Source organism: Paramormyrops kingsleyae, chromosome 1, assembly GCF_048594095.1.
Source record: "Paramormyrops kingsleyae isolate MSU_618 chromosome 1, PKINGS_0.4, whole genome shotgun sequence".
Classification (NCBI taxonomy): Eukaryota; Metazoa; Chordata; class Actinopteri; order Osteoglossiformes; family Mormyridae; genus Paramormyrops; species Paramormyrops kingsleyae.
This window is the reverse complement of record NC_132797.1, coordinates 31,225,609-31,292,862: the sequence shown is the minus strand read 5'-3', so window position 1 is coordinate 31,292,862 and position 67,254 is coordinate 31,225,609. Positions and strand designations below refer to the sequence as shown.

The 67,254-nt window shown below is 41.8% G+C and overlaps 5 long non-coding RNA genes and 1 other non-coding gene across 9 annotated transcripts; 2 read left to right on the top strand and 4 right to left on the bottom strand.

The window, feature by feature from the left end:
- Nucleotides 1-7,932: 7,932 nt before the first annotated feature.
- Nucleotides 7,933-22,838, bottom strand: LOC111837203 (uncharacterized). The gene is made up of 4 exons (XR_011992190.1): nt 21,517-22,838; nt 9,948-17,694; nt 8,363-8,430; nt 7,933-8,222 (listed from the first exon to the last, which is right to left on the bottom strand). It is a non-coding gene; the product is annotated as an uncharacterized protein (transcript).
- A 3,936-nt stretch (nt 22,839-26,774) lies between these two features.
- LOC140591880 (uncharacterized) lies at nt 26,775-38,785 on the top strand. Of its 2 annotated transcripts, XR_011992189.1 has the most exons (3): nt 27,943-30,426; nt 30,733-38,355; nt 38,496-38,785. It is a non-coding gene; the product is annotated as an uncharacterized lncRNA (long non-coding RNA). The 2 variants fall into 2 exon arrangements; XR_011992187.1 differs by having other exon boundaries at nt 26,775-38,355.
- Nucleotides 38,786-49,999: 11,214 nt separating this feature from the next.
- On the bottom strand, nt 50,000-52,436 carry LOC140578682 (uncharacterized). Its single transcript, XR_011982944.1, has 3 exons — nt 51,114-52,436; nt 50,540-50,640; nt 50,000-50,132 (listed from the first exon to the last, which is right to left on the bottom strand). It is a non-coding gene; the product is annotated as an uncharacterized lncRNA (long non-coding RNA).
- Nucleotides 52,437-53,112: 676 nt separating this feature from the next.
- Nucleotides 53,113-59,217, bottom strand: LOC140591878 (uncharacterized). Of its 2 annotated transcripts, XR_011992184.1 has the most exons (4): nt 58,943-59,217; nt 54,234-54,889; nt 53,660-53,760; nt 53,113-53,252 (listed from the first exon to the last, which is right to left on the bottom strand). It is a non-coding gene; the product is annotated as an uncharacterized lncRNA (long non-coding RNA). The 2 variants fall into 2 exon arrangements; XR_011992183.1 differs by lacking the exon at nt 58,943-59,217 and having other exon boundaries at nt 54,234-55,556.
- On the bottom strand, nt 56,175-58,007 carry LOC140591879 (uncharacterized). Its single transcript, XR_011992185.1, has 3 exons — nt 57,396-58,007; nt 56,822-56,922; nt 56,175-56,404 (listed from the first exon to the last, which is right to left on the bottom strand). It is a non-coding gene; the product is annotated as an uncharacterized lncRNA (long non-coding RNA).
- A 1,258-nt stretch (nt 59,218-60,475) lies between the features above and the next one.
- On the top strand, nt 60,476-63,545 carry LOC140591877 (uncharacterized). 2 transcript variants are annotated; one of them, XR_011992182.1, is made up of 4 exons: nt 60,476-60,758; nt 61,642-62,295; nt 62,767-62,867; nt 63,274-63,545. It is a non-coding gene; the product is annotated as an uncharacterized lncRNA (long non-coding RNA). The 2 variants fall into 2 exon arrangements; XR_011992181.1 differs by having other exon boundaries at nt 60,546-62,295.
- Nucleotides 63,546-67,254: the final 3,709 nt, after the last annotated feature.

Genomic DNA, 67,254 nt, shown 5'->3' with positions numbered 1-67,254 from the left:
TGTGCTAAGGGGATGGGGAGATAGAATGTACACATAACACAGTGACTAGAATAAATGTAATTTGCAGCGTATCTGACATTGACATCCGGAAGAATGGAAGGTTGATTTTAAAAAAAAAAAAAAAGTGTGTTCAGCAGGAGATCGCGTGTGGATGTGTGTGGTTATAAACTGGAACGATACCGCTTAATGCAAAGCAAAACATTACACATCCCAGCTCATCGCATGGTAAATAGTGAAAGTTAGTGGCGGAACCAAGCCGTTCCAGTTGTATTTTGCAGGCTGCGTTCCAGTTTCCGTGTTTTTTGTCACCGAAAAAAAGGTTTAACGATGATTGGACGCTTGAAACCCGCCCATACAGCTTGCGGAACGCCCATTACGTTCTCTGATTGGATGCTTGAAACCCGCCCATACTGCTTGGGGAACGCCCATTTTGTTCTGCAGAGACTAATAACTCGCTGCGAGACGAACTGCTAAACTTATACGATCAGCACACTTGACGTATTCGCTGAGCATTGGCCAATCAAAATCAAGTTCAAGTTTTTGAGCAGGTGCTGAGCAAGCAACTGCAGCGATTAGCCAAGTGAGCCGATGCCGTGTACTCTGTGTGCGACGATAGTGAACATGATAAAACACAAAATATCAAAACGTAAAGGAGGAGCCGAGAAGTTGAGAGAGAAAAAAAGACAAGCACTTGAGCTAGAGGCCGCCAAATGTGTTAAAATAAATCTGTTATTTGCTGGAAGGCCGGCAAAACACTTAGGTGAAGATGTCAGATGTCTGTTGATGGCAACAGAGAGGGACATCCTCTTCTCTCTGGACTCTGATGTGATCATTGACAAAGTTGCAGAGAAAAGTGAGCTGTTTACTAAGCTTCTTCTGTAGGCCCTTGTAGTGGTTGAAATATATTTGCCTCAAGCACCTCTTGAAATATATTTACAGCTGAAATTTTGTACCCTAAGCATCAATATGTTTCACTAGAATAACAACCATACATCAATTAAGACCTTTCATTATTTACAATAAAACAATTAGCATTTTCTTATTTATTTTTCAATTCATTTTAATAGTAAATAAATTGTATTTATATTCTAATCAGCCATTTTACATGTATATTGAGGATAATGGAAACTGAATTAATGCATATAGATACATACAGTGTGTGTGTGCGTGTGTGTGTGTGAACGTGGTGGGCCGGTGTGGATGATGTCCAGGGCTGTTTTTATGTCCCAGTCCAACCCTGCCCGGCAGCAGGACAACTTCACATGTTCAGCCAACCAACCCTGCTTCATCGTTGAACTACGCCCTGTATAGATACATACAGTGTGTGTGTGCACGTGTGTGTGTGAACGTGGTGGGCCGGTGTGGATGATGTCCAGGGCTGTTTTTATGTCCCAGTCCAACCCTGCCCGGCAGCAGGACAACTTCACATGTTCAGCCAACCAACCCTGCTTCATCGTTGAACTACCCCCTGTGAACAGGAGCGAGATGTACTTCTGCAGGGAGTGCTATAGGAGAAAGAAGATTCCCATCCTCGTGTCTACCGGAGTGCCCCTTCAAGTGGGTGTGGGGGTGTGACTTAACTCGATGGATGAATTGGACTGAATGTACTATGACTGGAGGTCGATGGATATGGGTTTTTCAATAGCCGATGCCGATATTTAGGAGTCAGGGTCAGGCGACGGCCGATATATGCTGCCGATTATTTTTGCCCGATAATTGGACGTTTTCCCCTCTATTTGCATGGTAAAATATCACACTAATAATGACAAAGGATACACAAAATTTCTCAACTTAGCATTTATTGAATACTGACTTGTGTAAATTTAAATATACACTTAAATAACAAAAACACAATACAACTTGTAAACAATAAAAGTTATAAACAATAAAAATAGCAGCATCAGAATCTCTTTTACTGCACAATATACCAGCAAACTCCACGTTTCTGAGGGAAGGAAAATTTGTAAACAATACAAAAAGGAAAGAGCATGTTATCTTCAGTTTTAATCCCAATTCCAGTCCCTGAGTCTTCCTCGCCCCACCCATCCCTCACAGCCATCAGACAGCAATTACTAAAACAGAAGAAAAAATGCAAGGTTAGCATTTTTATTATAGCGCCTTCATCTTCAATTCATTCTACAATTCCAGTATTCCATGCACATTAAAACAATGACACTAATACATTTTGAAAGAAAATAAAAAGACTAGTAACTAAGTGCATCATGGCATGATGAGTGTACAAGGCCGAAAACCTTTCACTAACACGTCTGGTGGTTGAGTCATGCCTACTGGACTTCTCTCTGAAAGGTAGAAACGTTTCACTGCTCATCCATGCCAATGATTTTTGAGTGAACCTAAGTGTGCCTGTTTGTTCTATATCCCCCTCACATCATCTTAAAACACACGTGGGTGTGAATAAATGTGTGTGTGTGTGAAATGAAGTGTGTGCAATTAAAAACTGTGGTGCATTAAAAGTGAGGGAGTGGTCAGGGCACGAGCTCCCCACTGCTGGCAGACGGCGGAATCCTGCGTGTCCCACCCTATTCCAAAGAAATATATATATATATATATGGTGTATCAGGACTAGATGGTCAGTATGGATACCGAAGGTACATTAAAATTGTGTGAGCAGGCAAGGCATGTCACCCCACCGCTGGCAGACGGTATGCTTTGGATGTATTTTTCATATTGGTGAATCATGGCCAAGAGACAGAATGTATTAAGACGAACTCACAGGTGGCCCCGCAACTGGCCACGTCGCCCATGTAGCATAGAATTAAAGAAATTTGTTGAATGTCCCCCTGTCACTGTGATGATTTGGGGGATAGTAATTGTCCGACTTCACTACTCACGATTTGGTGGAGTACCTCCAACTCCACCTAGCAGACATACATATGAGGTGATTTAGGTATGGATTGATTCTGATCGTGTGTCGAATAATCATCCTGAGATTCAGATACGTCGTCCATGATTCACCTATAATATTATTGTATTAAGGTTAAACTGCATAAGTATGTTTTTTTTTCCTTACTAATTACTTATATAACTTGTTTTTCAGAAATGACTTGTTTCTCATGAATGGAGTATCCTTATCTTGTTTGAAAGAATCCTTGTTCTGGGATGCTTACCCTGTTCAATGATGCTTACCATGTTCTTCTGGGTTTCTGACGGGCTTTCTGAGGACAAGGAAAGGTGTGGCTCAATATGTTTTGCACAGCACTGGTCGGTGTATGACACACCTGCCTCGTCTTCACAGAGAAGAGAAAGTATTGCTCAAGGATATTTGTCTCATTATCTTTGATTGAAACTGCATCAAGTGTTCAGTGTGTGTAGGACACTTACACCATCCTCAGGAGGAGGGGGGACGCATTGATTATGGGAACTTGTCATCATTTCAGATTGAAACTGCAAGCAGCATTACTCAGACAAAATTTCGAAATTTGAGAACACATTGCCTGAGTGAGCCTGGCCAGCTCGTCGCCTGCCCGCACGCAGCGCTAAAATTAGTATAAAGGAAGGGGGAGATCTGAGTACTGACCGGAGCTCAGACGTGGGATAGAGCACGCGTCGCCCAGCACTTTCTCGGGACTCACGTGCTGGTCTCCTGCCAGGACTGAAACGGGCTCCCCAGTCCGTGTGTGAAGGTGGGTGATGATGGCATGTCCGAGTGTGAATAGCTTTGCAGTGTCTGTGTATTGATTCAATTATTATTGGGATTTCTCATTGCATGTGAATAACAATAATAATAGTATCAATTTGCATTTTCTATGTTTGCATCTTTTACCGTCTTTTATATATATATATATATATCACTTGAATTTGCAGCAATATTCTTGTTTATGATATATGATATTATTTGATATCACTTGTGATACAAGATTATTTTGCATTGCCTTTGATCCAGTATCTTGGTATTGATTGTAATGCAAGCTTATTTTGTATTACTTGTAATAAAGTGTTTTTGAGTGAACCTAAGTGTGCCTGTTTGTTCCTTCGAGAGCCCTATATGCCCTTCACATCATTTTAAAACATTTTGCCGTCACGAACAGGACTTGAGGGGAAAAAGATATAGGACTAAGGAACAAACATGTTTAGGAGAAAGATAGCAGCACCCGAGCCTGAAGTGCTCCCTGAGTGGGATGAGATGCAGTTTGCTGCGTTAGCCCAGGAGATAAGGAAAGGTGGAGGGCCTGTTGATTTTTGGACTGTCGCGTTGAGAAAAGCCGAGCCTCAGCAGGTGTTGACATGCCTTAGAAAGGCTCTGGTGACTGCAAAGGATCCTGTGCTGCTCTACAGAATCGCTTATGGATCGTGTTGGCTGCGTACAGAATGCAGTATGAGCACACAGACCAAGCTGAGAGGGAGAAAGAAAGACAGACGAAAGAGTTGACTGAGACGTTCGGTCGGATGACCCTAGCACAGGGTCAGGTGGATATGTCGCATCAACATCTGCAACAGGTAATGGGGGTTGCAGAGCGGGCTGCGATGCATGTAGCAAAAGCTAATGCCTGGAAAAAGCAGATTCTGTGTCCAAGAAAAATAAGAGCGTTTGTAGCTACTGCAACTGCTGCTAATTGGGATCCCGAGCGGTGGGATGGAAATATCTGGGACACAGATCATAATGATGGTGATTACATCTGGGACTCAGGAGGGGGATGGACAATTTAAATTCAGAGGTACAGTGACAGTGTGACCGGTATTGGTGGGGAAGGTGAAATTGAAGAAATACCGAATGTGCAGATGGTAGCAGGAGATATCTGAAACAATAATATACTCCCTTTGAAAAACAACTTCTGGCATGTAATTGGGCATTATTAGAAATGGAACAGATGACAATAGGACACGATGTGCTACTCTGACCTAGGATTCCTATTATAATTGTTATTTGTATACTGATTCTTGGTCAGTAGCGAATGGTATGGCTGTTTGGATGCCTACGTGGAGAAATCAAAATTGGAAAATTAGGACCAAGGAAGTTTGGGGTAAAGAATTAAGGGAGCGAATCTGGAAACAAGTAAAGAGAATAAAAACACAGGTATGTGGGTTCAACAATAAGACGACCCACCTAAACCTGCAGAAGTTATAGCTATGGGACAAGATAACAGCGTGGATGTTATGGAGCCAGGCGCCAAAGTTGGCGACATATCCCAGTTAATAAATGTTAGTTATGAGAAAACTAATGTGCATGCGAGTTCTTCTTTATGTGTATAGGATGGTTCTGGTGGTGGGTGTGGCCGACGCTGCTGGCGATGTTCGGCTATGCTGCAGTCCCAGCGACCGAGTTGGAACACATTTCCACCTTCAAGCTTAGGTGGAAAAACTGCACCGAGACCCGGCAGCAGGGATGTACTGGCCATCGGGACTACCGGGAGATTCCCGGTGGGCCACGCAGTGTTGCCAACTATTTTCAATGGAAAGTAGCTAAAGTCTGCTCGAAAAGTCGCCAAATGTCGCTAGATGACGTCATGCGTACATTTACATATTAATTACGTAATTACGTCGTATTTGCATTCTGCGTGTTTTCCCTAATCCTTCCTCACGTGACCAATATAATTATCAATTACGTTACATATTTTCTGTCAGACAACATTTATATTATACGTATATATATTTTTTATGTGTATATGAGTTTAATAAGTTTAATGAAGTTTATCGTTGTGTATCAGTAAACGATCTCAGACGAGTTCAGAAACTGTAATGAACTTAAGCTCTGTAACAGTGAGTAATATAAGTGCATCAGAAGTAAAAATAAATAAATAAGAAAAAATAAGAAGAAACGGTAAAATTAAATAGTTTTATTTCAAGCAAAGGAGAAGCAGGTAAGTGATTGGTCCGTGGCAACACCGCTTGCACATGCACAGCTCATTCACATCTATGTCAGGTGCCGTGCGGTCACGGGAATATGCTGCTCCTTTCAGCCGGAGCTAGCGCTCACTGATCAGAGCAGACACAGGGAGATGAGTAGCTGTACCGGGAAAGCAAGACCTCGCGCTTACAGGACAGTACTGGCGACATTTGGAAAGTTGCTAAGGTTTGTCCAAAAGTCGCTAGATTTGTCGCTAGGCGCTTTTTTCAAGGGGGCCACGGGGGTCTGAAAAGTCGCTAAATCTAGCGACAAAGTCGCTAAGTTGGCAACACTGGGGCCACGGTCTTTGTGGGCCGGTGGGTTAGGTATTTAGTTTTTAAATGATTTATAATCGTAATTCTGTTTGGAAGTTTATTGTTGTATAGTTGAAATCCCATGTTTGTGTCTTTCTAATTGGCCGCATAAAGCTGATGCGAACTGCGAGACCGACTGCTAAACTTACGATCAGCACACGTGACGTATTCACTGAGCATTGGCCAATCAAAATCAAGTTCAAGTTTTTGAGCAGGTGCTGAGCAAGCAACTGCAGCGATTAGCCAAGCGAGCCGATGCCGTGTACTCTGTGTGCGACGATAGTGAACATGATAAAACACAAAATATCAAAACGTAAAGGAGGAGCCGAGAAGTTGAGAGAGAAAAAAAAGACAAGCACTTGAGCTAGAGGCCACCAAATGTGTTAAAATAAATCTGTTATTTGCTGGAAGGCTGGCAAAACACTTAGGTGAAGATGTCAGCAGGGCGGCCCAGACTGCTGAGGTGAGACGGACATTTAATAAACGTGGTGTTAATCAGAATCCACTCTCAAATGTTTTTGGCTATTAAGGGATTTGCATATTGGTATTGTGATATTGATTTAATACAGCAGTTTCACGAACAAGATGCTAATATTAAGTGACTGTAACTACAACACTATTGCCTGATTTTACTCTATTTCGTCAATTTCAAAGCTGAGCTCCTGCATCTCCACCCAAACCTGTATTTTGTTTATGAATGAACGTGAATTTATGAATGAATGTTATAGTAAGTCAATGATTCAGCTACCCATTCATAAAGGTTTAATCTGATGTCAAATGCCTACCACCTCCTAGGACTTGCATACAAGTTCCTGCTCACCCTGTTCATCACTCAAGTTGCCTGTGAACATACATTTTCTTTGCTGAAGTTCATTAAAACCAGACTTAGATCCAAGCTGTCACAGGAGCATTTGGAAGCCTTCATGTTGATGGCAACAGAGAGGGACATCCTCTTCTCTCTGGACTCTGATGTGATCATTGACAAAGTTGCAGAGAAAAGTGAGCTGTTTACTAAGCTTCTTCTGTAGGCCCTTGTAGTGGTTGAAATATATTTGCCTCAAGCACCTCTTGAAATATATTTACAGCTGAAATTTTGTACCCTAAGCATCAATATGTTTCACTAGAATAACAACCATACATCAATTAAGACCTTTCATTATTTACAATAAAACCTGATAAAACAATTAGCATTTTCTTATTTATTTTTCAATTCATTTTAATAGTAAATAAATTGTATTTATATTCTAATCAGCCATTTTACATGTATATTGAGGATAATGGAAACTGAATTAATACATATAGATACATACAGTGTGTGTGTGTGCATGTGTGTGTGAACGTGGTGGGCCAGTGTGGATGATGTCCAGGGCTGTTTTTATGTCCCAGTCCAACCCTGCCCGGCAGCAGGACAACTTCACATGTTCAGCCAACCAACCCTGCTTCATCGTTGAACTACCCCCTGTGAACAGGAGCGAGATGTACTTCTGCAGGAAGTGCTATAGGAGAAAGAAGATTCCCATCCTCGTGTCTACCGGAGTGCCCCTTCAAGTGGGTGTGGGGGTGTGACTTAACTCGATGGATGAATTGGACTGAATGTACTATGACTGGAGGTCGATGGATATGGGTTTTTCAATAGCCGATGCCGATATTTAGGAGTCAGGGTCAGGCGACGGCCGATATATGCTGCTGATTATTTTTGCCCGATAATTGGACGTTTTCCCCTCTATTTGCATGGTAAAATATCACACTAATAATGACAAAGGATACACAAAATTTCTCAACTTAGCATTTATTGAATACTGACTTGTGTAAATTTAAATATACACTTAAATAACAAAAACACAATACAACTTGTAAACAATAAAAGTTATAAACAATACAAATAGCAGCATCAGAATCTCTTTTACTGCACAATATACCAGCAAACTCCACATTTCTGAGGGAAGGAAAATTTGTAAACAATACAAAAAGGAAAGAGCATGTTATCTTCAGTTTTAATCCCAGTTCCAGTCCCTGAGTCTTCCTCGCCCCACCCATCCCTCACAGCCATCAGACAGCAATTACTAAAACAGAAGAAAAAATGCAAGGTTTGGACGTTTTGAAAAGAAGACCGATTACGGATTTAGCCAGCGTTTTTTTCATGATTCTACATTAAGATTTCAGCGAGATATAAATTGAAATAGACGCGAAAAGGCCGTCCCACCTGGGAGAGCTCCAGTCCTTCCGAAGGAGGACCTTGACGAGAACCCAATCTCCAGGTTTGAGGTTGTCCTGTAATACAGAAGCAGAATTTACTGGCAGACTACTGGGCCTTTGCAGTCTGCCAGCGTTGTTTCCCTGTGCGCCTTTGTTATATCACTCATTTCTGTAGCTAGGGGAAAAGGCCTACCATGCTCTATTTCAAACGTCATAAGACCTGTTGGGGTTGGCGTAATTCTCATCCACAGTTTTACCAGAGATAAGCATTCCAGCCATGGTCTCCCTGTCTCTTCCACTGTTTTTCTTAGCCTAGTTTTTATGGTACCGTTGGTTCTTTCCACTAGTCCTGCACTCTGAGGATTTAAGCGGAAGCTGCTTTGAAGTTCTAACACCGCTTCCCAAAATTCTCCTACACCTTCTTCTACAGGGGGTATCCCTTTTAAAGCAGCTGTCCTATCCTCTGCTGTCCAGGGTCTGTACACTAACATTGTTTCGGGACCTGTTCCGTCCTGCCCCCTATCAGGATTCGCAACTTCCACCATGGGGCATTGAAACTCTGGGGTTGATGCCCCGTCTTCACTACTGGGGTGAAATTTAGTTTTATATGACTCTAAGTCTTTCACTGGATACAGTGAAGAATCCTTGCTCCGGGTCACCATTGGATGGAAAGGAGATTCTGGTGCCAATGACGCTAATGGAGCAGAATGTGTTCAGTGTTTTAGGCGCTGCTATCTGCTTATCTTTTAGTGCTACTCCCGGTGTCTGCTGCGACAGCGGGGGAGCGGCAGATGTTTCTTGTCTATGTGGGGCCTTTGCTACACTTTCCTCATCAGGAGTAACTAGTACTGCGGCCGCAAGCTTTTCTTTCCTTTTACCTTTCTTTTCCTGTCTAGTTGCGTCTCTTAACCTACTTTGTTCCAATCATTTTTCTGACATTCTATACTCCTTCTTCCGTCTGTCCAACTTTCCGCTATTCTTAGTGCGCAACATTTCTAGTTTTAAATCACTCTGTAGCTTAAGAATGTCTGTCGTATGGAGGCTTCCTCCAAACCCATGTTTTCTTTTCCACCTTTTGTTACTTATAGTCCCTGCTCCTTCCACATATCCTTCCATAAACTTTTCATCTCCCTCTAAGGATGGCTGTTTACTTTGCCCCTTCCCCATCCTTTTACTTGTCGATTGTTATTACTACAAGGGTCCTGAGCAGAAATTCTCTAGCACGAGATTAGGGAGAGGACACTAACACGGCCTTCTACTGCACACTATCTGTGCAGCGGTGTCAGTTTTCAGGGATGAAACCCGTCCTTGATCTCCCAATCACCAGTACGTCTTTCTTCCCAGGCAAAGAAACAAAGGACTAGTAGAATCAGCCTAGGATTCTATAAATCACTTAGTCCTCTACATTCACACAAACATTCATACCCAGTTGATTACGGCCAACTCTAGCCTTTGTCAATTAACAGGTCAATTAAATTCTAATTCAACTATTTCCTTACGGCGAAATATAACCAATTTAGACTATTTCCTTACGGCGAAATATAACCAATTTAGACTATTTCCTTACGCCGAAATATAACCAAACGTCTCACCTCTGGGGTCAGTCACGACGATCGGGATCCGTCAGGCATCACCAGGCGTCGAGCGCAGTCCTAACCACCGGCCTGGTCACGAATTCTCACGTTCCAGGACTTTCTCGACCCGTCTTAGACGAGCGGCTGTCGACAGACTTCGGTGTCGCTCCTCTCGGCGCCCCGGTGATGTCCTCAGGATTCCCGATCCTCACGGATCACTGGTATAAAGTTTTATGTCGGAGAGAGTGATCAGCCTGTCTCCAGGTTTGAGGTTGTCCTGTAATACAGAAGCAGAATTTACTGGCAGACTACTGGGCCTTTGCAGTCTGCCAGCGTTGTTTCCCTGTGCGCCTTTGTTATATCACTCATTTCTGTAGCTAGGGGAAAAGGCCTACCATGCTCTATTTCAAACGTCATAAGACCTGTTGGGGTTGGCGTAATTCTCATCCACAGTTTTACCAGAGATAAGCATTCCAGCCATGGTCTCCCTGTCTCTTCCACTGTTTTTCTTAGCCTAGTTTTTATGGTACCGTTGGTTCTTTCCACTAGTCCTGCACTCTGAGGATGGTATGCGCAATGATTCTTTAGTTTAAACCCTAGCTCTTGTGAGCACAGGTCCATTGTTCGATTTACAAAATGGGTACCGTTATCCGATCTGATGGTTTGAGGAATGCCATATGTGGGGAAATAACTGCCTACCAGACATTTCGCCACCGTCATCGCATCACAGTGTAACTGGATATATTTCAACCCACTTCGAGAACGTATCAATTATTACCAAACAGTACTTTTTTCCCTGTGACCATGACAGCTCAATAAAGTCCATGTGAATAATTTGAAACGGGTGCTCTGCTACCGGAAACTGCCCTCTCTTAGGTCTCAGGTTGCCCTGGGAATTATGCTTACAACAGATAAGGCATGATCTACAAAAGTTCTTTGCATAATCAGAAAAATTTATAGTATAGAATTGTTGATGTATTATATGTACCATCCCTCCTGTTGAGACATGGGTATTCCCGTGGCTCACCAATGCCGCTGTTTTGTATAAATTTTTTGGAAGTACGGGCTTATCGTCGATGTAGTAGATATCATTAATCTGAATTGCTCCTCTTTTGATCCAGGCTTTTACTTCTGAGAGCGGCGCATGTTTTTGAGAATCACTTAGTATATCTGTGTCAATCAGTAGGAGATCCGTCATTTTCAATATAGGTTGTTTCTGTGCTGCTGCCTTTGCTGTTGCATCCGCGAAACTATTTCCTACTGTAGTTAAAGTGGTATCAGTTTGGTGGGCTTTACATTTACATATTGCAAGAGCAGATGGTAGCTGTACGGCATCTAATAGTCGTAATAACAAATTTGTGTGTGTTAGGGAGGTGCCCTGCGATGTTTTAAATCCCCTGTTCTTCCATACTTTGGAGTGATGGTGAACCGCTCCGAACACATATTGACTGTCAGTGTATATTGTCAATGATCTGTCTTTGTGCAATTCACATGCTCTGATGACAGCATACAATTATGCTGCTTGAGCTGAACATGTCGGGGGAAGTGCATTAGCTTCAAGTACTTCATCAGTCAAAACTACAGCATAACCAACCTTATTTCTCCCAGTACTGTCTTTTGACGCTGAACCGTCAACAAACACAGTTACTGAATTCGATAATGGCGTTTGAGAAATATCATGTCTTGGTTTTGTTTGTTCCTCTACTGTGGCTTTACATGAGTGTGGTTCCCCATCCACAGCTGATGGAAGGAGAGTACTCGGGTTCAAAGGGCCACATCTCTGCAATATGATATTTGGTTGTGAAAGTAGAAGTGAAACTAGAGTGAGGTGTCTGGCATGTGTCAGGAAGGGGAGTGGTGTCTAACAGTATCAATGAAACTGAGTGTGGAACTTTCAAAGTGAGTGGGTGACATAACACTAATTCTGCTGACATTTTTACAGCTTCTGCTGCTGCGGCGCAGGCCTGTAAGCATTGGGGGAAACCTGCTGCAACTGCATCTAAGCGTTTGGAGTAAAATGCCAATGGTCTGTCTTTAGACCCAAATGGCTGTGTCAACACGGCTTTCATGTATCCTTGACTAGCGTCAACACATAGGGTGAAAGGCTGTTGGTAGTCTGGCAAGGCCAATGTGGTATTAGTTTGCAGCATTAGTTTAAGGTTTGTGAATGCTGCTTCCCCTTCTCTGGTCCATTCAATTTTGTCCCTTAGGGCCATGTCTTTCCCGTATATTAGGGATTGTAAAGGTTGGACTAAGGCTGCATAATCTGGAAGCCATTCCCTGCAGTAATTCCATTCCCTGTTATTTCTCTCCCATTTAAGCGGAAGCTGCTTTGAAGTTCTAACACCGCTTCCCAAAATTCTCCTACACCTTCTTCTACAGGGGGTATCCCTTTTAAAGCAGCTGTCCTATCCTCTGCTGTCCAGGGTCTGTACACTAACATTGTTTCGGGACCTGTTCCGTCCTGCCCCCTATCAGGATTCGCAACTTCCACCATGGGGCATTGAAACTCTGGGGTTGATGCCCCGTCTTCACTACTGGGGTGAAATTTAGTTTTATATGACTCTAAGTCTTTCACTGGATACAGTGAAGAATCCTTGCTCCGGGTCACCATTGGATGGAAAGGAGATTCTGGTGCCAATGACGCTAATGGAGCAGAATGTGTTATCAGTGTTTTAGGCGCTGCTATCTGCTTATCTTTTAGTGCTACTCCCGGTGTCTGCTGCGACAGCGGGGGAGCGGCAGATGTTTCTTGTCTATGTGGGGCCTTTGCTACACTTTCCTCATCAGGAGTAACTAGTACTGCGGCCGCAAGCTTTTCTTTCCTTTTACCTTTCTTTTCCTGTCTAGTTGCGTCTCTTAACCTACTTTGTTCCAATCATTTTTCTGACATTCTATACTCCTTCTTCCGTCTGTCCAACTTTCCGCTATTCTTAGTGCGCAACATTTCTAGTTTTAAATCACTCTGTAGCTTAAGAATGTCTGTCGTATGGAGGCTTCCTCCAAACCCATGTTTTCTTTTCCACCTTTTGTTACTTATAGTCCCTGCTCCTTCCACATATCCTTCCATAAACTTTTCATCTCCCTCTAAGGATGGCTGTTTACTTTGCCCCTTCCCCATCCTTTTACTTGTCGATTGTTATTACTACAAGGGTCCTGAGCAGAAATTCTCTAGCACGAGATTAGGGAGAGGACACTAACACGGCCTTCTACTGCACACTATCTGTGCAGCGGTGTCAGTTTTCAGGGATGAAACCCGTCCTTGATCTCCCAATCACCAGTACGTCTTTCTTCCCAGGCAAAGAAACAAAGGACTAGTAGAATCAGCCTAGGATTCTATAAATCACTTAGTCCTCTACATTCACACAAACATTCATACCCAGTTGATTACGGCCAACTCTAGCCTTTGTCAATTAACAGGTCAATTAAATTCTAATTCAACTATTTCCTTACGGCGAAATATAACCAATTTAGACTATTTCCTTACGGCGAAATATAACCAATTTAGACTATTTCCTTACGCCGAAATATAACCAAACGTCTCACCTCTGGGGTCAGTCACGACGATCGGGATCCGTCAGGCATCACCAGGCGTCGAGCGCAGTCCTAACCACCGGCCTGGTCACGAATTCTCACGTTCCAGGACTTTCTCGACCCGTCTTAGACGAGCGGCTGTCGACAGACTTCGGTGTCGCTCCTCTCGGCGCCCCGGTGATGTCCTCAGGATTCCCGATCCTCACGGATCACTGGTATAAAGTTTTATGTCGGAGAGAGTGATCAGCCTGTCTCCAGGTTTGAGGTTGTCCTGTAATACAGAAGCAGAATTTACTGGCAGACTACTGGGCCTTTGCAGTCTGCCAGCGTTGTTTCCCTGTGCGCCTTTGTTATATCACTCATTTCTGTAGCTAGGGGAAAAGGCCTACCATGCTCTATTTCAAACATCATAAGACCTGTTGGGGTTGGCGTAATTCTCATCCACAGTTTTACCAGAGATAAGCATTCCAGCCATGGTCTCCCTGTCTCTTCCACTGTTTTTCTTAGCCTAGTTTTTATGGTACCGTTGGTTCTTTCCACTAGTCCTGCACTCTGAGGATGGTATGCGCAATGATTCTTTAGTTTAAACCCTAGCTCTTGTGAGCACAGGTCCATTGTTCGATTTACAAAATGGGTACCGTTATCCGATCTGATGGTTTGAGGAATGCCATATGTGGGGAAATAACTGCCTACCAGACATTTCGCCACCGTCATCGCATCACAGTGTAACTGGATATATTTCAACCCACTTCGAGAACGTATCAATTATTACCAAACAGTACTTTTTTCCCTGTGACCATGACAGCTCAATAAAGTCCATGTGAATAATTTGAAACGGGTGCTCTGCTACCGGAAACTGCCCTCTCTTAGGTCTCAGGTTGCCCTGGGAATTATGCTTACAACAGATAAGGCATGATCTACAAAAGTTCTTTGCATAATCAGAAAAATTTATAGTATAGAATTGTTGATGTATTATATGTACCATCCCTCCTGTTGAGACATGGGTATTCCCGTGGCTCACCAATGCCGCTGTTTTGTATAAATTTTTTGGAAGTACGGGCTTATCGTCGATGTAGTAGATATCATTAATCTGAATTGCTCCTCTTTTGATCCAGGCTTTTACTTCTGAGAGCGGCGCATGTTTTTGAGAATCACTTAGTATATCTGTGTCAATCAGTAGGAGATCCGTCATTTTCAATATAGGTTGTTTCTGTGCTGCTGCCTTTGCTGTTGCATCCGCGAAACTATTTCCTACTGTAGTTAAAGTGGTATCAGTTTGGTGGGCTTTACATTTACATATTGCAAGAGCAGATGGTAGCTGTACGGCATCTAATAGTCGTAATAACAAATTTGTGTGTGTTAGGGAGGTGCCCTGCGATGTTTTAAATCCCCTGTTCTTCCATACTTTGGAGTGATGGTGAACCGCTCCGAACACATATTGACTGTCAGTGTATATTGTCAATGATCTGTCTTTGTGCAATTCACATGCTCTGATGACAGCATACAATTATGCTGCTTGAGCTGAACATGTCGGGGGAAGTGCATTAGCTTCAAGTACTTCATCAGTCAAAACTACAGCATAACCAACCTTATTTCTCCCAGTACTGTCTTTTGACGCTGAACCGTCAACAAACACAGTTACTGAATTCGATAATGGCGTTTGAGAAATATCATGTCTTGGTTTTGTTTGTTCCTCTACTGTGGCTTTACATGAGTGTGGTTCCCCATCCACAGCTGATGGAAGGAGAGTACTCGGGTTCAAAGGGCCACATCTCTGCAATATGATATTTGGTTGTGAAAGTAGAAGTGAAACTAGAGTGAGGTGTCTGGCATGTGTCAGGAAGGGGAGTGGTGTCTAACAGTATCAATGAAACTGAGTGTGGAACTTTCAAAGTGAGTGGGTGACATAACACTAATTCTGCTGACATTTTTACAGCTTCTGCTGCTGCGGCGCAGGCCTGTAAGCATTGGGGGAAACCTGCTGCAACTGCATCTAAGCGTTTGGAGTAAAATGCCAATGGTCTGTCTTTAGACCCAAATGGCTGTGTCAACACGGCTTTCATGTATCCTTGACTAGCGTCAACACATAGGGTGAAAGGCTGTTGGTAGTCTGGCAAGGCCAATGTGGTATTAGTTTGCAGCATTAGTTTAAGGTTTGTGAATGCTGCTTCCCCTTCTCTGGTCCATTCAATTTTGTCCCTTAGGGCCATGTCTTTCCCGTATATTAGGGATTGTAAAGGTTGGACTAAGGCTGCATAATCTGGAAGCCATTCCCTGCAGTAATTCCATTCCCTGTTATTTCTCTCCCATTTAAGCGGAAGCTGCTTTGAAGTTCTAACACCGCTTCCCAAAATTCTCCTACACCTTCTTCTACAGGGGGTATCCCTTTTAAAGCAGCTGTCCTATCCTCTGCTGTCCAGGGTCTGTACACTAACATTGTTTCGGGACCTGTTCCGTCCTGCCCCCTATCAGGATTCGCAACTTCCACCATGGGGCATTGAAACTCTGGGGTTGATGCCCCGTCTTCACTACTGGGGTGAAATTTAGTTTTATATGACTCTAAGTCTTTCACTGGATACAGTGAAGAATCCTTGCTCCGGGTCACCATTGGATGGAAAGGAGATTCTGGTGCCAATGACGCTAATGGAGCAGAATGTGTTATCAGTGTTTTAGGCGCTGCTATCTGCTTATCTTTTAGTGCTACTCCCGGTGTCTGCTGCGACAGCGGGGGAGCGGCAGATGTTTCTTGTCTATGTGGGGCCTTTGCTACACTTTCCTCATCAGGAGTAACTAGTACTGCGGCCGCAAGCTTTTCTTTCCTTTTACCTTTCTTTTCCTGTCTAGTTGCGTCTCTTAACCTACTTTGTTCCAATCATTTTTCTGACATTCTATACTCCTTCTTCCGTCTGTCCAACTTTCCGCTATTCTTAGTGCGCAACATTTCTAGTTTTAAATCACTCTGTAGCTTAAGAATGTCTGTCGTATGGAGGCTTCCTCCAAACCCATGTTTTCTTTTCCACCTTTTGTTACTTATAGTCCCTGCTCCTTCCACATATCCTTCCATAAACTTTTCATCTCCCTCTAAGGATGGCTGTTTACTTTGCCCCTTCCCCATCCTTTTACTTGTCGATTGTTATTACTACAAGGGTCCTGAGCAGAAATTCTCTAGCACGAGATTAGGGAGAGGACACTAACACGGCCTTCTACTGCACACTATCTGTGCAGCGGTGTCAGTTTTCAGGGATGAAACCCGTCCTTGATCTCCCAATCACCAGTACGTCTTTCTTCCCAGGCAAAGAAACAAAGGACTAGTAGAATCAGCCTAGGATTCTATAAATCACTTAGTCCTCTACATTCACACAAACATTCATACCCAGTTGATTACGGCCAACTCTAGCCTTTGTCAATTAACAGGTCAATTAAATTCTAATTCAACTATTTCCTTACGGCGAAATATAACCAATTTAGACTATTTCCTTACGGCGAAATATAACCAATTTAGACTATTTCCTTACGCCGAAATATAACCAAACGTCTCACCTCTGGGGTCAGTCACGACGATCGGGATCCGTCAGGCATCACCAGGCGTCGAGCGCAGTCCTAACCACCGGCCTGGTCACGAATTCTCACGTTCCAGGACTTTCTCGACCCGTCTTAGACGAGCGGCTGTCGACAGACTTCGGTGTCGCTCCTCTCGGCGCCCCGGTGATGTCCTCAGGATTCCCGATCCTCACGGATCACTGGTATAAAGTTTTATGTCGGAGAGAGTGATCAGCCCCCCCGGCCGCTGGCCCACAGAGTATGAGACACGCGCTGTTTTACTTGCAAGGGTGCACACCGCAGTGTAGCTACAAGGGTATGGCACCACGAGAGGGTTTATTTATACTTTAAGGTGATCAAGATACATTTTGGGTGTGAACAACATTTCGAGTGGGATAGAATGGGATGTGGAAGTGGGAACAACAGAACGTACAGCAGAGGTGGGCTCGTCTGCTGCACGTGATAGAAAATTACTGTTAAGCACTTACACAGTTGCCATATAAAACAAGTTATACATTCATAAGAATACACGAGTGATAATATATACACAATCTCAACCCAACAGTGTGTGTGTGTGTGTGTGTGAACTGAAGTGTGTGCAATTAAAAACTGTGATACATTAAAAGTGAGGGAGTGGTCAGGGCACGAGCTCCCCACCGCTGGCAGACGGCGGAATCCTGCGCGCCCCACCCTATTGCCAAAAAAAAAAAAGATGGCCAGTATGGTAAGGTACATTAAACTTGGGTGAGCAGGCAAGGCATGTCACCCCACCGCTGGCAGACGGTATGCTTGGGATGTATTTTATATATATATATATATTTTAATATAATCCCTCCACCACCCCCCCTCTGAGGAGGACTGCTTTATTTTTAATTTACATTGCAAAAAAAACACAAAGACAAACAAACAAACGGAAAACAACAATAATAATAATAATAATAATGTGTGTGTGTGTGTACACACACATGACCTGCACGCCCCACCCTATTCCCAAAAAAAAAAGATGGGCAGTATAAGGTACATTAAAATTGGGTGAGCAGGTAAGGCATGTCACCCTACCGCTGGCAGACGGCAGAATCCTGCGCGCCCCACCCTATTCCCAAAAAAAAAAAAAAGATGGCCAGTATGGTAAGGTACATTAAATTTGGGTGAGCAGGCAAGACATGTCACCCCACCGCTGGCAGACGGTATGCTTGCGATGTATTTAATATATATATATATTTTAATATAATCCCTCCACCACCCCCCCTCTGAGGAGGACTGCTTTATTTTTAATTTACATTGCAAAAAAAACACAAAGAAAAACAAAAGGAAAATAACAATAACAATAATAACAATGATAATAATAATTTGTGTGTGTGTGTGTGTACGTACACATCACCTGCGCGCCCCACCCTATTCCCAAAAAAAAAAAAAAAGATGGCCAGTATGGTAAGGTACATTAAATTTGGGTGAGCAGGCAAGACATGTCACCCCACCGCTGGCAGACGGTATGCTTGCGATGTATTTAATATATATATATATTTTAATATAATCCCTCCACCACCCCCCCTCTGAGGAGGACTGCTTTATTTTTAATTTACATTGCAAAAAAAACACAAAGAAAAACAAAAGGAAAATAACAATAACAATAATAACAATGATAATAATAATTTGTGTGTGTGTGTGTGTACGTACACATCACCTGCGCGCCCCACCCTATTCCCAAAAAAAAAAAAAAAGATGGCCAGTATGGTAAGGTACATTAAATTTGGGTGAGCAGGCAAGGCATGTCACCCCACCGCTGGCAGACGGTATGCTTGCGATGTATTTAATATATATATATATATTTTTTTATATAATCCCTCCACCACCCCCCCTCTGCGGAGGACTGCTTTATTTTTAATTTACGTTGCATAAAAAACACAAATAAACACAAAAACAAACAAAAGGAAAATAACAATAATAATAACAATAATTATAATAATAATAATGTGTGTGTGTGTGTGTACGTACACATCACCTGCGCGCCCCACCCTATTCCCAAAAAAAAAAAAAAGATGGCCAGTATGGTAAGGTACATTAAATTTGGGTGAGCAGGCAAGGCATGTCACCCCACCGCTGGCAGACGGTATGCTTGCGATGTATTTAATATATATATATATTTTTTTTTATATAATCCCTCCACCACCCCCCCTCTGCGGAGGACTGCTTTATTTTTAATTTACGTTGCATAAAAAACACAAAAAAACACAAAAACAAACAAAAGGAAAATAACAATAATAATAACAATAATTATAATAATAATAATGTGTGTGTGTGTGTGTACACACACATGACCTGCACGCCCCACCCTATTCCCAAAAAAAAAGATGGGCAGTATGATAAGGTACATTAAAATTGGGTGAGCAGGTAAGGCATGTCACCCTACCGCTGGCAGACGGCAGAATCCTGCGCGCCCCACCCTATTCCCAAAAAAAAAAAAAAGATGGCCAGTATGGTAAGGTACATTAAATTTGGGTGAGCAGGCAAGACATGTCACCCCACCGCTGGCAGACGGTATGCTTGCGATGTATTTAATATATATATATATATTTTAATATAATCCCTCCACCACCCCCCCTCTGAGGAGGACTGCTTTATTTTTAATTTACATTGCAAAAAAAACACCAAGACAAACAAACAAACGGAAAACAACAATAATAATAATAATAATGTGTGTGTGTGTGTACACACACATGACCTGCACGCCCCACCCTATTCCCAAAAAAAAAGATGGGCAGTATGATAAGGTACATTAAAATTGGGTGAGCAGGTAAGGCATGTCACCCTACCGCTGGCAGACGGCAGAATCCTGCACGCCCCACCCTATTCCCAAAAAAAAAAAAAGATGGCCAGTATGATAAGGTACATTAAAATTGGGTGAGCAGGTAAGGCATGTCACCCTACCGCTGGCAGACGGTATGCTTGCGATGTATTTAATATATATATATTTTTTTTAAATATAATCCCTCCACCACCCCCCCTCTGCGGAGGACTGCTTTATTTTTAATTTACATTGCAAAAAAAACACAAAGAAAAACAAAAGGAAAATAACAATAACAATAATAACAATGATAATAATAATTTGTGTGTGTGTGTGTGTGTACGTACACATCACCTGCGCGCCCCACCCTATTCCCAAAAAAAAAAAAAAGATGGCCAGTATGGTAAGGTACATTAAATTTGGGTGAGCAGGCAAGGCATGTCACCCCACCGCTGGCAGACGGTATGCTTGCGATGTATTTAATATATATATATATATTTTTTTATATAATCCCTCCACCACCCCCCCTCTGCGGAGGACTGCTTTATTTTTAATTTACGTTGCATAAAAAACACAAAAAAACACAAAAACAAACAAAAGGAAAATAACAATAATAATAATAATAATAATGTGTGTGTGTGTGTGTACACACACATGACCTGCACGCCCCACCCTATTCCCAAAAAAAAAGATGGGCAGTATGATAAGGTACATTAAAATTGGGTGAGCAGGTAAGGCATGTCACCCTACCGCTGGCAGACGGCAGAATCCTGCGCGCCCCACCCTATTCCCAAAAAAAAAAAAAAAGGAGCAGCGACACCCTCCCCCCCCACCCCGACCCCACAGCCAAAGCTGCCGGGAACCAAGCCAAGAGGGCCCTCAGTGCTCCCCAGAATGAAGGGCCCCGGCCACATGCCGAACCCGCAGAGGAGCATGCGAGGGAGCGCCGGGACAACAGCCCCAAGGAGTGCAACAGTAGTACTGAATTTCCTTTGTTATTTTGTTTGTGGGTCTTTCTACATGTCATTGTAGTATTAAAATAGGGATGTGGGAATTTGTTTTGTTTTTCAAATCTTACTAGTCTTTTGTCTTTCCGGTCTAAAAAATATTCTTTAGTTTTATGGAACGAATTATGGCAACCTCTCTCTTCACTCAGAGGTACGTGATGTCACATTTGTGAGAGCAGAAATTAATCCATCGGAGTAGAATAATGCGAGAGTATAAAACGGTGCAAATCTTGGATATGTGAGGCTTGATTAGCGAGTTAAGCATAGGTCAGGTCGACCCGCTCATCACTACTGCCCCAATAATTGCAGCTAATGGTTGTCTAGTTATGTTACGCATGATTCTCCTTATTTATAATTACTTAGATGCATTAACTTCTGCTCAAAAATAATATATAAGTTGAACAACGTGAAAGTATTAAAGTATGAGATGATGTCCAAATGTCAAATTTTAATATCATATAATTATTATATAAACCTTACTTCCGTGAAAAGTTATTAAAGCTAGAGACTTGTTTCGAGATACTAAGTCGAAATTCCGAGATAGTTATCTCGTTATTTCGAGATATTACGTCGAAATTTCGAGATAATATCTCGAAATTCCGACTTAAATTTTATATAATTTTTTTCCCCGGTGGCGGCGGAAACGGGATTCCATACAAACGACTATAAAGCAGCATTTCGAAAACCGATTTAAAATAAAAATAACGGGTAAAACACTTACCTTGGCTTCTGGGCAAACGAAATTTGTATTTCCCCCTACCTTGTTGGCCCATGTCACCTCTGGCTGAAGATGAGCTACGCCGTACCGACCTCTCTGGTGAAGCTGCATCTGCAGCGCTGGCTTTTTCCGTTGGATGATTTTTTTTTTTTTCCTTTTATTCATTCGGATGTTTTTTCCCTTTGGATGTTTTTTTTTTTCCTTTCATTCATTCGGATGTATTTTCCCTTTGGATGTTTTTTTTTTTTCCTTTCATTCATTCGGATGTTTTTTCCCTTTGGATGTTTTTTTTTTTTCCTTTTATTCATTCGGATGTATTTTCCCTTTGGATGTTTTTTTTTTTTTAGACGTTTTTTTTCTTTTTCTTCTTTGGATGTTGTTTTGCGGAAGAAAAGCCGTAGATCTGCATCGCTGGCTTTTTCCGTTGGATGTTTTTTTTTTTTTTTTCTTTTATTCATTCGGATGTTTTTTCCCTTTGGATGTTTTTTTTTTTCCTTTCATTCATTCGGATGTATTTTCCCTTTGGATGTTTTTTTTTTTTTTAGGTGTTTTTTTAATTTTTCTTCTTTGGATGTTGTTTTGCGGAAGAAAAGCCGTAGATGTTAACGCTACCTGCAGGAAGCGCCAACTGAACGCAGTAGAACAGTTCCAAGCTCTTTTATAGTGAGCGTCTGCCCGATGTTTACGTAAGCAACGTTTAAAGTTCTAGAAGGTTGAGACTCACCTTTCATTGGTTTCCCAGCTTTGCTGTCAAAATATTGTTTGCTGATTGGTCGAAAATGTTAAAATACCCCCGAGCACTGTAAAAAACGACTCAAGTTCCCCAAATAACACGTTACACATAAAAAAATATTTTAACTTTATTAAACTATCATAAATCGTGGGTTTGTTCAAAAGGCATAAACCTATATGCTGCACCCCAATACAGCCAACAAGAGAACAGGTTGCCCAGAGTTTGCTCAGGTGCACCCCACAGCACGTCCTTAAAAGCACATCCAGCACAGATCACACTAGTGAATGACACAGCAAATCACAACAATAAAATAGAACCCTATGGGCAATCCCGCACCCAGACTACGGGTGCCACCTGGCGCAGTCTGCCTAATAATCAACCAAAGATATACATACAACAAAGAAAAAAACACAAACAAAAAAGAAAATAAAACTAGCCAGCCGCTCCCACTAAACACCGCTAACTAAGCCGGCTGGCTAGATAATACATGATACAACCTCGGATAAAAAATATTAAAGCAACACCAGGGAGGTTTACATCTAGATCCTTAAAATTATCGACCCGTAATTCCACCTTGAAAACCCCTAAAGAACAGCAGTTTACCCCGCAACTCAGTGCCCCATTCAAACCAAATAAGGCAGGTTTTTGGGATAACCAGTAGGTCAGCTGTTCAAACCCAGGTGTGAGGACTCTTCAGCCAATCAGTCCTCTAATTAGTAATCTAATTAGGGAGTTGCAGCGGAAACCCGCATATACATCGGCCCTTTGCGGATAAGATTGCCCACCCCTGAAATAAGCAAACAGAAGGGCTTCTACACTGCGAATTCAATATGCCCGCCGATGCGCCACGAAATCTATCAGGACCCTGGCTGCCTTTCCTGTGCCTTCTCCTTTTATCGCTGCCCTTCCATCGGAGCATGCGTAGCCATCTCACCCCGGCTACGCCTCCGGTCCTAACTGCAGTTCCTATACCTGCCTATAATTGACTGGCTACAATCCACCCCCCAAAATGAAGTCGATGACCCAACGATCACAGCTAAGAATTCTATCCCCAAACCACTAGTCTTCCTCCCCAACCGAACGATCATTCACTGAACATGGTAGCTTATATGGGTTGGTATGATGACCAGCGATGGACCTGCACCTCAGGGGGGGGCACAGCCTTCCCCATTATTTGAGGCCTACTTGTGGAGGCTTCATTGCACCCCTTCCACCAGCCCTGTCCCCGTAAAATCACAGACTCCTCATCCAATTCCATTTCTGTGGGCAATCCAGACTCGGCAGACATTACCGGAACATCTTCCCCTGGTCTAATAACACCCTGTGGTACTGGACACAACTCTGTTCGGTGAACTTGGCGGACAACCCCGTCCCGCCCCACTGGAGTTACAGAGTAAACCGCACCATGATCTCGGGGACACCGAACTACCTTATACAAACGGGCATCCCAATGGTCCTGTATTTTATCTCTACCTCAAACATGGTTCCGCAAACACACCAGCTGACCTTCATCCAACCCCTGATCATTAACCAACTCATTGTGTTTCCGATTTCGTCGTGTGGCTTGTTCCTCCAACCGACCCCTCACATGCTCTTGAACCACCCGCAAAGTTTCCTGATGGTTTTGTGCCCATTCCTCCAATGGTCCACCATCCTGACTGATCCCGGCAGGGCCCAGAAGATAGTCTACCGGCAATCGAGGTTCACAGCCAAACATTAAATAATAAGGTGTCATCCCAGTCATTTGGTGGGGTGTAGTATTGTAACCATATGTCAACTGGGGCCAACGTTTCTTCTCTGCTGGAGGAAGTATGTGAAGCAAATTGTGCAAAGTACGATTGAATCTCTCACATTGCCCATTCCCCTGAGGATGGAATGGCATAGATCGACTTTTCTGAAAGTTTCCTGATGGTTTTGTGCCCATTCCTCCAATGGTCCACCATCCTGACTGATCCCGGCAGGGCCCAGAAGATAGTCTACCGGCAATCGAGGTTCACAGCCAAACATTAAATAATAAGGTGTCATCCCAGTCATTTGGTGGGGTGTAGTATTGTAACCATATGTCAACTGGGGCCAACGTTTCTTCTCTGCTGGAGGAAGTATGTGAAGCAAATTGTGCAAAGTACGATTGAATCTCTCACATTGCCCATTCCCCTGAGGATGGAATGGCATAGATCGACTTTTCTGAAAGTTTCCTGATGGTTTTGTGCCCATTCCTCCAATGGTCCACCATCCTGACTGATCCCGGCAGGGCCCAGAAGATAGTCTACCGGCAATCGAGGTTCACAGCCAAACATTAAATAATAAGGTGTCATCCCAGTCATTTGGTGGGGTGTAGTATTGTAACCATATGTCAACTGGGGCCAACGTTTCTTCTCTGCTGGAGGAAGTATGTGAAGCAAATTGTGCAAAGTACGATTGAATCTCTCACATTGCCCATTCCCCTGAGGATGGTATGGCATAGATCCACTTTTCTGAATCCTATACATTTTGCAAAGCTGTCTAATGAAATTATCTTCAAAATTCTGTCCCTGATCAGCGTGAATACGGCTAGGTGGACCAAAGCGATAAAACCACTGCTGAACTAGAACATGTGCCACTGTACTAGTCTTTTGGTTGAAGGTAGGTATAGCCTGGGAGAACTTCGTAAAGACATCCGTCAAAACCAAAACATATTCCTGACCATCACTTGCAGGTTCCAGGACAGTACAGTCCACTGCTAAAGTTTTGTGAGGTCCTGTCTACACCTTAGTGACTATGATTATTGTGAACATTCTGTAGAATCTCTTCTCTTAAACACACCAGTAATACCAGCTGCAAGATTTCTTACCTACCCTCAGGTGGATAAATACGACGGTAAAGCACTCCATCCTTTTCCACCAATTCATCCAATTATTGGCGTAATAAACACTTTGCCTCAAATGGGAATACGTCTCGTTCCTTATTTAGTGGGCACCTGCCCTCTCGATAAAACCTCCTCACCGGACTCACTGACAAATCCTGCTCTTGTAACTCGGCCAGGTCATTTTTTTGAAGAAACTGTGTTATACAGTAGAAGAACATGCCGGACGCTGTGCCTGTGGAATCTGGCATTGCTCGCAGTAATTTTTAACCCTTTCAGTGCCCTTCGTTTTGCGTGTTTAATAATGAGTCCAAAATGTCCTTCTCTTAATTAGTGCATTCAGTAGTATATTTGTACATTCAGGGACATAATTTTGATTGTACATTATATCAAAAGGTCTTGATATCAAATGACGAAGTAATTTGACAAGTCAAGTCAAAGTAAACTTTATTGTCCTTCAGACCATACAATTCGAGAGTGCATAGTAGAACGAAATTGCGTTTCTCCTGGCTCAATGTGCAAACAAAACAAAATACTACAGGCTACACACAACACAGAACTACACGGAAACTACTATTCAGCACAGAGGTAAATCTTGCGCAGAGTAAATAGTGCTCAAAGTTAAAATTTGCACCGATTCAAAATATTGCATAGAGTCAAATATTGCACAGTGTATCACAGTTGCTGTATTATTGCACAGAGTGTAAGTGCAGATTACTTAAATATAATGTAGAAAGAAACTGCACGACTGAGCAAGAGCTTCTTCCCACAGGCCATTAGACTCACTTTAATAAATGCACTACATATTCATATTGTGAACAATGCACTACATATTCATATTGTGAACATTTCCATAACACACACTAAAACATGTCTTCATATTTATTATACTCTGCTGCTATTACCTATTTTGATTGTGGAAAAATTGTTTTCTGCTTATCACTCGTTCACCTTACCTCACTAGTGCTACTAAGTTTCTTTCTACATCTCGTGCGAGTGTTTTAGGCAAGGCAGTGCAGCTAAAACTTAAAGCCTATTTAGGTACCTTGCAAGCAAGTCGACCTCACAAAACTTTAGCAGTGGACTTGTCAAATGTGAGAGATTCAATCGTACTTTGCACAATTTGCTTCACATACTTCCTCCAGCAGAGAAGAAACGTTGGCCCCAGTTGACATATGGTTACAATACTACACCCCACCAAATGACTGGGATGACACCTTATTATTTAATGTTTGGCTGTGAACCTCGATTGCCGGTAGACTATCTTCTGGGCCCTGCCGGGATCAGTCAGGATGGTGGACCATTGGAGGAATGGGCACAAAACCATCAGGAAACTTTCAGAAAAGTCGATCTATGCCATTCCATCCTCAGGGGAATGGGCAATGTGAGAGATTCAATCGTACTTTGCACAATTTGCTTCACATACTTCCTCCAGCAGAGAAGAAACGTTGGCCCCAGTTGACATATGGTTACAATACTACACCCCACCAAATGACTGGGATGACACCTTATTATTTAATGTTTGGCTGTGAACCTCGATTGCCGGTAGACTATCTTCTGGGCCCTGCCGGGATCAGTCAGGATGGTGGACCATTGGAGGAATGGGCACAAAACCATCAGGAAACTTTGCGGGTGGTTCAAGAGCATGTGAGGGGTCGGTTGGAGGAACAAGCCACACGACGAAATCGGAAACACAATGAGTTGGTTAATGATCAGGGGTTGGATGAAGGTCAGCTGGTGTGTTTGCGGAACCATGTTTGAGGTAGAGATAAAATACAGGACCATTGGGATGCCCGTTTGTATAAGGTAGTTCGGTGTCCCCGAGATCATGGTGCGGTTTACTCTGTAACTCCAGTGGGGCGGGACGGGGTTGTCCGCCAAGTTCACCGAACAGAGTTGTGTCCAGTACCACAGGGTGTTATTAGACCAGGGGAAGATGTTCCGGTAATGTCTGCCGAGTCTGGATTGCCCACAGAAATGGAATTGGATGAGGAGTCTGTGATTTTACGGGGACAGGGCTGGTGGAAGGGGTGCAATGAAGCCTCCACAAGTAGGCCTCAAATAATGGGGAAGGCTGTGCCCCCCCCTGAGGTGCAGGTCCATCGCTGGTCATCATACCAACCCATATAAGCTACCATGTTCAGTGAATGATCGTTCGGTTGGGGAGGAAGACTAGTGGTTTGGGGATAGAATTCTTAGCTGTGATCGTTGGGTCATCGACTTCATTTTGGGGGGTGGATTGTAGCCAGTCAATTATAGGCAGGTATAGGAACTGCAGTTAGGACCGGAGGCGTAGCCGGGGTGAGATGGCTACGCATGCTCCGATGGAAGGGCAGCGATAAAAGGAGAAGGCACAGGAAAGGCAGCCAGGGTCCTGATAGATTTCGTGGCGCATCGGCGGGCATATTGAATTCGCAGTGTAGAAGCCCTTCTGTTTGCTTATTTCAGGGGTGGGCAATCTTATCCGCAAAGGGCCGATGTATATGCGGGTTTCCGCTGCAACTCCCTAATTAGATTACTAATTAGAGGACTGATTGGCTGAAGAGTCCTCACACCTGGGTTTGAACAGCTGACCTACTGGTTATCCCAAAAACCTGCCTTATTTGGTTTGAATGGGGCACTGAGTTGCGGGGTAAACTGCTGTTCTTTAGGGGTTTTCAAGGTGGAATTACGGGTCGATAATTTTAAGGATCTAGATGTAAACCTCCCTGGTGTTGCTTTAATATTTTTTATCCGAGGTTGTATCATGTATTATCTAGCCAGCCGGCTTAGTTAGCGGTGTTTAGTGGGAGCGGCTGGCTAGTTTTATTTTCTTTTTTGTTTGTGTTTTTTTCTTTGTTGTATGTATATCTTTGGTTGATTATTAGGCAGACTGCGCCAGGTGGCACCCGTAGTCTGGGTGCGGGATTGCCCATAGGGTTCTATTTTATTGTTGTGATTTGCTGTGTCATTCACTAGTGTGATCTGTGCTGGATGTGCTTTTAAGGACGTGCTGTGGGGTGCACCTGAGCAAACTCTGGGCAACCTGTTCTCTTGTTGGCTGTATTGGGGTGCAGCATATAGGTTTATGCCTTTTGAACAAACCCACGATTTATGATAGTTTAATAAAGTTAAAATATTTTTTTATGTGTAACGTGTTATTTGGGGAACTTGAGTCGTTTTTTACAGTGCTCGGGGGTATTTTAACATTTTCGACCAATCAGCAAACAATATTTTGACAGCAAAGCTGGGAAACCAATGAAAGGTGAGTCTCAACCTTCTAGAACTTTAAACGTTGCTTACGTAAACATCGGGCAGACGCTCACTATAAAAGAGCTTGGAACTGTTCTACTGCGTTCAGTTGGCGCTTCCTGCAGGTAGCGTTAACATCTACGGCTTTTCTTCCGCAAAACAACATCCAAAGAAGAAAAATTAAAAAAACACCTAAAAAAAAAAAAACATCCAAAGGGAAAATACATCCGAATGAATGAAAGGAAAAAAAAAAACATCCAAAGGGAAAAAACATCCGAATGAATAAAAGAAAAAAAAAAAAAAAACATCCAACGGAAAAAGCCAGCGATGCAGATCTACGGCTTTTCTTCCGCAAAACAACATCCAAAGAAGAAAAAGAAAAAAAACGTCTAAAAAAAAAAAAACATCCAAAGGGAAAATACATCCGAATGAATAAAAGGAAAAAAAAAAAACATCCAAAGGGAAAAAACATCCGAATGAATGAAAGGAAAAAAAAAAAACATCCAAAGGGAAAATACATCCGAATGAATGAAAGGAAAAAAAAAAACATCCAAAGGGAAAAAACATCCGAATGAATAAAAGGAAAAAAAAAAAAATCATCCAACGGAAAAAGCCAGCGCTGCAGATGCAGCTTCACCAGAGAGGTCGGTACGGCGTAGCTCATCTTCAGCCAGAGGTGACATGGGCCAACAAGGTAGGGGGAAATACAAATTTCGTTTGCCCAGAAGCCAAGGTAAGTGTTTTACCCGTTATTTTTATTTTAAATCGGTTTTCGAAATGCTGCTTTATAGTCGTTTGTATGGAATCCCGTTTCCGCCGCCACCGGGGAAAAAAATTATATAAAATTTAAGTCGGAATTTCGAGATATTATCTCGAAATTTCGACGTAATATCTCGAAATAACGAGATAACTATCTCGGAATTTCGACTTAGTATCTCGAAACAAGTCTCTAGCTTTAATAACTTTTCACGGAAGTAAGGTTTATATAATAATTATATGATATTAAAATTTGACATTTGGACATCATCTCATACTTTAATACTTTCACGTTGTTCAACTTATATATTATTTTTGAGCAGAAGTTAATGCATCTAAGTAATTATAAATAAGGAGAATCATGCGTAACATAACTAGACAACCATTAGCTGCAATTATTGGGGCAGTAGTGATGAGCGGGTCGACCTGACCTATGCTTAACTCGCTAATCAAGCCTCACATATCCAAGATTTGCACCGTTTTATACTCTCGCATTATTCTACTCCGATGGATTAATTTCTGCTCTCACAAATGTGACATCACGTACCTCTGAGTGAAGAGAGAGGTTGCCATAATTCGTTCCATAAAACTAAAGAATATTTTTTAGACCGGAAAGACAAAAGACTAGTAAGATTTGAAAAACAAAACAAATTCCCACATCCCTATTTTAATACTACAATGACATGTAGAAAGACCCACAAACAAAATAACAAAGGAAATTCAGTACTACTGTTGCACTCCTTGGGGCTGTTGTCCCGGCGCTCCCTCGCATGCTCCTCTGCGGGTTCGGCATGTGGCCGGGGCCCTTCATTCTGGGGAGCACTGAGGGCCCTCTTGGCTTGGTTCCCGGCAGCTTTGGCTGTGGGGTCGGGGTGGGGGGGGAGGGTGTCGCTGCTCCTTTTTTTTTTTTTTTTTGGGAATAGGGTGGGGCGCGCAGGATTCTGCCGTCTGCCAGCGGTAGGGTGACATGCCTTACCTGCTCACCCAATTTTAATGTACCTTATCATACTGCCCATCTTTTTTTTTGGGATTAGGGTGGGGCGTGCAGGTCATGTGTGTGTACACACACACACACATTATTATTATTATTATTATTGTTATTTTCCTTTTGTTTGTTTTTGTGTTTTTTTGTGTTTTTTATGCAACGTAAATTAAAAATAAAGCAGTCCTCCGCAGAGGGGGGGTGGTGGAGGGATTATATAAAAATATATATATATATATATTAAATACATCGCAAGCATACCGTCTGCCAGCGGTGGGGTGACATGCCTTGCCTGCTCACCCAAATTTAATGTACCTTACCATACTGGCCATCTTTTTTTTTTTTTTGGGAATAGGGTGGGGCGCGCAGGTGATGTGTACGTACACACACACACACACACAAATTATTATTATCATTGTTATTATTGTTATTGTTATTTTCCTTTTGTTTTTCTTTGTGTTTTTTTTGCAATGTAAATTAAAAATAAAGCAGTCCTCCGCAGAGGGGGGGTGGTGGAGGGATTATATTTAAAAAAAATATATATATATTAAATACATCGCAAGCATACCGTCTGCCAGCGGTAGGGTGACATGCCTTACCTGCTCACCCAATTTTAATGTACCTTATCATACTGGCCATCTTTTTTTTTTTTTGGGAATAGGGTGGGGCGTGCAGGATTCTGCCGTCTGCCAGCGGTAGGGTGACATGCCTTACCTGCTCACCCAATTTTAATGTACCTTATCATACTGCCCATCTTTTTTTTTGGGAATAGGGTGGGGCGTGCAGGTCATGTGTGTGTACACACACACACATTATTATTATTATTATTGTTGTTTTCCGTTTGTTTGTTTGTCTTGGTGTTTTTTTTGCAATGTAAATTAAAAATAAAGCAGTCCTCCTCAGAGGGGGGGTGGTGGAGGGATTATATTAAAATATATATATATATATTAAATACATCGCAAGCATACCGTCTGCCAGCGGTGGGGTGACATGTCTTGCCTGCTCACCCAAATTTAATGTACCTTACCATACTGGCCATCTTTTTTTTTTTTTTGGGAATAGGGTGGGGCGCGCAGGATTCTGCCGTCTGCCAGCGGTAGGGTGACATGCCTTACCTGCTCACCCAATTTTAATGTACCTTATCATACTGCCCATCTTTTTTTTGGGAATAGGGTGGGGCGTGCAGGTCATGTGTGTGTACACACACACACACACATTATTATTATTATAATTATTGTTATTATTATTGTTATTTTCCTTTTGTTTGTTTTTGTGTTTTTTTGTGTTTTTTATGCAACGTAAATTAAAAATAAAGCAGTCCTCCGCAGAGGGGGGGTGGTGGAGGGATTATATAAAAAAATATATATATATATATTAAATACATCGCAAGCATACCGTCTGCCAGCGGTGGGGTGACATGCCTTGCCTGCTCACCCAAATTTAATGTACCTTACCATACTGGCCATCTTTTTTTTTTTTTTGGGAATAGGGTGGGGCGCGCAGGTGATGTGTACGTACACACACACACACACATTATTATTATTATAATTATTGTTATTTTCCTTTTGTTTGTTTTTGTGTTTTTTTGTGTTTTTTATGCAACGTAAATTAAAAATAAAGCAGTCCTCCGCAGAGGGGGGGTGGTGGAGGGATTATATAAAAAAATATATATATATATATTAAATACATCGCAAGCATACCGTCTGCCAGCGGTGGGGTGACATGCCTTGCCTGCTCACCCAAATTTAATGTACCTTACCATACTGGCCATCTTTTTTTTTTTTTTGGGAATAGGGTGGGGCGCGCAGGTGATGTGTACGTACACACACACACAAATTATTATTATCATTGTTATTATTGTTATTGTTATTTTCCTTTTGTTTTTCTTTGTGTTTTTTTTGCAATGTAAATTAAAAATAAAGCAGTCCTCCTCAGAGGGGGGGTGGTGGAGGGATTATATTAAAATATATATATATATTAAATACATCGCAAGCATACCGTCTGCCAGCGGTGGGGTGACATGTCTTGCCTGCTCACCCAAATTTAATGTACCTTACCATACTGGCCATCTTTTTTTTTTTTTTGGGAATAGGGTGGGGCGCGCAGGATTCTGCCGTCTGCCAGCGGTAGGGTGACATGCCTTACCTGCTCACCCAATTTTAATGTACCTTATACTGCCCATCTTTTTTTTTTGGGAATAGGGTGGGGCGTGCAGGTCATGTGTGTGTACACACACACACACATTATTATTATTATTATTATTGTTGTTTTCCGTTTGTTTGTTTGTCTTTGTGTTTTTTTTGCAATGTAAATTAAAAATAAAGCAGTCCTCCTCAGAGGGGGGGTGGTGGAGGGATTATATTAAAATATATATATATATATAAAATACATCCCAAGCATACCGTCTGCCAGCGGTGGGGTGACATGCCTTGCCTGCTCACCCAAGTTTAATGTACCTTACCATACTGGCCATCTTTTTTTTTTTTGGCAATAGGGTGGGGCGCGCAGGATTCCGCCGTCTGCCAGCGGTGGGGAGCTCGTGCCCTGACCACTCCCTCACTTTTAATGTATCACAGTTTTTAATTGCACACACTTCAGTTCACACACACACACACACACACTGTTGGGTTGAGATTGTGTATATATTATCACTCGTGTATTCTTATGAATGTATAACTTGTTTTATATGGCAACTGTGTAAGTGCTTAACAGTAATTTTCTATCACGTGCAGCAGACGAGCCCACCTCTGCTGTACGTTCTGTTGTTCCCACTTCCACATCCCATTCTATCCCACTCGAAATGTTGTTCACACCCAAAATGTATCTTGATCACCTTAAAGTATAAATAAACCCTCTCGTGGTGCCATACCCTTGTAGCTACACTGCGGTGTGCACCCTTGCAAGTAAAACAGCGCGTGTCTCATACTCTGTGGGCCAGCGGCCGGGGGGGCTGATCACTCTCTCCGACATAAAACTTTATACCAGTGATCCGTGAGGATCGGGAATCCTGAGGACATCACCGGGGCGCCGAGAGGAGCGACACCGAAGTCTGTCGACAGCCGCTCGTCTAAGACGGGTCGAGAAAGTCCTGGAACGTGAGAATTCGTGACCAGGCCGGTGGTTAGGACTGCGCTCGACGCCTGGTGATGCCTGACGGATCCCGATCGTCGTGACTGACCCCAGAGGTGAGACGTTTGGTTATATTTCGGCGTAAGGAAATAGTCTAAATTGGTTATATTTCGCCGTAAGGAAATAGTCTAAATTGGTTATATTTCGCCGTAAGGAAATAGTTGAATTAGAATTTAATTGACCTGTTAATTGACAAAGGCTAGAGTTGGCCGTAATCAACTGGGTATGAATGTTTGTGTGAATGTAGAGGACTAAGTGATTTATAGAATCCTAGGCTGATTCTACTAGTCCTTTGTTTCTTTGCCTGGGAAGAAAGACGTACTGGTGATTGGGAGATCAAGGACGGGTTTCATCCCTGAAAACTGACACCGCTGCACAGATAGTGTGCAGTAGAAGGCCGTGTTAGTGTCCTCTCCCTAATCTCGTGCTAGAGAATTTCTGCTCAGGACCCTTGTAGTAATAACAATCGACAAGTAAAAGGATGGGGAAGGGGCAAAGTAAACAGCCATCCTTAGAGGGAGATGAAAAGTTTATGGAAGGATATGTGGAAGGAGCAGGGACTATAAGTAACAAAAGGTGGAAAAGAAAACATGGGTTTGGAGGAAGCCTCCATACGACAGACATTCTTAAGCTACAGAGTGATTTAAAACTAGAAATGTTGCGCACTAAGAATAGCGGAAAGTTGGACAGACGGAAGAAGGAGTATAGAATGTCAGAAAAATGATTGGAACAAAGTAGGTTAAGAGACGCAACTAGACAGGAAAAGAAAGGTAAAAGGAAAGAAAAGCTTGCGGCCGCAGTACTAGTTACTCCTGATGAGGAAAGTGTAGCAAAGGCCCCACATAGACAAGAAACATCTGCCGCTCCCCCGCTGTCGCAGCAGACACCGGGAGTAGCACTAAAAGATAAGCAGATAGCAGCGCCTAAAACACTGATAACACATTCTGCTCCATTAGCGTCATTGGCACCAGAATCTCCTTTCCATCCAATGGTGACCCGGAGCAAGGATTCTTCACTGTATCCAGTGAAAGACTTAGAGTCATATAAAACTAAATTTCACCCCAGTAGTGAAGACGGGGCATCAACCCCAGAGTTTCAATGCCCCATGGTGGAAGTTGCGAATCCTGATAGGGGGCAGGACGGAACAGGTCCCGAAACAATGTTAGTGTACAGACCCTGGACAGCAGAGGATAGGACAGCTGCTTTAAAAGGGATACCCCCTGTAGAAGAAGGTGTAGGAGAATTTTGGGAAGCGGTGTTAGAACTTCAAAGCAGCTTCCGCTTAAATGGGAGAGAAATAACAGGGAATGGAATTACTGCAGGGAATGGCTTCCAGATTATGCAGCCTTAGTCCAACCTTTACAATCCCTAATATACGGGAAAGACATGGCCCTAAGGGACAAAATTGAATGGACCAGAGAAGGGGAAGCAGCATTCACAAACCTTAAACTAATGCTGCAAACTAATACCACATTGGCCTTGCCAGACTACCAACAGCCTTTCACCCTATGTGTTGACGCTAGTCAAGGATACATGAAAGCCGTGTTGACACAGCCATTTGGGTCTAAAGACAGACCATTGGCATTTTACTCCAAACGCTTAGATGCAGTTGCAGCAGGTTTCCCCCAATGCTTACAGGCCTGCGCCGCAGCAGCAGAAGCTGTAAAAATGTCAGCAGAATTAGTGTTATGTCACCCACTCACTTTGAAAGTTCCACACTCAGTTTCATTGATACTGTTAGACACCACTCCCCTTCCTGACACATGCCAGACACCTCACTCTAGTTTCACTTCTACTTTCACAACCAAATATCATATTGCAGAGATGTGGCCCTTTGAACCCGAGTACTCTCCTTCCATCAGCTGTGGATGGGGAACCACACTCATGTAAAGCCACAGTAGAGGAACAAACAAAACCAAGACATGATATTTCTCAAACGCCATTATCGAATTCAGTAACTGTGTTTGTTGACGGTTCAGCGTCAAAAGACAGTACTGGGAGAAATAAGGTTGGTTATGCTGTAGTTTTGACTGATGAAGTACTTGAAGCTAATGCACTTCCCCCGACATGTTCAGCTCAAGCAGCATAATTGTATGCTGTCATCAGAGCATGTGAATTGCACAAAGACAGATCATTGACAATATACACTGACAGTCAATATGTGTTCGGAGCGGTTCACCATCACTCCAAAGTATGGAAGAACAGGGGATTTAAAACATCGCAGGGCACCTCCCTAACACACACAAATTTGTTATTACGACTATTAGATGCCGTACAGCTACCATCTGCTCTTGCAATATGTAAATGTAAAGCCCACCAAACTGATACCACTTTAACTACAGTAGGAAATAGTTTCGCGGATGCAACAGCAAAGGCAGCAGCACAGAAACAACCTATATTGAAAATGACGGATCTCCTACTGATTGACACAGATATACTAAGTGATTCTCAAAAACATGCGCCGCTCTCAGAAGTAAAAGCCTGGATCAAAAGAGGAGCAATTCAGATTAATGATATCTACTACATCGACGATAAGCCCGTACTTCCAAAAAATTTATACAAAACAGCGGCATTGGTGAGCCACGGGAATACCCATGTCTCAACAGGAGGGATGGTACATATAATACATCAACAATTCTATACTATAAATTTTTCTGATTATGCAAAGAACTTTTGTAGATCATGCCTTATCTGTTGTAAGCATAATTCCCAGGGCAACCTGAGACCTAAGAGAGGGCAGTTTCCGGTAGCAGAGCACCCGTTTCAAATTATTCACATGGACTTTATTGAGCTGTCATGGTCACAGGGAAAAAAGTACTGTTTGGTAATAATTGATACGTTCTCGAAGTGGGTTGAAATATATCCAGTTACACTGTGATGCGATGACGGTGGCGAAATGTCTGGTAGGCAGTTATTTCCCCACATATGGCATTCCTCAAACCATCAGATCGGATAACGGTACCCATTTTGTAAATCGAACAATGGACCTGTGCTCACAAGAGCTAGGGTTTAAACTAAAGAATCATTGCGCATACCATCCTCAGAGTGCAGGACTAGTGGAAAGAACCAACGGTACCATAAAAACTAGGCTAAGAAAAACAGTGGAAGAGACAGGGAGACCATGGCTGGAATGCTTATCTCTGGTAAAACTGTGGATGAGAATTACGCCAACCCCAACAGGTCTTATGATGTTTGAAATAGAGCATGGTAGGCCTTTTCCCCTAGCTACAGAAATGAGTGATATAACAAAGGCGCACAGGGAAACAACGCTGGCAGACTGCAAAGGCCCAGTAGTCTGCCAGTAAATTCTGCTTCTGTATTACAGGACAACCTCAAACCTGGAGACAGGCTGATCACTCTCTCCGACATAAAACTTTATACCAGTGATCCGTGAGGATCGGGAATCCTGAGGACATCACCGGGGCGCCGAGAGGAGCGACACCGAAGTCTGTCGACAGCCGCTCGTCTAAGACGGGTCGAGAAAGTCCTGGAACGTGAGAATTCGTGACCAGGCCGGTGGTTAGGACTGCGCTCGACGCCTGGTGATGCCTGACGGATCCCGATCGTCGTGACTGACCCCAGAGGTGAGACGTTTGGTTATATTTCGGCGTAAGGAAATAGTCTAAATTGGTTATATTTCGCCGTAAGGAAATAGTCTAAATTGGTTATATTTCGCCGTAAGGAAATAGTTGAATTAGAATTTAATTGACCTGTTAATTGACAAAGGCTAGAGTTGGCCGTAATCAACTGGGTATGAATGTTTGTGTGAATGTAGAGGACTAAGTGATTTATAGAATCCTAGGCTGATTCTACTAGTCCTTTGTTTCTTTGCCTGGGAAGAAAGACGTACTGGTGATTGGGAGATCAAGGACGGGTTTCATCCCTGAAAACTGACACCGCTGCACAGATAGTGTGCAGTAGAAGGCCGTGTTAGTGTCCTCTCCCTAATCTCGTGCTAGAGAATTTCTGCTCAGGACCCTTGTAGTAATAACAATCGACAAGTAAAAGGATGGGGAAGGGGCAAAGTAAACAGCCATCCTTAGAGGGAGATGAAAAGTTTATGGAAGGATATGTGGAAGGAGCAGGGACTATAAGTAACAAAAGGTGGAAAAGAAAACATGGGTTTGGAGGAAGCCTCCATACGACAGACATTCTTAAGCTACAGAGTGATTTAAAACTAGAAATGTTGCGCACTAAGAATAGCGGAAAGTTGGACAGACGGAAGAAGGAGTATAGAATGTCAGAAAAATGATTGGAACAAAGTAGGTTAAGAGACGCAACTAGACAGGAAAAGAAAGGTAAAAGGAAAGAAAAGCTTGCGGCCGCAGTACTAGTTACTCCTGATGAGGAAAGTGTAGCAAAGGCCCCACATAGACAAGAAACATCTGCCGCTCCCCCGCTGTCGCAGCAGACACCGGGAGTAGCACTAAAAGATAAGCAGATAGCAGCGCCTAAAACACTGAACACATTCTGCTCCATTAGCGTCATTGGCACCAGAATCTCCTTTCCATCCAATGGTGACCCGGAGCAAGGATTCTTCACTGTATCCAGTGAAAGACTTAGAGTCATATAAAACTAAATTTCACCCCAGTAGTGAAGACGGGGCATCAACCCCAGAGTTTCAATGCCCCATGGTGGAAGTTGCGAATCCTGATAGGGGGCAGGACGGAACAGGTCCCGAAACAATGTTAGTGTACAGACCCTGGACAGCAGAGGATAGGACAGCTGCTTTAAAAGGGATACCCCCTGTAGAAGAAGGTGTAGGAGAATTTTGGGAAGCGGTGTTAGAACTTCAAAGCAGCTTCCGCTTAAATCCTCAGAGTGCAGGACTAGTGGAAAGAACCAACGGTACCATAAAAACTAGGCTAAGAAAAACAGTGGAAGAGACAGGGAGACCATGGCTGGAATGCTTATCTCTGGTAAAACTGTGGATGAGAATTACGCCAACCCCAACAGGTCTTATGACGTTTGAAATAGAGCATGGTAGGCCTTTTCCCCTAGCTACAGAAATGAGTGATATAACAAAGGCGCACAGGGAAACAACGCTGGCAGACTGCAAAGGCCCAGTAGTCTGCCAGTAAATTCTGCTTCTGTATTACAGGACAACCTCAAACCTGGAGATTGGGTTCTCGTCAAGGTCCTCCTTCGGAAGGACTGGAGCTCTCCCAGGTGGGACGGCCTTTTCGCGTCTATTTCAATTTATATCTCGCTGAAATCTTAATGTAGAATCATGAAAAAAACGCTGGCTAAATCCGTAATCGGTCTTCTTTTCAAAACGTCCAAACCTTGCATTTTTTCTTCTGTTTTAGTAATTGCTGTCTGATGGCTGTGAGGGATGGGTGGGGCGAGGAAGACTCAGGGACTGGAACTGGGATTAAAACTGAAGATAACATGCTCTTTCCTTTTTGTATTGTTTACAAATTTTCCTTCCCTCAGAAATGTGGAGTTTGCTGGTATATTGTGCAGTAAAAGAGATTCTGATGCTGCTATTTGTATTGTTTATAACTTTTATTGTTTACAAGTTGTATTGTGTTTTTGTTATTTAAGTGTATATTTAAATTTACACAAGTCAGTATTCAATAAATGCTAAGTTGAGAAATTTTGTGTATCCTTTGTCATTATTAGTGTGATATTTTAACATGCAAATAGAGGGGAAAACGTCCAATTATCGGGCAAAAATAATCGGCAGCATATATCGGCCGTCGCCTGACCCTGACTCCTAAATATCGGCATCGGCTATTGAAAAACCCATATCCATCGACCTCCAGTCATAGTACATTCAGTCCAATTCATCCATGGAGTTAAGTCACACCCCCACACCCACTTGAAGGGGCACTCCGGTAGACACGAGGATGGGAATCTTCTTTCTCCTATAGCACTCCCTGCAGAAGTACATCTCGCTCCTGTTCACAGGGGGTAGTTCAACGATGAAGCAGGGTTGGTTGGCTGAACATGTGAAGTTGTCCTGCTGCCGGGCAGGGTTGGACTGGGACATAAAAACAGCCCTGGACATCATCCACACCGGCCCACCACGTTCACACACACACGCACACACACACACTGTATGTATCTATATGTATTAATTCAGTTTCCATTATCCTCAATATACATGTAAAATGGCTGATTAGAATATAAATACAATTTATTTACTATTAAAATGAATTGAAAAATAAATAAGAAAATGCTAATTGTTTTATCAGGTTTTATTGTAAATAATGAAAGGTCTTAATTGATGTATGGTTGTTATTCTAGTGAAACATATTGATGCTTAGGGTACAAAATTTCTGCTGTAAATATATTTCAAGAGGTGCTTGAGGCAAATATATTTCAATATCACTACAAGGGCCTACAGAAGAAGCTTAGTAAACAGCTCACTTTTCTCTGCAACTTTGTCAATGATCACATCAGAGTCCAGAGAGAAGAGGATGTCCCTCTCTGTTGCCATCAACATGAAGGCTTCCAAATGCTCCTGTGACAGCTTGGATCTAAGTCTGGTTTTAATGAACTTCAGCAAAGAAAATGTACGTTCACAGGCAACTTGAGTGATGAACAGGGTGAGCAGGAACTTGTATGCAAGTCCTAGGAGGTGGTAGGCATTTGACATCAGATTAAACCTTTATGAATGGATAGCTGAATCATTGACTTACTATAACATTCATTCATAAATTCATGTTCATTCATAAACAAAATACCACTTTGTTTGGGTGGAGATGCAGGAGCTCAGCTTTGAAATTGACGAAATAGAGTAAAATCAGGCAATAGTGTTGTAGTTACAGTCACTTAATATTAGCATCTTGTTCGTGAAACTGCTGTATTAAATCAATATCACAATACCAATATGCAAATCCCTTAATAGCCAAAAACATTTCAGAGTGGATTCTGATTAACACCACGTTTATTAAATGTCCGTCTCACCTCAGCAGTCTGGGCCGCCCTGCTGACATCTTCACCTAAGTGTTTTGCCGGCCTTCCAGCAAATAACAGATTTATTTTAACACATTTGGTGGCCTCTAGCTCAAGTGCTTGTCTTTTTTTCTCTCTCAACTTCTCGGCTCCTCCTTTACGTTTTGATATTTTGTGTTTTATCATGTTCACTATCGTTGCACACAGAGTACACGGCATCGGCTCACTTGGCTAATCGCTGCAGTCGCTTACTCAGCACCTGCTCAAAAACTTGAACTTGATTTTGATTGGCCAATGCTCAGCGAATACGTCACGTGTGCTGATCGTAAGTTTAGCAGTCGGTCTCGCAGTTCGCATCAGCTTTATGCGGCCAATTAGAAAGACACAAACATGGGATTTCAACTATACAACAATAAACTTCCAAACAGAATTACGATTATAAATAATTTAAAAACTAAATGCCTAACCCACCGGCCCACAAAGACCGCGGCCCACCGGGAATCTCCCGGTAGTCCCGATGGCCAGTACATCCCTGCTGCCGGGTCTCGGTGCAGTTTTTCCACCTAAGCTTGAAGGTGGAAATGTGTTCCAACTCGGTCGCTGGGACTGCAGCATAGCCGAACATCGCCAGCAGCGTCGGCCACACCCACCACCAGAACCATCCTATACACATAAAGAAGAACTCGCATGCACATTAGTTTTCTCATAACTAACATTTATTAACTGGGATATCTCGCCAACTTTGGCGCCTGGCTCCATAACATCCACGCTGTTATCTTGTCCCATAGCTATAACTTCTGCAGGTTTAGGTGGGTCGTCTTATTGTTGAACCCACATACCTGTGTTTTTATTCTCTTTACTTGTTTCCAGATTCGCTCCCTTAATTCTTTACCCCAAACTTCCTTGGTCCTAATTTTCCAATTTTGATTTCTCCACGTAGGCATCCAAACAGCCATACCATTCGCTACTGACCAAGAATCAGTATAAAAATAACAATCATAATATGAATCCTAGGTCAGAGTAGGACATCGTGTCCTATTGTCATCTGTTCCATTTCTAATAATGCCCAATTACATGCCAGAAGTTGTTTTTCAAAGGGAGTATATTATTGTTTCAGATATCTCCTGCTACCATCTGCACATTCGGTATTTCTTCAATTTCACCTTCCCCACCAATACCGGTCACACTGTCACTGTACCTCTGAATTTAAATTGTCCATCCCCCTCCTGAGTCCCAGATGTAATCACCATCATTATGATCTGTGTCCCAGATATTTCCATCCCACCGCTCGGGATCCCAATTAGCAGCAGTTGCAGTAGCTACAAACGCTCTTATTTTTCTTGGACACAGAATCTGCTTTTTCCAGGCATTAGCTTTTGCTACATGCATCGCAGCCCGCTCTGCAACCCCCATTACCTGTTGCAGATGTTGATGCGACATATCCACCTGACCCTGTGCTAGGGTCATCCGACCGAACGTCTCAGTCAACTCTTTCGTCTGTCTTTCTTTCTCCCTCTCAGCTTGGTCTGTGTGCTCATACTGCATTCTGTACGCAGCCAACACGATCCATAAGCGATTCTGTAGAGCAGCACAGGATCCTTTGCAGTCACCAGAGCCTTTCTAAGGCATGTCAACACCTGCTGAGGCTCGGCTTTTCTCAACGCGACAGTCCAAAAATCAACAGGCCCTCCACCTTTCCTTATCTCCTGGGCTAACGCAGCAAACTGCATCTCATCCCACTCAGGGAGCACTTCAGGCTCGGGCGCTGCTATCTTTCTCCTAAACATGTTTGTTCCTTAGTCCTATATCTTTTTCCCCTCAAGTCCTGTTCGTGACGGCAAAATGTTTTAAAATGATGTGAAGGGCATATAGGGCTCTCGAAGGAACAAACAGGCACACTTAGGTTCACTCAAAAACACTTTATTACAAGTAATACAAAATAAGCTTGCATTACAATCAATACCAAGATACTGGATCAAAGGCAATGCAAATTAATCTTGTATCACAAGTGATATCAAATAATATCATATATCATAAACAAGAATATTGCTGCAAATTCAAGTGATATATATATATATAAAAGACGGTAAAAGATGCAAACATAGAAAATGCAAATTGATACTATTATTATTGTTATTCACATGCAATGAGAAATCCCAATAATAATTGAATCAATACACAGACACTGCAAAGCTATTCACACTCGGACATGCCATCATCACCCACCTTCACACACGGACTGGGGAGCCCGTTTCAGTTCTGGCAGGAGACCAGCACGTGAGTCCCGAGAAAGTGCTGGGCGACGCGTGCTCTATCCCACGTCTGAGCTCCGGTCAGTACTCAGATCTCCCCCTTCCTTTATACTAATTTTAGCGCTGCGTGTGGGCAGGCGACGAGCTGGCCAGGCTCACTCAGGCAATGTGTTCTCAAATTTCGAAATTTTGTCTGAGTAATGCTGCTTGCAGTTTCAATCTGAAATGATGACAAGTTCCCATAATCAATGCGTCCCCCCTCCTCCTGAGGATGGTGTAAGTGTCCTACACATACTGAACACTTGATGCGGTTTCAATCAAAGATAATGAGACAAATATCCTTGAGCAATACTTTCTCTTCTCTGTGAAGACGAGGCAGGTGTCTCATACACCGACCAGTGGTGTGCAAAACATATTGAGCCACACCTTTCCTTGTCCTCAGAAAGCCCGTCAGAAACCCAGAAGAACATGGTAAGCATCATTGAACAGGGTAAGCATCCCAGAACAAGGATTCTTTCAAACAAGATAAGGATACTCCATTCATGAGAAACAAGTCAATTCTGAAAAACAAGTTATATAAGTAATTAGTAAGGAAAAAAAAACATACTTATGCAGTTTAACCTTAATACAATAATATTATAGGTGAATCATGGACGACGTATCTGAATCTCAGGATGATTATTCGACACACGATCAGAATCAATCCATACCTAAATCACCTCATATGTATGTCTGCTAGGTGGAGTTGGAGGTACTCCACCAAATCGTGAGTAGTGAAGTCGGACAATTACCATCTCCCAAATCATCACAGTGACAGGGGGACATTCAACAAATTTCTTTAATTCTATGCTACATGGGCGACGTGGCCAGTTGCGGGGCCACCTGTGAGTTCGTCTTAATACGTTCAGTCTCTTGGCCATGATTCACCAATATGAAAAATACATCGCAAGCATACCGTCTGCCAGCGGTGGGGTGACATGCCTTGCCTGCTCACACAATTTTAATGCACCTTCGGTATCCATACTGACCATCTAGTCCTGATACACCATATATATATATTTTTTTTGGGAATAGGGTGGGGCGCGTAGGATTCTGCCGTCTGCCAGCAGTGGGGAGCTCGTGCCCTGACCACTCCCTCACTTTTAATGCATCACAGTTTTTAATTGCACACACTTCAGTTCATACACACCCACATGTACACACCATACACACACACACTGAGCGGGGGGGCGATAGGGGCTTGAGGGGGGCCCTTTGCGCTCTCTCTCTGGGCCCGCGCAATGTGTGGGGTGTTTGACCAATGAGCATGAAAGGTGGAAGGTCTGTCCGTGGGCCAGTGCTAAAGTAGTGGGTCAAATTTTGTGAGCATAACTGAGATATAGCTGTTTGATTGAAACAGGCATGGAAATGGTGTGGCCAGCAGGTGGAGTCAGCGCTCCATTTGATAAATGCTATTCATTACTTTCAGGCCTTCTCATGTGTAAATGAAGTCTGATAATGAGGCAAATGGGTGAAAAATGAAAGGAAATTAAAAATATGGACTCAGGTGAAGGGAAAAGTAACAATTCTTTGAAGATTTTATGAGAAATAAGGACATTTCAGCTGAATTTGCTAAGGTGGGTCATAGACGTATATGGACAGTGGCTGTAGCGCCCCCGTTTGACCGATCGGCACCAAAGTTGGAGGGTCTGTCTGGGGTCCAGTGATACATTAGTGGGTCAAATTTGGTGATGATTGGCTTAAACACGACTGGGATTTAGGTGGTTGATTGAAATGAGCATGGAAATGGTGCAGGTTGGGTGTGGTTGGTGGCCATAGTGTACAGGTAGCTCAATTTTTTTTATAAATTACCCATAAGGGCAGTGTGTTGATTGACCTGCTACCAGAATGACCTAGGTGGGGTGGACATTGTAGGAGTTATAGGAATATGTAATTTATGCAGTTTTTAAACATCACTAGAGACTGCAAATCACTGTCATTGGACAGTACATATATCTTGATTTGGCATGATTCAGAGAACTTGGGAGTATAAAAGATTTTAAGCAGTAATATGTGACTGGAACAGAAATGAGAAAATGTAAGTTGCACTGGTTTTCCAGGTTAATACAGACATGTTACATTGCTGTTGCGCCCCCGTTTGGCCGATCGGCACAAAATTTGGAGGGCCCTTCCCAAGTACTGTCCTACAGGATATGTTCAAGTTTGGTGTTGATTGGCTGAGGCAGGCCTGAGATATAGATGTGTGATTGAAATGGGCATGACACCTGTATGGTCTGGGTGTGGCTGGGGGCCGTATCTTACAGAAAGTTTTAATTTAACTCTGTCGAGTTGAGCTACTTTGTTGAGGTAAGCTACGGTTAGGGCTATCGATTAGCACTACAGTAGCTTACCTTGACAAAGTAGCTCAACTCGACAGAAGACCGGCCTCAGAAGGACAATGGTAAGTAATTCAACTTATAAAGACGTCAGCTTGCATTAGTTGATGAAACACTTAAACGAGTAAATGAAGGTTGTAAAATAACACATTTTCAACAGGCTAGACTTCTGCTGGCTACTCACATTTACCAACGCACGACAAACAGTACCATGACAGACGAACACAATGAACAGGTCACTCAATGAGAATGAATGACACAACTGACTGGCTGCTTCTAGCGCCGAGGTGATTAAAATAGTACGGTCCACATTAGGGGTGACAAATCGTTTTACATAAAATTTTCCTACACGGAGAGCTTTTTTTGTTTTTTTTTTTTACAACAAAAGAAAAATGTTAAGACCCCTCCCCAAACTTCTATTTTTGTCTCTTTGGGGGGGTCAGGATCGTGATTGGGGGGTACAGTACCCCCCGTAATTCGAACCATGGGTTCAGGCATCTGCCTAGGATGCTTCCAGGACGGCTCCTCCATACAGTTTTCAGCCAATATCTCCTGTCCTGTTAGTCCTACAATCGAAATTCTTTTTTCTACAGATGCAGGCAGATATTCCCTACAACTTCTAGAGTGAAACTATTAGGCTCCGTATATCATAATTTACAAAACTGACTTCTGCCTTAAAGTCCTACACTATTCGACCAAATCAGACAAATGAGGTGTCAAAGCAATCAGTCCTCTGAGCTGATCAAAAGATATTCAAGAAAGTCTGACATTTGTCTATTTTATGGCCACTAGCCATGCCCAAACCCTACCTAAATTTGGCCTGTTTCAGTCTGACTGCTATAACTTCTCCCTGCCTTAGCCTACCTTAACCAGACTTACAGTCCTACCTCCCTGCTCCATTCTGGGGACACCATACAAAGCGGCCCACATTTAGTCAATAGGGGGCGCTACAAATACCTTAATTTCAATATCTCCTAAACTTCTTGGCCCATCTGAGTGAAATTTGGCACATGTCTACTATGGCCAAGTTTGAGGTCAGACCCATAATATGACAGTCATAAATCATACAATGGTGGCCATAATTAGCCAATGAAAATCAAGCATTTTTTTTTTTTTTTTTTCATGTGTCCTGTCCGGCAGCTTTTGCAAGCAGAACAATGGTCTGAATGCAATGCTGTATCAGACATATTTGCTTTACCATGAGGGGCTCTATAAACTCTGTATAGGCCCTTCATGTTGGTCAATTTCTTTTTATTTGAATATTTACTGTATTTTGTTTAATACATGTAAAATATTCCAGTTGCCGTGCTGCCCGGAAGGGAGTAATAGATTAGGAAAATGAGTGAAGAAAAGGGGTAGGGAGAGAGATTAAAGAGAAGGAAGGAAAGAGAGAGAGAGAGAGAGAGACAAAAAAAAACTAACAAAGGCGGAGACAACAGTGGGACAGAGAGGCTAAGAAAGACAGGAGTAACGTAAAAAGCACATAAAGCAAGAAAAGGAAAAAAAAAACGCATTTGAAATACAACCAAAAAAGGATAAATACCAGAAATAAAGAAAATAAAACAGATATACAGACATACAAAATTATTGCGTGTGCTTGGAAGGGAGCGTGGAGGTGTATTTACATGTGTGTTCATCTGTTTGGGGGAGGTGTTTGAACACGTATGCGTGTGTTGGGTGCGTGTGAATTTCTCCATGGAATGCACTTGATAGCGAGGGTGGGGGGCCGCAACCACACCCCACAAGAACCAGAGGCCCAGGAGACAGGCCCAGGAGACCCAAGGCGTCCGCAGCCCCCCAAGAGCACGGAAGAGCCAAGGCCCCACGCCCCCACGACAGCCGGGTCCCCACCCCAGCAGGAGGAGGAGGGAGGACCCAGGCGCAGCCCCCGCAGCCAAAAGGGCACGAGCCCCAGAGAACTAGAAGCAACAGGCAGCCGACCCCGCGAGGGTGACGGCCGCTCCCGCACGGGCCAGGGCCCCAGGGCCCCAGGACCCCAGGCGGCCGGGAGCCGACCGGCCCCCGGCAGAGAGCCCCACCCGCGCCGGAGAGGCCCGAGCCCCCCCCATGCCACTACCCGGGGAGGAAGGTCAGCAACCATGAGAAGGAGGCAGCCGCGCCCAGGAAGGAGCAGCTAGCCCCGGACCCAGACCCACACTGCCCACGCAGACACACCTCTCAGCCATACACATAGACCATACACCCACGCACACAACATACACAGACACATACACAGAGACCAAAAGACATAAGCCCATCCACTCCGGACCGCCCTCCGCCATGCGGGGGAACGGACGCCACCCCCCAGCACCAGCCGCAACCCCAGGGTGCCGCCAGCTGGATGACTACCCGAGTGCCCCCCCACCATCGCGGGCAGGGAGCAGGGGTATAGGAAGACCCGCCCACTCTCCTCCCCCACGCACCTGTGTGAGAGGTGGAGTGTTGGATGCATGTGTTGGTGATTGTGAGTGTATGTGGTGTAAGGGATGAGTATGACTGTTGAGAAACTTAAGATGTATTTAAAATTGACAGGGGAAGCGAGGAGGAGCGCTGCTTGCAAACAGCTCTCCTCCCCATCCCCCCCCCCCCCCCCCCCCCCCGCCAAGACTCTCAATGTATATGGTGTAAGTAAAATTGAGGGGCGGGCAGCAATGAAGAGGTGAGTGAGACCACCTCAGCGGCCCCACCCACCAACCTCTGAGTAGTGCCCCCACCCCCCAAGGCCCTGTGTGTATACTGATATGTGATGACTAAAGTACAATTAAAACAAGGGGAGGCAGAGGGCCGCGCAGCACAGCGAGTAAGGCCATGTGGATGGCCCCCTCACCGCAGCGTGCGCGGCACATTCCCACCCCGAGATCCTACATGTGTGCGTGGCATGTTGTGTGAGTGAGGGGGGAGAGGGGCTGGGATTCATGATACCAGGGGGGAGCTTACTACCCCCTGGCAGAAGAGAGCCAGCTAACCAGCTGGCTCATTAGGCACCCCAGCCCCCCACCGCGGCATGGGATGGAGTGGACCCGGGGCCCCCCGGCAACAACACCCCGGAGCAGTGCCGACGCCAAGAGCTAGCCTCCCCCGCCCCAAAGGGCAGCCCGCACTCAGTCACCCACTCATTCGACGACAAAAAAGTTGCAGACCAGCCCGGGCTCGAGACATTCCACCCCCCAAACAGCGCAGGCTGGCCCCCCAGACATGGACCAACCCACCCCCCCGGGCAGCGCCCCAGAGGGAGCACAGGCCACCCGCGCAGGAAGGCACCCACCAAGGAAACGGCCAGGCCCCGGGCACCAGAGCCCCAGACCCCCCCACCCAAGCCCGCACCGAAGAGGCCAACCACCCATCCCAGGGCCAGCCCCCACCACCACCGGCACCCCAGACCCCACGCCCCATGACCGACGGGCAGCACCTGCCCAAGCCCCCCCCACCACCACCAGCCAGGGCAGACACCCAGACATCACAGGACAGCAGCCACAGCCCCCCCAGCTCCAAGAAGCCACTAGCCACCCACAGCCCCGCTGTTTCTTGCGATTTAATCTTCTGTTCTAATTCTGCAACATATGTTTTTTCTTTATTTTTTTTATGTGTACAGTAAGATATTATTTTTCCTCTCATTACTGCCTTTCCTGCTTCCCAGAGAATACATGGTGAGACTTCTGGTAAGTCATTGTTATCCAAATATGTTGCCCACTCATTTTTTAAATAATTAATAAAATCTTGTTCTTTAAGTAAGGACGTGTTGAATCTCCAGTTCCTACTTGGTGGTGTGACTCTTTCCTTTGCCAGTAAAAGAGACACTGGTGCGTGATCACTGATAACGATGGAGTGTATCTGGGTTTCTGTGATGTTCCTCATCATGGAGCTGCTCATTAGAAAGTAATCTAAGCGAGAGTGTGAGTGGTGTACTGGTGAGAAGAAGGTGTAATCCCTGGAAGTGGGATGATGTGAACGCCAGGCATCGCAAAGACCAAAATCATTCATGTATTGTTTAAGAATATCTGCAGACTGCCAGTTCCTTTGACTCACTGCCGTGATGAGCCTGTCAATTTCTGGGTTCAATACCAAGTTGAAGTCTCCTCCTATTATAAGTGTGGAGTCCGAATGAACAGAAAGTGAAGGGAAGAAAGCATGAAAAAAGGAGGGGTCATCAACATTTGGTCCATAAACACTAGCAATGTAGAAATCCATATTTTTAATAGATAAATTAAGTATTATAAATCTACCTTCTGTATCTGTTATAATATTGAACAGTGAAGTTTATACTTTATTAATCAATAGGGTTACGCCTCTTTGTTTTGAGTTGTAGCAGGCTGAGTACATGTGAGGGTACTGTGGGAAGGTATGTTTGTGTTCAGATGTTTTGGCCATATGAGTCTCTTGAAGAAGGACAATGTCTGCCTGCAGATCTCTTAACCGATTTGCAATTTTTATCCTCTTTTTCCTGGAACCAATTCCCCGTACATTCCATGTGACAAATTTCAGTGTGGTCATGTTTATATTAACTTAAGTTGTTTGATGTTCGCTAAAGGTGTGTGTGTGTGTGTGTTGTGTATGACCTGTATGTTTGTGTCTGTCCTATGTGTCTGTCTGAGATGGACATGTATATATCTGTGTTGTATGTTTGTGTGTGTGTGTTGGTACTAAGTATACATTGTGTCAGTATTAATTCTGTGTATTGAGCAAATGGCAACATTTCAGATAATAGAAACCCAGCAAACATTTGGACGTTTGATGACCGTTGAAATGACGTCCCTCCGACACGTCCCGTCATGGTTGAAAAATAGTTCCGAAATGAAAGTTGAACGGACGTCTTTGACGTCAACTTGCCGTGTATTCGACGTCTTTTCGGCGTCTTTTCTGGACGTCTAATGCGTCGTCGTCTGGATGTTTTTAAGATGTGTTTCTGCGTTAAGTCAGTGTACTTATTAGCCTGAATATAAACGTCCTAATTGTGAAATGCACATCAGAATATAAATGGTTCAATAAATGTCCAAAATCAGTCCAGTCAGACCTCAACGTCTATACAACGTTTAATCAACGTTTACATTACAAAACATTTCTTATTTGTATTAAATAAGAAAAAAATATATATTTATATATAATATATACATACATAATATACAAATAAATATATATATTTAAATATTTGTGTGCATTGTATATAAACACATACATACACATACAAATATAAAACTATACAACATTTATATAGCAGAACTGTAAATAGTAATTAAACATTAGTTAAACAAGAACGAAAAGAACAAGAACATGAACACACACATGAATTATTTCTGTCAACGGGCTCATTTCCTATATCCCCCACCCCCAGCTCTTCCTGAAGCATGTTTTAGGTGTTCAGCCATTGCTGCCTCAATCTCGGAGTCTGTTGCATTTGCGCTCCATCTTTTTACTGCATCTGAGGGAATTGAATATTAAAAAAAAAATTTTTACAAAAGGGCAAAATTGTCTTTATGATCCTACAACGACATTAAAAATACATCTTGGAACAATATTATCAGTTTCATTAACGAAACATTTGAAAAAAGTAATCAACATGCATTACACGACATTTTTCTGTTGAATAATCTTTGGTTAATAAAAGATGTTCTGCATTAAATGTGTGCTAGGTGAATGAAAAAATAGCATGTCCCCTTCCCCTTCAAAACCACTGTGGTTGAGCAAGTTCCATAAGTAGGTGTGTAACTGTGTGAAAGTAAACAGGACATTTCTGTGGTCTTTAAGACAATATTCCTTCAATAGATAGGTACCAATAAAAGAAAAAAAAAAAAAGTACAAAATTTCACGTCATAAGGCCAAAATTACCTTGAATTATATTGAATATGATTGTATCTCTAAATGGCTTCTTTTGCAGTTGGCCACCACCCCTCATGTTGAATTTTGCCATTAAGGCATTCGACATGATTCTGTGAAAGAAATTACTCAGGATTACTTCACCATCAGGAAAATTTACATGTAAGGTCAATATTACAATTATTGTAGTTGTAATATTATCAGCATGTTACTTGCATGCAATGTTAAATCATACACTTTAACAACCACTCATCTGTCAGGTAACAAGTTCCCTGAACTATGTTCTTATCCATATCCACATTTTTTGAGACAACTAATTAGTCATTAATGGCTTACACTGAAATTATATTTTGATTTTTTGGTTTTCAGTCTGGCAGACTAAGTCAGTAGACATCTAAAACCTTCTGAACTAGAAAATAGGCATGTATGTGAGGAGATACTGTATAATGTGTGAAAGATTAAATCTGTAATTAAAAAAAATAATACCCAAAGCTGGGTTTCTTATTTTGGCCAGAATATACATTTACATATACATTTTATTTCTGAATTATGCAGCAATACAAACAATGCAAGGTAAAATACATACCTGTTCATGACTTTATTGACACAGTCCCTGAGAGAAGATCCCCCAACTCTGGACAGTTGCTGAACCTAAATGTGACATCACAATCTGTAATATGATATTAAAGCACAGTTCAACTTTCCCTGGCAGTGTCTCTTTTGAAAAGTGTTCAAGAACATAACGCTCAATACCATAATAAATATACTGTCCATTGCATTTATTTTGAACTGGCACTCCTTGTGGAGTTTCAAGAAGAGTTCTAGCGTCTTTGGAAAGTCTATGGCCATGACGTCTGAGCACATCCAGAAGCTCATTTAATGCCTTGTGGTTCTGGTTTGTAGCAGTAGCCCAACTAGCCAAGTCCTTGTGAAGAGATGGTGTTTCAACAATTGAACGTGAAGCCTCATCCAACTGCTCAGACTCAGTTTCAGTAGAATCAGTATCATAATTGTATTCTTCTTCATGTCTAATTGACACCACTGCTGTGCTAACAGAAGAACTACAGGCCACCATAGGATGTATTTCGTCGTGTGTTGATCCCTCCGTGAGGGGACTGCCCTCTCCCGCCAAGGCTGGCTCCACTGACCCCTCAGAATCAGAGCTGCTATCATATTCCACTAAGGAATCAACCTTTGCCCTTCGTCGTCTCCACTTCCTCTGGTAGGACATGTTTAGCAAATCTAAAATTACAAAATTATTTTAAAGTAGTTACTGAAAACATCCATGTTAAAATTCATTTACAGACGCCAGCCCATGTTATTCTTGAGCTCTTCCTACATTTTGCTCAACATTTCACAGTCTCTTTCAGGTAATTTACTTTTTGAAAAATCTCAAAAGGCTACATTGAACAGTAAAACTTACTGGATCATTAAAACATACTGGTATGCTATTATCGACTGAATTTCATAGCTACTACAATATTTACCATTTGCTTGGGTTTTAACAAATTATTTTTTTTAACTTTATTTAAAAGATCTTTCACTAAACATCTCGCTTTAAAGTCAATTTAAGCAGTTACAACAGCACTTCTTGCCCTACCAAACGCACTACTGATTTGCCCTCCCCCACTCCAATCTTATCTGAAATGATATCTTCCAGCTTCTGATTGACTGAACACACCTGATCCAGGTAACCAGCAGTGGGTAGGGCAGGGATAATTAGAAAACAAATAGGCCAGGTGTCCTTGAGGACCAGGGTTGGGAACCCCATATCTATTACACCATGTTCCTGCAGTAGCATGAAACTGCTCTGCTCATTTGTAATTATTTTTTAAGGCAGTGAAACAAAATCCAGCAAACTTAATATTTTGGGGACTTGGTCATTTTGCTATCAGTTTTCCACCAAGAAGTTTGCTCAACTGCATAAAATAGCTCAACTTAAGTGTAGAGACCGCATGGGGCTTTGAACGTGAAGCCTCATCCAACTGCTCAGAGTTTGTTTTTAGGAGCAGCCTAACCCAGCAAACATTTGGACGTTTGATGACCGTTGAAATGACGTCCCTCCGACACGTCCCGTCATGGTTGAAAAATAGTTCCAAAATGAAAGTTGAACGGACGTCTTTGACGTCAACTTGCCGTGTATTCGACGTCTTTTCGGCGTCTTTTCTGGACGTCTACTGCGTCGTCGTCTGGATGTTTTTAAGATGTGTTTCTGCGTTAAGTCAGTGTACTTATTAGCCTGAATATAAACGTCCTAATTGTGAAATGCACATCAGAATATAAATGGTTCAATAAATGTCCAAAATCAGTCCAGTCAGACCTCAACGTCTATACAACGTTTAATCAACGTTTACATTACAAAACATTTCTTATTTGTATTAAATAAGAAAAAAATATATATTTATATATAATATATACATACATAATATACAAATAAATATATATATTTAAATATTTGTGTGCATTGTATATAAACACATACATACACATACAAATATAAAACTATACAACATTTATATAGCAGAACTGTAAATAGTAATTAAACATTAGTTAAACAAGAACGAAAAGAACAAGAACATGAACACACACATGAATTATTTCTGTCAACGGGCTCATTTCCTATATCCCCCACCCCCAGCTCTTCCTGAAGCATGTTTTAGGTGTTCAGCCATTGCTGCCTCAATCTCGGAGTCTGTTGCATTTGCGCTCCATCTTTTTACTGCATCTGAGGGAATTGAATATTAAAAAAAAAATTTTTACAAAAGGGCAAAATTGTCTTTATGATCCTACAACGACATTAAAAATACATCTTGGAACAATATTATCAGTTTCATTAACGAAACATTTGAAAAAAGTAATCAACATGCATTACACGACATTTTTCTGTTGAATAATCTTTGGTTAATAAAAGATGTTCTGCATTAAATGTGTGCTAGGTGAATGAAAAAATAGCATGTCCCCTTCCCCTTCAAAACCACTGTGGTTGAGCAAGTTCCATAAGTAGGTGTGTAACTGTGTGAAAGTAAACAGGACATTTCTGTGGTCTTTAAGACAATATTCCTTCAATAGATAGGTACCAATAAAAGAAAAAAAAAAAAAGTACAAAATTTCACGTCATAAGGCCAAAATTACCTTGAATTATATTGAATATGATTGTATCTCTAAATGGCTTCTTTTGCAGTTGGCCACCACCCCTCATGTTGAATTTTGCCATTAAGGCATTCGACATGATTCTGTGAAAGAAATTACTCAGGATTACTTCACCATCAGGAAAATTTACATGTAAGGTCAATATTACAATTATTGTAGTTGTAATATTATCAGCATGTTACTTGCATGCAATGTTAAATCATACACTTTAACAACCACTCATCTGTCAGGTAACAAGTTCCCTGAACTATGTTCTTATCCATATCCACATTTTTTGAGACAACTAATTAGTCATTAATGGCTTACACTGAAATTATATTTTGATTTTTTGGTTTTCAGTCTGGCAGACTAAGTCAGTAGACATCTAAAACCTTCTGAACTAGAAAATAGGCATGTATGTGAGGAGATACTGTATAATGTGTGAAAGATTAAATCTGTAATTAAAAAAAATAATACCCAAAGCTGGGTTTCTTATTTTGGCCAGAATATACATTTACATATACATTTTATTTCTGAATTATGCAGCAATACAAACAATGCAAGGTAAAATACATACCTGTTCATGACTTTATTGACACAGTCCCTGAGAGAAGATCCCCCAACTCTGGACAGTTGCTGAACCTAAATGTGACATCACAATCTGTAATATGATATTAAAGCACAGTTCAACTTTCCCTGGCAGTGTCTCTTTTGAAAAGTGTTCAAGAACATAACGCTCAATACCATAATAAATATACTGTCCATTGCATTTATTTTGAACTGGCACTCCTTGTGGAGTTTCAAGAAGAGTTCTAGCGTCTTTGGAAAGTCTATGGCCATGACGTCTGAGCACATCCAGAAGCTCATTTAATGCCTTGTGGTTCTGGTTTGTAGCAGTAGCCCAACTAGCCAAGTCCTTGTGAAGAGATGGTGTTTCAACAATTGAACGTGAAGCCTCATCCAACTGCTCAGACTCAGTTTCAGTAGAATCAGTATCATAATTGTATTCTTCTTCATGTCTAATTGACACCACTGCTGTGCTAACAGAAGAACTACAGGCCACCATAGGATGTATTTCGTCGTGTGTTGATCCCTCCGTGAGGGGACTGCCCTCTCCCGCCAAGGCTGGCTCCACTGACCCCTCAGAATCAGAGCTGCTATCATATTCCACTAAGGAATCAACCTTTGCCCTTCGTCGTCTCCACTTCCTCTGGTAGGACATGTTTAGCAAATCTAAAATTACAAAATTATTTTAAAGTAGTTACTGAAAACATCCATGTTAAAATTCATTTACAGACGCCAGCCCATGTTATTCTTGAGCTCTTCCTACATTTTGCTCAACATTTCACAGTCTCTTTCAGGTAATTTACTTTTTGAAAAATCTCAAAAGGCTACATTGAACAGTAAAACTTACTGGATCATTAAAACATACTGGTATGCTATTATCGACTGAATTTCATAGCTACTACAATATTTACCATTTGCTTGGGTTTTAACAAATTATTTTTTTTAACTTTATTTAAAAGATCTTTCACTAAACATCTCGCTTTAAAGTCAATTTAAGCAGTTACAACAGCACTTCTTGCCCTACCAAACGCACTACTGATTTGCCCTCCCCCACTCCAATCTTATCTGAAATGATATCTTCCAGCTTCTGATTGACTGAACACACCTGATCCAGGTAACCAGCAGTGGGTAGGGCAGGGATAATTAGAAAACAAATAGGCCAGGTGTCCTTGAGGACCAGGGTTGGGAACCCCATATCTATTACACCATGTTCCTGCAGTAGCATGAAACTGCTCTGCTCATTTGTAATTATTTTTTAAGGCAGTGAAACAAAATCCAGCAAACTTAATATTTTGGGGACTTGGTCATTTTGCTATCAGTTTTCCACCAAGAAGTTTGCTCAACTGCATAAAATAGCTCAACTTAAGTGTAGAGACCGCATGGGGCTTTGAACGTGAAGCCTCATCCAACTGCTCAGAGTTTGTTTTTAGGAGCAGCCTAACCCAGCAAACATTTGGACGTTTGATGACCGTTGAAATGACGTCCCTCCGACACGTCCCGTCATGGTTGAAAAATAGTTCCAAAATGAAAGTTGAACGGACGTCTTTGACGTCAACTTGCCGTGTATTCGACGTCTTTTCGGCGTCTTTTCTGGACGTCTAATGCGTCGTCGTCTGGATGTTTTTAAGATGTGTTTCTGCGTTATGTCAGTGTACTAATTAGCCTGAATATAAACGTCCTTATTGTGAAATGCACATCAGAATATAAATGGTTCAAAAAACGTCCAAAATCAGTCCAGTCAGACCTCAACGTCTATACAACGTTTAATCGACGTTTACATTACAAAACATTTCTTATTTGTATTAAATAAGAAAAAAATATAGGCCTATATTTATATAACATATACATACATATAAATATACAGATAAATATATATAATATATTTAAATATTTGTGTGCATTATATATAAACACATACATACACACATACAAATATAAAAGTATACAACATTTTTAAACAAAGGCTAAATATATAGTAGAACTGTAAATAGTAACAATTAAACATTAGTTAAACAAGAACGAAAAGAACAAGAACAAGAACATGAACACACACATGAATTATTTCTGTCAACGGGCTCATTTCCTATATCCCCAACTCTTCCTGGAGCATGTTTTAGGTGTTCAGCCATTGCTGCCTCAATCTCAGAGTCTGTTGCATTTTGCTCCATCTTTTTACTGCATCTGAGGGTTGAATATTAAAAAAAATAATAATTACAAAAGGGCAAAATTGTCTTTATGATCCTACAACAACATTAAAAATACATCTTGGAACAACATTATCAGTTTCATTAACGAAGCATTTGAAAAAAGTAATCAACATGCATTACACAACATTTTTCTGTTGAATAATCTTTGGTTAATAAAAGATGTTCTGCATTAAATGTGTGCTAGGTGAATGAAAAAATAGCATGTCCCCTTCCCCTTCAAAACCACTGTGGTTGAGCAAGTTCCATAAGTAGGTGTGTAACTGTGTGAAAGTAAACAGGACATTTCTGTGGTCTTTAAGACAATATTCCTTCAATAGATAAAAGGTACCAATAAAAATAAATAAATAAATAAATAAAAGTACAAAATTTCACGTCATAAGGCCAAAATTACCTTGAATCATATTGAATATGATTGTATCTCTAAATGGCTTCTTTTGCAGTTGGCCACCACCCCTCATGTTGAATTTTGCCATTAAGGCATTCGACATGATTCTGTGAAAGAAATTACTCAGGATTACTTCACCATCAGGAAAATTTACATGTAAGGTCAATATTACAATTATTGTAGTTGTAATATTATCAGCATGTTACTTGCATGCAATGTTAAATCATACACTTTAACAACCACTCATCTGTCAGGTAACAAGTTCCCTGAACTATGTTCTTATCCATATCCACATTTTTTGAGACAACTAATTAGTCATTAATGGCTTACACTGAAATTATGTTTTGATTTTTTGGTTTTCAGTCTGGCAGACTAAGTCAGTAGACATCTAAAACCTTCTGAACTAGAAAATAGGCATGTATGTGAGGAGATATAATGTGTGAAAGATTAAATCTGTAATAATAAAAAAAATAATAATACCCAAAGCTGGGTTTCTTATTTTGGCCAGAATATACATTTACATATACATTTTATTTCTGAATTATGCAGCAATACAAACAATGCAAGGTAAAATACATACCTGTTCATGACTTTATTGACACAGTCCCTGAGAGAAGATCCCCCAACTCTGGACAGTTGCTGAACCTAAATGTGACATCACAATCTGTAATATGATATTAAAGCACAGTTCAACTTTCCCTGGCAGTGTCTCTTTTGAAAAGTGTTCAAGAACATAACGCTCAATACCATAATAAATATACTGTCCATTGCATTTATTTTGAACTGGCACTCCTTGTGGAGTTTCAAGAAGAGTTCTAGCGTCTTTGGAAAGTCTATGGCCATGACGTCTGAGCACATCCAGAAGCTCATTTAATGCCTTGTGGGTCTGGTTTGTAGCAGTAGCCCTACTAGCCAAGTCCTTGTGAAGAGATGGTGTTTCAACAATTGAACGTGAAGCCTCATCCAACTGCTCAGACTCAGTTTCAGTAGAATCAGTATCATAATTGTATTCTTCTTCATGTCTAATTGACACCACTGCTGTACTAACAGAAGAACTACAGGCCACCATAAGATGTGATTCGTCGTGTGTTGATCCCTCCGTGAGGAGACTGCCCTCTCCCGCCAAGGCTGGCTCCACTGACCCCTCAGAATCAGAGCTGCTATCATATTCCACTAAGGAATCAACCTTTGCCCTTCGTCGTCTCCACTTCCTCTGGTACTCAGAGGACATGTTTAGCAAATCTAAAATTACGAAATTATTTTAAAGTAGTTACTGAAAACATCCATGTTAAAATTCATTTACAGACGCCAGCCCATGTTATTCTTGAGTGCTTCCTACATTTTGCTCAACATTTCACAGTCTCTTTCAGGTAATTTACTTTTTGAAAAATCTCAAAAGGCTACATTGAACAGTAAAACTTACTGGATCATTAAAACATACTGGTATGCTATTATTGACTGAATTTCATAGCTACTACAATATTTACCATTTGCTTGGGTTTTAACAAATTATTATTTTTTCTACTTTATTTAAAAGATCTTTCACTAAACATCTCGCTTTAAAGTCAATTTAAGCAGTTACAACAGCACTTCTTGCCCTACCAAACGCACTACTGATTTGCCCTCCCCCACTCCAATCTTATCTGAAATGATATCTTCCAGCTTCTGATTGACTGAACACACCTGATCCAGGTAACCAGCAGTGGGTAGGGCAGGGATAATTAGAAAACAATTAGGCCAGGTGTCCTTGAGGACCAGGGTTGGGAACCCCATATCCATTACACAATGTTCCTGCAGTAGCATGAAACTGCTCTGCTCATTTGTAATTATTTTTTAAGGCAGTGAAGCAAAATCCAGCAAACTTAACATTTTGGGGACTTGGTCATTTTGCTATCAGTTTTCCACCAAGAAGTTTGCTCAACTGCATAAAATAGCTCAACTTAAGTGTAGAGACCGCATGGGGCTTTATACCTGCGAACTCATGCTAACAGAGTTTGTTTTTAGGAGCAGCCTAACGTTAACACTACTAACTTTTAGCCTGCTAGTTAATTTTAGCCAAACTCAAACTACATTTTAGTTCCTTCGTGTCAAACGTAAAATTTATAAAACAATACAAAATGGACTTACCCAACAGTAGTTTTTTTATATAGATATATTAACTTTCACCCTCCTCTCTTCTTGAAAGTAAATAAGACTCGTGAAAATGCGTTAACTTTTCCTCTCCCTCTCTCAAGATAATCTGGAATATCGCGGTATATCGCGAGACTGCCAACTGTTTCCAAATTCAAATTAAAAAACTTTATGTATCCACATGGGGAAATAAAACGATTATTGGGGATGCACTCACTATTAAAATGCACTTAGCTAAAACTCAAAGTGACAGCTATACATGCAACCCCAGACAACTGTAGACATGTACAAATGTATCTGAATGCATTTTTAGGCAATGTTCTGTGTCACATATTTTTACCGATTTATGCCGTCTTACCTCGACTGTTTTTGGCCGGGGACACAACGTCGCCGTCGGACCAATGTTTGCTGGGAAGCCGCGGTCGGGAATTGAAAGGAACGGACTTCAGTATCAACGATCAGTTTCCGAAGGAGATCTTGGAGAGAAGAAAGATCCTGCTCCCGATACGGAAAAAGTTAATCGAAGGAGGCTCCCGTGCTGTCATCGCGGTCGACAAGCTGTACGTCGGCGGACGGCTCTATCGCGACCAGAATTCCACTCCCTGGCTGTTCTGAATCTGCAACAGGTGATCTGTATCCACACCAACATCCTTTATTTATTTCTTCCGTTTACTCACTTTCTCATCAGCACAATGGTTTTACAAATATGTCTACATAAGATAATTATTGCCGGTTTAATAAGCAAAAGGTATCGTCGTCGTCTCTTTGCTTTTCTTATCATTTTTGTTTTTTTCTCTCTCTTTTTTTTGTGTGTTGATTATTGTTGTTATTCTGGAATGTTTCTTTGGGACCTGCACTGTTTTAGTTCACGTAAATCTCTTTCCACGTCTTTTCTCTTCTTTTTCTGTTATCTTCCCAGCAAACATTGGTCCGACGGCGACGTTGTGTCCCCGGCCAAAAACAGTCGAGGTAAGACGGCATAAATCGGTAAAAATATGTGACACAGAACATTGCCTAAAAATGCATTCAGATACATTTGTACATGTCTACAGTTGTCTGGGGTTGCATGTATAGCTGTCACTTTGAGTTTTAGCTAAGTGCATTTTAATAGTGAGTGCATGTGTGAGCGAAGGTCCACTATGTGACGTCCTTTACACGTGCATTTACAGTCCATCATGATCCTTTATTAAATCCACTGTGAAATTGAGCACGAAACATGCAAATGCGACTGTGCTTACACCTTGGTTAATACTGCAATAAAAAGTAAGTGCCCCGAGTAGTTTTTAAGAGGTTGTGAAAAGACGGCCACTGACGTCCTTTACACGTCTATTCAAGCAAGACTCATTGTGGGGGGAAAAGGATATATTTTTTAAATGAAATGCACAATAATGTTTATTTACATATTGTTTTATGACAAATTATTCACAAAGTACTCTGTGATTGTGAAGCCACTGCATTTGGCATTATGCGCCCCGTGTTTTCGAATATTAAAAAATTATTTTATTATTTTTATGCATTTACATATGAACAGGTACTTACCTGGTTACCATTTAAAGTCCGAATTGGTTGTGGATTGTCAAATAAAAAAAAGTTTACTCGCTTTACTGTGCGTGCGTTTTATTTCCCCATGTGGATACATAAAGTTTTTTAATTTGAATTTGGAAACAGTTGGCAGTCTCGCGATATACCGCGATATTCCAGATTATCTTGAGAGAGGGAGAGGAAAAGTTAACGCATTTTCACGAGTCTTATTTACTTTCAAGAAGAGAGGAGGGTGAAAGTTAATATATCTATATAAAAAAACTACTGTTGGGTAAGTCCATTTTGTATTGTTTTATAAATTTTACGTTTGACACGAAGGAACTAAAATGTAGTTTGAGTTTGGCTAAAATTAACTAGCAGGCTAAAAGTTAGTAGTGTTAACGTTAGGCTGCTCCTAAAAACAAACTCTGTTAGCATGAGTTCGCAGGTATAAAGCCCCATGCGGTCTCTACACTTAAGTTGAGCTATTTTATGCAGTTGAGCAAACTTCTTGGTGGAAAACTGATAGCAAAATGACCAAGTCCCCAAAATGTTAAGTTTGCTGGATTTTGCTTCACTGCCTTAAAAAATAATTACAAATGAGCAGAGCAGTTTCATGCTACTGCAGGAACATTGTGTAATGGATATGGGGTTCCCAACCCTGGTCCTCAAGGACACCTGGCCTAATTGTTTTCTAATTATCCCTGCCCTACCCACTGCTGGTTACCTGGATCAGGTGTGTTCAGTCAATCAGAAGCTGGAAGATATCATTTCAGATAAGATTGGAGTGGGGGAGGGCAAATCAGTAGTGCGTTTGGTAGGGCAAGAAGTGCTGTTGTAACTGCTTAAATTGACTTTAAAGCGAGATGTTTAGTGAAAGATCTTTTAAATAAAGTTAAAAAAAATAATTTGTTAAAACCCAAGCAAATGGTAAATATTGTAGTAGCTATGAAATTCAGTCGATAATAGCATACCAGTATGTTTTAATGATCCAGTAAGTTTTACTGTTCAATGTAGCCTTTTGAGATTTTTCAAAAAGTAAATTACCTGAAAGAGACTGTGAAATGTTGAGCAAAATGTAGGAAGAGCTCAAGAATAACATGGGCTGGCGTCTGTAAATGAATTTTAACATGGATGTTTTCAGTAACTACTTTAAAATAATTTTGTAATTTTAGATTTGCTAAACATGTCCTACCAGAGGAAGTGGAGACGACGAAGGGCAAAGGTTGATTCCTTAGTGGAATATGATAGCAGCTCTGATTCTGAGGGGTCAGTGGAGCCAGCCTTGGCGGGAGAGGGCAGTCCCCTCACGGAGGGATCAACACACAACGAAATACATCCTATGGTGACCTGTAGTTCTTCTGTTAGCACAGCAGTGGTGTCAATTAGACATGAAGAAGAATACAATTATGATACTGATTCTACTGAAACTGAGTCTGAGCAGTTGGATGAGGCTTCACGTTCAATTGTTGAAACACCATCTCTTCACAAGGACTTGGCTAGTTGGGCTACTGCTACAAACCAGACCCACAAGGCATTAAATGAGCTTCTGGATGTGCTCAGACGTCATGGCCATAGACTTTCCAAAGACGCTAGAACTCTTCTTGAAACTCCACAAGGAGTGCCAGTTCAAAATAAATGCAATGGACAGTATATTTATTATGGTATTGAGCGTTATGTTCTTGAACACTTTTCAAAAGAGACACTGCCAGGGAAAGTTGAACTGTGCTTTAATATCATATTACAGATTGTGATGTCACATTTAGGTTCAGCAACTGTCCAGAGTTGGGGGATCTTCTCTCTGGGACTGTCAATAAAGTCATGAACAGGTATGTATTTTACCTTGCATTGTTTGTATTGCTGCATAATTCAGAAATAAAATGTATATGTAAATGTATATTCTGGCCAAAATAAGAAACCCAGCTTTGGGTATTATTATTTTTTTTATTATTACAGATTTAATCTTTCACACATTATATCTCCTCACATACATGCCTATTTTCTAGTTCAGAAGGTTTTAGATGTCTACTGACTTAGTCTGCCAGACTGAAAACCAAAAAATCAAAACATAATTTCAGTGTAAGCCATTAATGACTAATTAGTTGTCTCAAAAAATGTGGATATGGATAAGAACATAGTTCAGGGAACTTGTTACCTGACAGATGAGTGGTTGTTAAAGTGTATGATTTAACATTGCATGCAAGTAACATGCTGATAATATTACAACTACAATAATTGTAATATTGACCTTACATGTAAATTTTCCTGATGGTGAAGTAATCCTGAGTAATTTTTCACAGAATCATGTCGAATGCCTTAATGGCAAAATTCAACATGAGGGGTGGTGGCCAACTGCAAAAGAAGCCATTTAGAGATACAATCATATTCAATATAATTCAAGGTAATTTTGGCCTCATGACTTGTGAAATTTTGTACTTTTTTTATTTTTTTTTTATTGGTACCTATCTATTGAAGGAATATTGTCTTAAAGACCACAGAAATGTCCTGTTTACTTTCACACAGTTACACACCTACTTATGGAACTTGCTCAACCACAGTGGTTTTGAAGGGGAAGGGGACATGCTATTTTTTCATTCACCTAGCACACATTTAATGCAGAACATCTTTTATTAACCAAAGATTATTCAACAGAAAAATGTCGTGTAATGCATGTTGATTACTTTTTTCTAATGTTTCGTTAATGAAACTGATAATGTTGTTCCAAGATGTATTTTTAATGTCGTTGTAGGATCATAAAGACAATTTTGCCCTTTTGTAATTTTTTTTTTTATATTCAATTCCCTCAGATGCAGTAAAAAGATGGAGCGCAAATGCAACAGACTCCGAGATTGAGGCAGCAATGGCTGAACACCTAAAACATGCTCCAGGAAGAGCTGGGGGTGGGGGATATAGGAAATGAGCCAGTTGACAGAAATAATTCATGTGTGTGTTCATGTTCTTGTTCTTTTCATTCTTGTTTAACTAATGTTTAATTGTTACTATTTACAGTTCTACTATATATTTAGCCTTTGTTTAAAAATGTTGTATACTTTTATATTTGTATGTGTTTATGTATGTATGTGTTTATATATAATGCACACAAATATTTAAATATATTATGTATATTTATTTGTATGTATATGTTATATAAATATATATTTTTTACTTATTTAATACAAATAAGAAATGTTTTGTAATGTAAACGTCGATTAAACGTTGTATAGACGTTGAGGTCTGACTGGACTGATTTTGGACGTTTTTTGAACCATTTATATTCTGATGTGCATTTCACAATAAGGACGTTTATATTCAGGCTAATAAGTACACTGACATAACGCAGAAACACATCTTAAAAAACATCCAGACGACGACACATTAGACGTCCAGAAAAGACGTCGAATACACGGCAAGTTGACGTCAAAGATGTCCGTTCAACTTTCATTTCGGAACTATTTTTCAACCATGACGGGACGTGTCGGAGGGACGTCATTTCAACGGTCATCAAACGTCCAAATGTTTGCTGGGTTTTTACCAGTTCTTTCTGTTTAAAGTGTTCGAATTTGGCCACGATTGGTCTGGGTCTGCGTCCGTCGGGTCGCCTCCCTCCTAGACGGTGTACGTGATGGAAGTTGATGGTTTTCACTGTGTCCTCCGGAAGTTTTAGGTGAGTTTGAATGAACTCTTTTACCGTTGTTTTTGGGTCTTCGCCTGCTTTCTCCGGGATGCCTGAAAATACTAAGTTGTCTCTCATACTGCGGGCCTGGAGGTCAATGACAGTTTCTTTTATTTTTTTATTTTCTTCTGTAAGGTGTGTCATTCCATCTGTGAGGGTTTTAACAGGTTCCCTGAGAGTCGCATTTTCTGCAGCGAGTGTTTCCACCTGCTGCTAGCTGAACTCCACTGACTCGCGCAAAGTCTGAAACTCTTTGTGGAGAATTTCCATTAGCGACAGACGCGCGTCTAAGCTAGATAGTCTTTTATCTATCGACTCCAAAATGTCCGTCATGTTGTTGGTGCTTGGAGAAGTCGCTTCATGCATTTGACAAGCCTAGCAATCACCTATCTCAACTAAATCTAGATGATCTATGTATCTACAGACCCTGACCTCAACCTGATAAGGGCACCCCACTCTGCCAGATGGGGGCGCCATCTCGCAAACCTACAGTGGACATTTATTGCCCGGCCAATTCAGTATGACATGCCAAATCAAACAACATGTAGAACTTGGTTCTCCATCTTTGCATTTTTGCATAATTTATATAGGTCTGAAAACAAGACTATTCATTAACCTCCTAGGATTTTCTCCCGACCTACATAAGTCTGGTATCATTTAAATCAGGAGACAGTCCTTATAAATAATTATAAAAAAAATCCTAAACTTTCTGTAAGGTACGCCACACCCAGACCATACAGGTGCCATGCCCATTTCAATCACACAGCTATATCTCAGGCCTGCCTCAGCCAATCAACACCAAACTTGAACATATCCTGTAGGACAGTACGTGGGAAGGGCCCTCCAAATTTTGTGCCGATCGGCCAAACGGGGGCGCTACAACAATGTAACATGTCTGTATTAACCTGGAAAACCAGTGCAACTTACTGTACATTTTCTCATTTCAGTTCCAGTCACATATTACTGCTTAAAATCCTTTATACTCCCAAGTTCTCTGAATCATGCCAAATCAAGATATATGTACCGTCCAATGACAGTGATTTGCAGTCTCTCGTGACGTTTAAAAACTGCATAAATGACATATTCCTATAACTCCTACAATGTCCACCCCACCTAGGTCATTCTGGTAGCAGGTCAATCAACACACTGCCCTTATGGGTAATTTATAAAAAAAATTGAGCTACCTGTACACTATGGCCACCAACCACACCCAACCTGCACCATTTCCATGCTCATTTCAATCAACCACCTAAATCCCAGTCGTGTTTAAGCCAATCCTCACCAAATATGACCCACTAATGTATCACTGGACCCCAGACAGACCCTCCAACTTTGGTGCCGATCGGTCAAACGGGGACGCTACAGCCACTGTCCATATACGTCTATGACCCACCTTAGCAAATTCAGCTGAAATGTCCTTATTTCTCATAAAATCTTCAAAGAATTGTTACTTTTCCCTTCACCTGAGTCCATATTTTTAATTTCCTTTCATTTTTCACCCATTTGCCTCATAGAACATTATCAGACTTCATTTACACATGAGAAGGCCTGAAAGTAATGAATAGCATTTATCAAATGGAGCGCTGACTCCACCTGCTGGCCACACCATTTCCATGCCTGTTTCAATCAAACAGCTATATCTCAGTTATGCTTCATCCAATCCTCACAAAATTTGACCCACTACTTTAGCACTGGCCCACGGACAGACCTTCCACCTTTCATGGTGATCGGTCAAACGGGGGGCTACGGCCACTGTCTAAATATGTCCCACCTTGGCTAATGCAGCTGAAATTACCGTATTTCTCATCAAACATTCAAAGATTGTCTCAGTCCATATTTTTAAATCGCTTTAATTTTCCTGCCATTTGACTTCAGGCTGTGTACACTGCAACAATTGCAATTTTTTCCAACAGCTAGTCACCACATTTCCCTTCTGGTTGTCATCTACCCTTTTCCCTTTATCCTACCTTGATGAACATTTCTACTGTAATGTCCTAATGTCAGGTCTCATCCAATCATAGTAGTATTATCTACTTTCTGACTATTTAAATGCATTGGCCATCAGTTACAGTCTGTACTTCATTTCCCATCATTAGTGAACTACTAATTTTATGCCATTCACTGTTTTCCTCTCCATTGCTTCTGTCCATTAGCTTTGGACCCGCTTGTCACTGCTTGCAGTTATCTTATTATTATTATTAATAATAATAATAAAATTATTATTATTATTATTTCAGACCTAAGTAGGGGGGGTATGGGGGGGCATGCATGTTGTCACAGGAGAACTACAACCCCCACCCCCAACGTACGCACCTGCATGTTCATCTTCGAAATTAGTCTCCTTTATAGTGACCACATTGGTGCACACAGTTAATCTGCTGAAGTAAAATTAAGGTGCAGTAAACTGGATTTATACCAGGGCATGCTTACAAGAGAATCCGATATCATCCACCACAAGGGGGCACAAGTGTTCAACATTGCTGAATGCAGTCAGGTTAAACTGAAATCAAATGTACCTTTAGTGACCTTAGATGTTGTAGAAAATGTGCAACAGTTGAAATGGACATAAGTTATGTTGCAAGTTCTCCCAGTAAGAACTTATGGCGTTTCTTCCAGACGTTTGAATCACCTCTTGATTGCTTCTTGCCATTCAAACTGAGATGAAAGGACCCACCCACCGGCTCTTACCAGGACAGCCTGTTGAGCATAGTGTTTCAAAGGTACGTCTGATGGACACCAATGAACAACGGTGTACGAGGGAGTCTTTCAGGGGGCTGGTGATATATCCCTAGGCAGGTGTCACCTGGGACTTCTTTGAGGTCTAATGAGACTCAAACCATAGCTTAATGAGCTCTAATGAGACTCAGTGCAAAGCCCTGAACTAGAGCTCATCAAGAACAAAACAGTGATCTACAAATTTAGGGAGGACAGCTGCTGGGGCTTCATCACATTGTTTATTCATGTGGTGATTTAACATTTGAGCTGCATCCAGGATCAAGAATCTTTATGTGTTGTTGTGCAAGTGGATTACAGTACAGCGAAATCTAGTATCACCCTCCATAATGTACAAAATGGTAACACTTTACTTGATGGGGCACAAGTACTTAGTATCTCA